This window comes from Triticum urartu, chromosome 3 (genome assembly GCF_003073215.2).
Source record: "Triticum urartu cultivar G1812 chromosome 3, Tu2.1, whole genome shotgun sequence".
Lineage (NCBI taxonomy): Eukaryota > Viridiplantae > Streptophyta > Magnoliopsida > Poales > Poaceae > Triticum > Triticum urartu.
Genome location: NC_053024.1, coordinates 139324 through 211412, shown reverse-complemented (window position 1 = coordinate 211412; position 72089 = coordinate 139324). Strand labels below are relative to the sequence as shown.

Below are 72089 nucleotides of genomic sequence, written 5' to 3'. Positions count from 1 at the left end.
GCACCATCTGCTCGCCTATATCGCTTCGAACAGGGCTAGCCCGATGTATCGATTTTTTTCATCGATGGGTGTATCTTACCGACAACGGGTATGTTTTAATGTATTCCATTTTCATCTTCTCGGGTTTTCTAATTTCTTGTTGTGTTTTTACTTATTTTCTTGCTTTATTCTTTATTATTTTCCTGCTGTATTCTTTATCGTTTCTATTTCTTTGTTTATTTTTTGAACTAAAATAAATTAGTTTTTTATAATTCCTTTTTAATTTTTTATGTCTTCTTTATTTCACTTGTTTTAAATAGATTTAATTTCCTACTTTATTAATTACTTTCATTTGATTTGTTTTAAATCTATGCAGTTCTTAAAACAACTTTTATGGGGTATGCGCATGAGATGCAGCCGCGGCCTCCCTCTTCAAGGAAGAACTTAGGGTTCCTCCGCCACCCGACGACGCCACCGGCGGTCAGCCTTGTCTCCGGTGGCCGGTCCATAGCGGCGCGATGGACCCCAACCCTTGCCGGCGGGACGGATATTGCTTTGTTTCTTCGTGTTTTTGTGAGTTTCTTTAGGGTTTGTGTCCTATTTAGGAAGATGAGGCGGGGGCGGCTCTCTGAAGGTGGAATAGGGTTCTCCATGTCTGACCCCATTTCAGTGATGCGTCTAGCATTATCGGAGGGCATGTGGAGGGGTGTCTCCACCGGGTCTCGCGGGACTCGGTCGATGCTGGTCTTTGGTGGATCCGCTTGGATCCATTCTTCATTCGTGTGTCTACAAATTGGATCCTTTCTATCTATACTTCTGTTCATCGGCGATGGTTGTTGTTCTAGTGTGTTGGTCATGTAGGGCCTTAGCACGATGACTTCCTGACTGTCTACTATAACAAGTCTGGCCTGGCTCCGTGAGGGAAGGGTGATGACGGCGGCGCGCCTTTGGCTCATTTCACTACTTGTAGTCGCCGCTAGGGGGTTTATGGACATGGATATAATTTTTACTATTTTTGTTTTCTTTGTACTGACATGACAAGATGAACAGATTGGAAGTTTTCTCACAAAAACCTCTACACATTCCTTATTTCTTTGTTAAAAAAATCATTGTGTATTTCACAGAATGTTCGGGGTGTATTCAAAAATTGTGCATCGTGTAATATTAAAAATGCATCAGGTTTTAAAAAAGCATTGAGTTTGAAAAATCAATATATATATTTTAAAAATTGTGCATCACATATTTTAAAATTATGATGCTATACATTTTTAAATGCTAACAATGTATTAAAAGCGATCATTTTTTCATGGTTAAAAAATGTTCATTGCGTTAAAAAACCATCACGTATAATTTTTTTACATCATTTATTTCATAAATGTTCGCCTTGTATTTATTCATTGTGTAATAAAATATGTCATCATGTAATTTTATAACGTTCACCATGTATTTTAAAAATGTTCACAGTATATTATAAAATACTTATGTACGTAAAAGAAAATGTTCATCTCATGTTTAAGAAATGTTCGGTGCATGTATAAAACTGTTCATCATGTATTTGAAAAGTGAGATCATCTTGTATTACAAAAATGATTATTTTGCATTAAAAGTTGTTCGTCGTGTATTTTTCAATAAAGTTTGTTGGTACATGGAAACAAATCACCGTTACGAACTGTTAGCTCAAAATATGCAAATCTCGCAATGTTTTCAAAATTCTCTTTCCAAGTTGGTCAGTGTTGTACGTACTCACGCACGTACTCCCTCTATTTTTATTTAGTCCGCGTATTAGCTTTAGTCAAAGTCAATCTTTGTAAACTTTGACAAAATTTATGAACAAAAATATTAATATATACAATAGCAAATCAATATCATTAGATTTAGCGAACCAACATGTGGTTGGATGGTTAGAGAGATAGTGGTATCCTAGCCCAGCAGGGTTCAAGTCATGATACTCGATTATTTCTGGATTTATTTCAGGATTTCTGGCGATGCGCTTTCAGTAGGAGGGGACGTTCCGTCGACGACGAGACGCCTACGGTGACTTTATAAATCTCAAGATGATATGCCGATTCAATCTTCCGAAGGTGCTCATAGGGATAGGGTGTGCGTGTGTGCATTCCTAGAGGTGAGTGTATGTGCGTATGTATGAGCGCTTGCGTCTGTACTGTGTTTAAAAAAAGTAGTACTAACTTTATTATTAAATTTACTTTCACATTATATAGATTTGTTACAGTAAATGTTTGTATTTTTTTTATAAATTTGGTTAAATTTTTTTCTCAAATACGCAAAGCTTGCGTATTATTTCATTGATAGAAGAAGTTAAAAAAGAGTATAAAGGATGGTACAGCATATGACACGAATGCAGAAGACGTGAGTATGACGTCCGGAGCAGAGAAACATGGGATGCTCAACCCCACAAAAAGAGAAAAGCACGGCTAAACTCAACGCCCTGGGACGCAGCCCAAACCAAAAGCAACAAGACGACCGACATCTCTAAATCCATCACCGAGGACGCCACGAGCAAACAAGACGACACCTCCAAAAAGGAGAACGACGTTGAGGCGCCGTCGCTGTTCGATCCGACAAGTCAGACCTAGGGTTTCCCTTGACGCTCGAAGTGGGGCACAGATAGCGGCCATGACATCGCCTCCAGGAAGGAAAAGGCACCCGCAGGTGTCGCCGCTGCCAGCCTTATGTGACGCCCGGATAATTAAGCTATAGTAACTCTCTACTAATGATGCCACATCACCACGATCACTATTGATAAACTCACGTTGATTCAAACTACGTTCGAATTCAAATTTAAAATCAAGACAAAGTATAAAAGTTTTCAAATGTCAAAACTAAAATGTTCATGGTGTGGAAAATAATCCCTGGATATTTACCACGTTGAAACCCATATTTTAATAGGTTTTTAACTAACCTTAAATGAATTAAACAATAGCAAAAGCAACTATTTAAACTCCTTTGGTATTTTATAAAATACTAAACTATTTTATATCAGGGTAAAACTTTTTCTACTTATGGATTGTTCTAAAACATTATTTTAGGGGTTATAGTCATATTTTACTAAACCAAAATTAGCGTGTAACTAAAATAAAACAGAAAAGAAAATTAACAAAAGATTAAAAAAATCAAACCCTCCCCGGGGCAACCCGGCCCAACTGGCCACTGGGCTAGCCAGCCCACCCCGGCTGGCCCACCTCTCCCCGCATACCCTCCACCTAGTCGAACCCTTCCTCCCACGATACCCCACTCTCTCTCACACACCCCCCTTCCCCGCTCGATCTGGGCGCCTGCCCGCACCCAAGGACCCGACCCCGCGCTCGCCGTACTTGCTGCGGCCGCCGCAGCTCCCGGCGGGCCGCCCCGCGCCGCTGCCACCAGCGGGCCCCGTGCTAGCCGCACCTTCACCACCGGAGCCATCCTCATCGCCTCCCCTCTCGCTCCTCTTTCCCGACCCAATCTAGACCAGGAAGGGGCAACGAGCCCGACGCGTCCTTCACCGACGCCGTCGCTGTGCGCCACCACCGTCGCCCGAGGACCTCGCCGGAGCTTCCTCCATCGGACTGCCTCTTCCTCCTCAACGGCCTGCGTCCTCTTCGTCACCGTCGTCCCCGACGTCCTCCTCGACCCCCGCTGCCCGAACCCCTATCGCCCCAGTGAGCCTCTGCCTCGCTCCTCCCCCCCTCTGTCCCACGCTCGCGCGCCCTGTGCTCGTCGCCGCGGCCACCGCACGCGTGCGCCCCGTGCACGCCCGCCGTCGCGCTCCGCTCCCGCCTCCAGCTGCCTCTCCCTCCCCGCTAGCCCCTGCCGACGGCCTCGCCGTGGCCCTCGCCCCCGCTGGCCGCATCGAGCACACCCAGCGCCTCGCGCCCCTCCTGGACCCCCCCTGTTTCTCCTCCCTCGCCGCTACCGCCGGCGGCCGCGCCCGCGAGTCTGTGCGACCGCTGTGCCCCGCGCCCACTCCACCGACCCCGTGTGCTCCGGCCGGCCTCGTCTGGCCATGCCGCGTCGCCCCGCTCCGGCCATGGCCGGCAGCACCGAGCCACGCGCCGGCGCCATTCGCCTCCTGGCCGCGGTGCCCTGTCGGGCAGGCTAGCGCCTGATGCTCGGCTCCGCCCAGCGCCCGTTACCACTAGCGCCAGCGCCCGCTAAGACCCCCTGTGTGTGACGAATGGGGCCCACGCCCTGAATGAAAATAAAAAAAGATTTAAAATAAATAAATAAATAATATATCAATTAATTAATTAATTGATTAATTAAATCAATTAAGTTAATTAATTAATGTTTAATTAACCTAATTAACTAGTGTTAATTAACTAAATAGTAATTAGATTAGTTAAACCCTAATTGGACTAAACAGTCAATGACATGCGGGACCCACACGTCAGTTTGACCGGTCAACACCCTGTTGACTGCTGACGTCATGCTGACGTCAGCAAACACTATTCTGGATAACGATGAATTAAAATAATTAAATAAATGCTAAAAATGTTTAAAATCTTTTAAAATCAATATAAAATAAACTGTAGCTGAGATGGAAACACTTTGTACCTGAAAGTTGCCCAGAACGACGAGATGAATTCGGATACGCAGCCCATTCGTCCGCCACACATCCCTAGCATAGCAAACTTGCAACATTTCCCCTCCGGTCTGTCTATCCGAAAACACGAAATGCCAGGAATACTTTCTCGGATGTTTCCCCCCTTCGCCGGTATCACCTAATACCGCGTTAGGGCATACCTAGCTCTGCGTATTACCTCGTTATGTTTTGTGATGCTTTGTTTGCTCCGTATTTACTGTTTTTCCCCCCTCTTCTTCTCCGATAGACCCCGAGAACGTTGCTGATGCCACTGAGTTCTACTACGTTGTTGACGACCCCTCCTTGCCAGAGCAACCAGGCAAGCCCCCCCCCCCTTTATCACCAAATATCGCCTATTCTCTCTCTACTGCTTGCATTAGAGTAGTGTAATATGATACTGCTTTCCGCTAATCCTATTCTGATGCATAGCCTGTCATTGTTGCTACAGTTGTTGATACCTTACCCGGAATCCTAAATGCTTAGTATAGGATGCTAGTTTACCATCAGTGGCCCTACATTCTTGTCCGTCTGTTGTGCTATACTATCGGGTCGTGATCACTCGGGAGGTGATCACGGGTATATACTTATATACATATTATATGATACTTGTGGTGACTAAAGTCAGGTCGACTCGTACAGTACCCGCGAGTGATTCACGAATTGGGTCCGAAAGGACGTTTGTCCCGACGGCCCTCTGAGTGGATCTTTGTGGCGGAGCGACAGGGCAAGTTGGGACCACCTAGGAGAGACGTGGGCTTGGCCCTAGTCGGCATCCGCGGTTATTTCAAAATAACACGCTTAACGAGATCTGGGTATTTGATCTGAGTCTGGCCACTGGCCTATACGCACTAACCAACTACGCGGGAACAGTTATGGGCACTCGACGTCGTGGTATCAGCCGAAGCCTTCGTGACGTCAGCGACTAAACGGCGTGCGCCGGGTTGGACTGGAACGCCTGCTCTTGTATAAGGGAGGCTAGGTCTGCTCACCGGCCGCGTACGCAACGTGCAGGTGTGCAATGGGCGATGGGCCCAGACCCCTGCGCGCATAGGAGTTAGACCGGTGTGCTGACCTCTCTGTTGTGCCTAGGTAGGGCTGCGACGTGTTGATCTTCCGAGGCCGGGCATGAACCAGAAAAGTGTGTCCGGACAAAGGGGATCGAGCGTGTTGGGAAATGTGGTGCGCCCCTGCAGGGAAGTTGATCTATTCGAATAGCCATGTTCCTCAGTAAAAGGACGACCCGGAGTTGTACCTTGACCTTATGACAACTAGAACCATATACTTAATAAAACACACCCTTCCAAGTGCCTGATACAACCGGTGATCGCTCTCTCACAGGGCGACGAGGGGAGGATCACCGGGTAGGATTATGATATGGGGTGTTACTTGGTGAACTTACCATCTACTCTCTTCTTCTGCTGCAAGATGGAGGTTACCAGAAGCGTAGTCTTCGATAGGACTAGTTATCCCCCTCTTATTCTGGCATTCTGCAGTTCAGTCCACATATGCTACCCCCTTTTCCACTTGATACCAATGCATACATATGTAGTGTAGCTCCTTGCTTGCGAGTACTTTGGATGAGTACTCACGGTTGCTTTGCTCCCCCTTTTCCCCTTTCTATACCCGATTGTTGCGACCAGACGATGGAGTCCAGGAGCCAGACGCCACTGTCGATGATGACTCCTACTACACTGGAGGTGCCTACTACTACGTGCAGGCCGCTGACGACGACTAGGAGTAGTTTAGGAGGATCCCAGGTAGGAGGCCTGCACCTCTTTCGATCTGTATCCCAGTTTGTACTAGCCATCTTATGGCAACTTGTTTAACTTATTTCTGTACTCAGATATTGTTGCTTCCGCTGACTCGTCTAGGATCGAGCTCTTGTATTCGAGCCCTCGAGGCCCCTGGCTTGTAATATGATGCTTGTATGACATATTTTATTTGTAGAGTTGTGTTGTGATATCTTCCCGTGAGTCCCTGATCTTGATCGTACACGTTTGCGTGTATGATTAGTGTACGGTCAAATCAGGGGCGTCACAAGTTGGTATCAGAGCCGACTGCCTGTAGGAATCCCCCTTCCAAACTCCTTGGCCGAAGTCGAGTCTAGACATTGCTGAACTTTTACTAACATGGTTGTGTGCCTTACGGGCCCACGTCGCCATTGGGTAGTATTAGGATCTTTTACTCCTCGTCTATACTCTGGGACTCTGATCTCTCTTCTATTCGGGATAAATGAATTTTGCTAAATATAACATTAGGATCTCGTTATCACTTTCACCCGGAGAGCACCTTATTATCGATGATCGTCTGCTGTACCAGAAGACCCTGAAGATACTCTCCGCTGTTAACCCGAGAACTTGTGTTCATCGTGTTTGCAATTCCCCTTCCACCATCAACCCTTATGATAACTACATGCAATTTTCATTATTACATTCATCCCCAGTTGGTCTTGTTACTACAAGGTACCCCGAAATACTCGTCGTTGTTTCGATAATCCTTTGTGCCTACTGCCTTACAGTTCCTTGTCGCCTGAATACACCTACAAATTAACCCTCACACTTACCGAGGATTTGTTTCTCCCCAGTTGTTCAGGTGTTTCATAAAATTCTTCGAAATATTATCCGATCTTTCGAGAATCCTCTGCAGCCTATGGCTCTAGAAATTCTTGTCTGCCTGCATTATGGTTAAATCCAAATGCCTAGCATTATTCATTGGCATCCTTTGCACTATCATTTTGAGACCGTTGATTCAATATGATGCGGATGTTCACAATCATCAGTCGCAATTAGAGTTCATCCTTCCGACTCAGACGTCATTTTTGAACATGAGCTGGTTCTCGACCAATCAAATTGTCGTCGATTGTACCCCTAAGCTTACTCATCTTATCCTTACTCAATCAAAGCATTTGCTTCTAATCCCTTGATTTGGAAATCATAATTCCTTTGATTTTTGAGCTTTTAACCAATCGGTTGTTTCTATAATCCGATGCACATGCATTCCTTCTTCCTTTGATAGAGTACCGATACTTACATCAGCTCCGTTGTAGACCACCAGACCTCTTGTTGGATTATTATCCGACAGTGTCCTTCATATTCAAGTAACCTTGTGAGCCTTTCCACGGATATATAAAGCCTTTGGTAAATTGTATCCTCTGCTTTCTCAACCATGCTCTGTTTTCGAGCTGGTGGTATTTACTATTGAAGCTTGTGGTATATGTTTCCACGATACCCTGACGGGTTGAACCTATGCCTTCCTTATTAAGTGTGAACTCGAAAGTTTTCACGAGTCATACTCTTCTGGTATTTTGCTAGATAAAATTTCTACACTGCAGCTTCATCAAAAGCGAGAAGTAAAATGAAATGTTATACATGGAAGAAGTGGGAGTCGACCTTGAGCCTTTGCGTTCATGCCCATGGACCCGATGTGAAACTTATCATCGAAGCTTCTTGTAAATGATAATAATCCCCTTGTTATAAGTTCATCCTGTATCTATGTTTGGTCCTTTGCAATCATGGTTTCGACCATATTTTCTCAGTAATACCATTTATCAGACAAGTTGAAGTACTTTTCTTGTGCAGATCATTGCACCTGTCCAACCTTTACTTTGATCTATCGTCGAGTATTACACTATGATATCTTGATAATGTCATGGAACTGCATAACTTCTAATGGGTTCTTCATCAACTGTTATTTCTCACTGATTCCAATTTTTCCCCGGGTTCTGAGTTGTTAGACACCCAGGGAAACCGATAGTGAATCGATTCCGCACTCCGATTAAATAACTCTTAATTAATTTTCATTGCTTACGCGTTTAATAATCTTCAAGTCATTCCTTGCCTGTTTGGCTATATCATTATTGTGCTACCTGGTCCTTCTTTACGGAGCACAATTTTCGACGATGAGCTAACCTTACGTCGTTCTTCCTGGTCTTATGATTTCACCTCGAACGGCAAGCTTGACTCCGTGTTGGCGTCATACCCTTGATTCCAATAACCTTCCGCTTCATCATTCCTTTGACTTGATGTCATCGCCGACCAATTACATCTTCATAAAACCTCATGACAAATGTGTCATGATCATCATCAGCATTCTGAGCTCTTCCAAGATGTCAATTGAATTCATGATAAGAAATACCATCCTTGCCCTCGATGATTTGTGTTATCATCGACCACTTTTATTGCCTTCCTGAATGGATCGATATGGTTGACTAGAGGGGCGTGAATAGGCAACTAACAATTTTTAGCTTTTCTTTACCAATTTAGAGTTTGCAACAAAGTAGGTTGTCTAGATGTGCAACTAGGTGAGCAACCTATATGATGCAACAACAACAAGCACACAAGCAAGCATGGGAAGTAACACTAAAAAGCTTGCACAAGTAAAGGTGCGAGATAACCAAGAGTGGAGCCGGTGAAGACGAGGATGTGTTACCGAAGTTCCTTCCTTTTGAGGGGAAATACGTCTCCGTTGGAGCGGTGTGGAGGCACAATGCTCCCCAAGAAGCCACTAGGGCCACCGTATTCTCCTCACGCCCTCACACAATGCGAGATGTCGTGATTCCATGATTGGTGCCCTTGGAGGCGGTGACCGGACCTTTACAAACAAGGTTGGGGCAATCTCCGCAACTTAATCGAAGGCTCCCAACAACACCACGAAGCTTCACCACAATAGACTATGGCTCCGTGGTGACCTCAACCGTCTAGGGTGCTCAAACACCCAAGAGTAACAAGATCCGCTAGGGATTGGTGGGGGAATCAAATTTCTCTTGGTGGAAGTGTAGATCGGGGCCTTCTCAACCAATCCCGAGCAAATCAACAAGTTTGATTGGCTAGGGAGAGAGATCGGGCGAAAATGGAGCTTGGAGCATTAATGGAGCTTTGGGGGAAGAGGTAAGTCAACGAAGAAGAAGAGGACCCCCTTTTATAGAAGGGGATCCCATCCAACCGTTACCCCCAAAACAGCCCCGTAGAGGGCGGTACTACCGTAGGTGGCAGCGGTACTACCGCTCCCCCTTGCGGTACTACCGCCCAGCCTGGGAGGGCGTGAAGAGAGAGCAGAAAACGTGCCCAGCGCGGTACTGCCGCGGTGGTAGGGCGGTACTACCACCCTCGAGCGGTACTGCCGCTTCTACTACCGCTGCAAAGTGCCGCTTAACCCGACACGAGAGGCGACCCCCTCGAGTCAACACGGTAGTAGCCCAGTACCGCAGCGGTACTGCGGCTGAGAACCACAAGCGGTACTACCGCTGGGTACCGCGGTACTATCGCTTGGACACAAAACAACACAACTGCAAGGGGAACGAGCTCTCTAGTTGAAGCGGAAAGGCTCAGAGGGTGAAAGAAGGATGTGTACGTGTTGATTCCACCCAAGCCTTACCAAAGCGGACCCCCTCTTGATAGAACGGTGACTCCTACGAAACTACTCCACCAAACAAGAAACGAAAAAGCTACACCATCTTGAAAAACACTCTGAGGGGAAGGAAATCGTCTCGTGCCAAAGGATGAAACTCTGAAAGGCTCAGAGCACACGGTTAGTCCGCAAACATGTTTTCATCAATCACCAAAACTACATCGAGAGAGATATGCCTTAACAGTTCTGTTCAACACAAACTTGTTCGTGTTTGGTGTTATACCTTTAGTTCATTGCTATACAACTTAGGTTATGTTCTACCTTGGTGTACTACCATCTTCTATGTCAAGAATATTGTGATAATTTCACCACCTTTTAAGAATGCTTGATATGGTGATACTTCTTACCATATCCGTTCATTCATTGGTCCCCGTGTTGTTTCTAACTAGAAAATCGATAATTGAACTATGATGTGTGACTTCAAAACTTATCACAACCCTATTGCTTTGGAGTTAATGGTTGATATTATATTCTTAGACCATTGGTTTTATCGAATCACCATTCTAACATTGATCATGCTACCTAAGCCCGTATTTCGGGTGCACCTGTCAACCAACGTTTAACTGTGTATGTTTTTCTCGAGCATACCTCATTATATCATTTGATCTGACAAATGTTATCTCCTTGTTCACATAAGTGTGGAAATCCATCTTTTGAAAATCTCAATGAATTGTCGCTGAGATCATCAGACACCTCCTCGTCCTCTCTTTGGTTAAATGATGAACTCTTGTTTCAGAACTCGCTTCCATAGTTTATTTCCCGAGAATTCTATAATGTCGTCTCGTCAATTGTGTTGCACCTCTTCTTCTCAGGCATCCTGAGTCTGAGGTATCTTGACCCCAATCAGATCTGAATTTCGGTCAGATATGATGGATGGAACATATTTTCAAGAGTTATAACATTGGTCTTTAACCCAATAAGGTGATGTTATCCTAACACACCTCCCCGGAGGGCCAATTGTTATAGTTTCCTTTTTAGCAAGGTTAGCCATTCTTCCATGAGGAAATTGTAAGACGTATTCTATAAGTTGTTCCTGATGGATCCTTTGTGTATCCAAAGTCTGATCTTTACCCAGTGACCATGTCAATGCTATCTCGAAGCTTGTCTGTGGTACTCCGATTATCAACAAGAACATTTGAAGCCCAATGCTAAATGTTTCCTGCTCAATTACCCAAACACCATTGTATCGGTAATGTCATGAAATTTCTCTCACCTTACCTAAAGAGTTTTCTACATTATATCCAGTCATTGATATCATGCTCTGCTTATCCTTGGGAGGGTATACCCTTGAAATATGTGTTTAAACACATTTTCCTTTCCATTGTTCTGTTTAAATCTGATAATCGTATTTTCCTTTCCATTGTTTGGTTTAACCTTTCTTGAGATCTATATGATCTAAGCAGTATTATTCTCCTACTTTTGTAAGCACCTCGTTCTACAATCTTGTCAGAAAGACCCTGTTACTTTTGTTGATGACATTTCGGTAACCACCGATGGACGAGAGCTTTGCCTACTGGTCCGCCTCGTTCAACGAGCAGGAAAATGGTTCTCTTCGACCCTCGCCCTTGGTACCGACGTTGTTGCCGACATAATCGACAGGCTACCCTCTGACATGCCATTGCTATCATGATCATGCAAGATGTCACCGCTCCTCCTACTTTTAACCTATATGTTGGGACCATAACCCATAGTTCCACAGGATCGAAACCTGACTCTCCTGTAACCCCGGTTTCCAAGGTTATTCCTCACGCTTGACTCCGTATGCATTCACAGGTCACCTTCCTAGAGATGACCTATTCTAGTATCAGACGCAATACTTATTCGCGTTGCCCTAAAACCCTTTCATCTTCTGACTAGGCATTGAACGATTGCCTGGCTGCTTGAAACTTCTTATTGTACCTTCGAACTTTACTTTCGATGTGTTTCATTTGTTCAACTCGAGAGATACTCATGTGTTCATTATTGGGATACCCCGAGATGATTTTTCTCTTATAACATCCTATCGCTGTAGAGTTGCCCCTTACCTATTCGTAGAAACGATGGGGTTCCCCGAAGAAAGGACGTCAACTTCGTCATGATGCATTGGAATAAAGAATTTAATACATCAATGAAAGGGATTAACTTCTTCAAGAAGAGTAGCCAAGACCGAGAAGATCCGTTGGAATATCCTAACCAGACCTGTCCCCCTTACTCTACCTCTTAAATCTTGGGACGAGATTTCTTGTAGTGGAGGAGAATTGTAACGCCCGGATAATTAAGCTACAGTAACTCTCTACTAATGATGCCACATCACCACGATCACTCTTGATAAACTCGCGTTGATTCAAACTCCGTTCGAATTCAAATTTAAAATCAAGACAAAGTATAGAAGTTTTCAAATGTCAAAACTAAAATGTTCATGGTGTGGAAAATAATCCCTGGATATTTACCATGTTGAAACCCATATTTTAATATGTTTTTAACTGACCTTAAATGAATTAAACAGTAGAAAAAGCAACTATTTAAACGCCTTTGGTATTTATAAAATACTAAACTATTTTATATCAGGGTAAAACTTTTTATACTTGTGGATTGTTCTGAAACATTATTTTAGGGGTTATAGTCATATTTTACTAAACTAAAATTACCTTGTAACTAAAATAAAACAGAAAAGAAAAATAACAAAAGGTAAAACAAAAAAACCCTCCCTCGAGGCCAACCGGCCCAACTGGCCACTGGGCTAGCCAGCCCAACCCGGCTGGCCCACCTCTCCCCGCATACCCCCACCTGGTCGAACCCTTCCCCCCACGATCCCCCACTCTCTCTCACACGCCCCCACCCCCCTGCTCGATCTGGGCGCCCGCCCGCGCCCAGGGACCCGACCCCGCGCCTCACCGTACTTGTTGTGGCCGCCGCTGCTCCCGGCGGGCCGACCCACGCCGCTGCCACCAGCGGGCCCCGTGCTAGCCGCACCTTCACCACCGGAGCCACCCTCGTCGCCTCCCCTCTCGCTCCTCTTCCCTGACCCAATCCAGATCGGGAAGGGGCAACGAGCCCGACGCCTCCTTCACCGACGCTGTCGCTGTGCGCCACCACCGTCGCCCGAGGACCTCGCCGGAGCTTCCCCCGCCGGACTGCCTCCTCCTCCTGAACGGCCTGCCTCCTCTTCGTCACCGTCGTCCCCGACGTCCTCCTCGACCCCCGCTGCCGAACCCCTACCGCCCCAGTGAGCCTCCGCCTCGCTCCTCCCCTCCCCTCTGTCTCGTGCTCGCGCGCCTTGTGCTCGTCGCCACGGCCACCGCACGCGTGCGCCCTGTGCACGCCCGCCGTCGCGCTCCGCTCCCACCTCCAGCTGCCTCTCCCTTCCCATTAGCCCCTGTCGATGGCCTCGCCGTGGCCCTCACCCCCGCTGGCTGCATCGAGCGCCCCTAGCGCCCCGCGCCCCTCCTGGCCTCCCCTGTTTCTCCTCCCTCGTCGCTACCGCCGACGGCCGCGCCCGCGAGTCTGTGCGACCGTTGTGCCCCGCGCCCACTCCACCGACCCCCCGCGCTCCGGTCGGCCTCGTTTGGCCACGTCGCGTCGCCCCGCTCCGGCCATGGCCGGCGGCGCCGAGCCACACGCCGGCGCCCTTCACCTCCTGGTTGCAGTGCCCTGTCGGGCGGGCTAGCGCCCGACGCCCGGCTCCGCCCGGCGCCCGTTACCGCTCGCGCCAGCGCCCGCTAAGACCCCCCTGTGTATGACGAATGGGGCCATTGCATAGAATGAAAATAAAAAAGATTTAAAATAAATAAATAAATAATAATAATATATCAATTAATTAATTAATTAAATCAATTTAGTTAACTAATTAATGTTTAATTGACCTAATTAACTAGTGTTAATTAACTAAACAGTAATTAGATTAGTTAAACCCTAATTAGACTAAACAGTCAATGACATGTGGGACCAACACGTCAGTTTGACCGGTCAACACCCTGTTGACTGCTGACGTCATGATGACGTCAGGACACACTATTCTGGATAATGTTGAATTAAAATAATTAAATAAATGCTAAAAATGATTTAAATATTTTAAAATCAATATAAAATAAACGTAGCTCGGATGGAAAAACTTTGTACATGAAAGTTGCTCAGAACGACGAGACGAATCCGGATACGCAGCCCGTTCGTCCGCCACACATCCCTAGCATAGAAAACTCGCAACTTTTCCCCTCTGGTCCGTCTGTCCGAAAACGCGAAACGCCGGGAATACTTTCCCGGATGTTTCCCCCCTTCGCCGGTATGACCTAATGCCGCGTTAGGGCATACTTAGCTCCGCGTATTACCTCGTTATGTTTTGTGATGCTTTGTTTGCTCTGTATTTACTGTTTCTTCAACCCCTCTTCTTCTCCGATAGACTCCGAGACCGTTGTTGATGCCACTGAGTTCGACTACGTTGTTGACAACCCCTCCTTGCTAGAGCAACCAGGCAAGCCCCCCCCCCTTGATCACAAGATATTGCCTATTCTCTCTCTACTGCTTGCATTAGAGTAGTGTAATATGATACTGCTTTCCGTTAATCCTATTCTGATGCATAGCCTCTCATTGTTGCTACAGTTGTTGATACCTTACCTGCAATCCTAAATGCTTAGTATAGGATGCTAGTTTACCATCAGTGGCCCTACATTCTTGTCCGTCTGCCATGCTATACTATCGGCCGTGATCACTCGGGAGGTGATCACGGGTATATAATTATATACATATTATATGGTACTTGTGGTGACTAAAGTTGGGTCGGCTCGTAGAGTACCCGCGAGTGATTCACGGATTGGGTCCGAAAGGACGTTTGTCCCGACAGCCCTCTGAGTGGATCTTTGTGGCGGAGCGACAGGGCAGGTTGGGACCACCTAGGAGAGAGGTGGGCCTGGCCCTGGTCGGCGTCCGCGGTTATTTCAAAATAACACGCTTAACGAGATCTGGGTATTTGATCTGAGTCTGGCCACTGGCCTATACGCACTAACCAACTACATGGGAACAGTTATGGGCACTCGACGTCGTGGTATCAACCGAAGCCTTCGTGACGTCAGCGACTGAGCGGCGCGCGCCGTGTTGGACTGGAATGCCTGCTCTTGTATAAGGGAGGCTAGGTCTGCTCACCAGCCGCGTACGCAACATGCAGGTGTGCAATGGGCGATGGGCCCAGACCCCTGCACGCATAGGAGTTAGACCAGCATGCTGACCTCTCTATTGTGCCTAGGTAGGGCTGCGACGTGTTGATCTTCCGAGGCCGGGCATGACCCAGAAAAGTGTGTCTAGAAAAAGGGGATCGGGCGTGTTGGGAAATGTGGTGCACCCCTGCAAGGAAGTTTATCTATTCGTATAGTCGTGTCCCTCGGTAAAAGGACGACCCGGAGTTGTACCTTGACCTTATGACAACTAGAACCGTATACTTAATAAAACACACCCTTCCAAGTGCCAGATACAACAGGTGATCGCTCTCTCACAGGGCGATGAGGGGAGGATCACCGGGTAGGATTGTGCTATGCGATGTTACTTGGTGAACTTACTGAAAGTGCTAATGGCACTTAAGCTATATTTTGGTGTGATGACAATGTGGTTAGTTTGTTGACACCAGATTTTGGCACGACCAAGAACTTAATTAAGATGGCCTCAAATAGAGAAGTGCTCAAAGAGAGAAAGTTCCGTATCGTCAAAATGCAAAACTTTGATATTTGGGCCATAGTCATCCTGTCTCATCTCTAAGGCTGAAGTTGTGTTCGAAGTACTCAGATTTTGTATTTAGAATACTATTCGGCCGATTACGCCCTCAATATGACCTCAGATGAAGGAGTGCTCTAAAGGAATTGTCTTCGCCTCATCGAGACGATCGATTTTCATATATAAATCATCTCAATCCGAGTTCGTATGCGACCTGTGGAGACAAAACAATGTCAGAAACAGAAGCTGCAGAGTCATTTCGGACCAACCGAGTTGATTGACTCGGTGAGACCGAGTTGATCCGAAAAATTACAGAAAGTTACAGAAAGTTTGCAACGTTCACTCGGTGGGACCGAAAAAAACTAATCGGTGAGACCGAGATTGATCCGGAAATTGCCAAAGATTCCTGTCCGAGTTAGGTTAGGGTTTTTAATGTTTTGGACGGAATTTTTAGTCCTTTTCTTGTACGGGAAGTCCAGCCGCCTCTTATATATGTTGGGGGTGACGGCCGATTGAAACAACACACAATCGAACAAATCTATCTACATCTTTTACCTTTACTTTTCCTTCTCCCTTGTTCTTCTTCTTCCTCATTCTTCGTTCGTTCTTCTTCATTGTAGGGCGGCGAACCTCGAGGCCCTAGGGGCGATCAGGTCGACCTAGGGCAGCCCATAGCCGCTACGCGCCCTGACGGGGTCCCTCCCGGGCGTGTGGGGTTTCGGGTCCTCAAAAGCGCCCGCCGGATTGTCTTGCGTACCGCGCTTCCGGCAGGTCTCCTTCGACGTGAGCTGCGGTGCATCACCCCCGGCGTCGAGGGTACACGGTGACGTGTTCGTGTGCGAACACACTTTTTGGCGACTCCGCTGGGGACGAAAGATCAAGAATCATCATCAACCATGTCTAATCTCCCCAAGCCCTCAGAAGTTGACGCCGATAACATCATTAAGCCCGGTCTTGATGAACTATCGGATGAACATCGCCAAGCCTACGAAGCGCGCAAGAAGCAGCTTGAAGAGGCTTTTGAGGCGCTCAAGAAGAAGTGCGAGGAGGAGGATTTGGAAGCGTTTCTTTCAAGTTTCAAGAAGGACCGTCAAGGCAACATCACTCTGGTTAGAAACACCAATTTTCCTCCCCTCATCGACGAACAAGATCTAATCACTGTGAGTAAAGTTTTTTCTCCAGAGCAAGTGGCTGTGATTGAGAGTCTTGTTAGTAAGGGTAATGTGATGGCATACAATTCTTTTGTGGCTAGTGCTAATGCTCAGAAAAATATGCCTCCATCATCTAGTGGTACTGTTGGTATATCTGAAAACCCTAGCCCAATTTTACCTATTTCATCGGCACCACCTATGCAACAAAAATATAATATGCCGTTGAATTTTTACCCTACTCAAACCAACCAGCTTGTGGCTGCACCTACATACTCTAATCCTATTATGAGTGTGCCCAATTCGGCGTCAACGCCGAATCACTTTGTCACACCACCCATAGGCGCAGGCATGTTTGGTCTTCCGCCGAATTATGGTTCGGCGCCCATCCCACAAGTTGCACCAATAGCTAGTACTCAGGTTGCTTCTATGTCATTACCACAAACATCTTCATCCACCTCGGATCCAATTTTAGCTAAATTAAGGGAGGATTTGCATAAGATGTTTCTAGAAACTTTCGGAAACGAGCCGAAAGTAAAGAGTCATGTGTACCAAAAGCCTTATCCTGAACACTTCGATGCAATTTCTTACCCTCAAGGTTATAAGGTTCCTGATTTTGTTAAATTTAGTGGTGAGGGTACGAAAACAACTTGGGAGCACGTGAGTCAGTATCTAGCACAGTTGGGTGAAGCAGGTTCCATAGAAGAATTGAAAGTGCGTTTATTTCCATTATCTTTAACTGGTACCGCATTTTCATGGTTTGCTGCTTTACCACATGGCTCAATTCTCTTATGGTCGCAATTAGAGCAAAAGTTTCATGATCACTTTTATAGCGGCGATAATGAGCTAAAGTTGTCACATCTTACATCGGTTAGGCAGAAACATGATGAATCGGTCACCGATTATGTCAAGAGGTTTAGAGATATAAAAAACCGATGTTATAGCTTAGTGATAACTGAGAGAGACTTGGCAGATCTTGTTCTTAATGGTTTGAAAACTCACATTAAAGAGAGGCTAGAAAGTTATGAGTTTTTGAGCATTAATCAAGTCTTGCAAAAAGCTTTGGCCCAAGAGAGTCGAAATAAAGAGGTCCATAGGTCTACAACCGATCGTCCTAGAATGCATATGGTTGAACACAATGATGATAATTCGGACGATGAGGTTGATGTCTATACTACTGAATTTGTTTGGTCCTCAAAGGCCAAACCCTACATGTGCAATGCTCTTAAGCCGATTCGCAAGAATCGTGATGAGGAGATAAGGTTTACTTTTGATATATCAAAGTGTGATAAAATATTTGATGCACTCTTGCAAGATAAGATGATTAGAATATCACACACCATACCGTCGTTTGAGGAGCTGAAACGGCGTGCTTATTGCAAGTACCATAATTCATTTTCTCATGCTACTAACGATTGCAATGTTTTCCGATGACAGATACAATCGGCCATTAATGACAGACGATTGAATTTTGCTGAGATGCAAGTTGATAAACAGCCCTTCCCGATAAACACCATAGACTTGGAGGGGAAGAAAATGTTGATTCGGCCTAGCATAGCCGAATCTGCTAATAAAGATAATGTTGTTATTGGTGAACCCAGGAATAGCAAGGAGGGCGACAAGGTCTTGGGAAGAAAGATTGTGCTTGAGAAGCAACCCGATGGCAAGGAAGTGTTGAAGATCACTATAAAAAATGCTACACTCGGGGGGCAACCACAAGTACAAGAGGATGCTCATGTTAAATTGATCAAGCCCAAGAATTCAGAAGTTGGCAAGTGGAAAAAGAATGAAACTAAGAACAAGAGAATCAAGCCAACTTTTGATATGTTGCTATCGAAATATGCAAGTCAAGCGGCCGGTTCTAGATCTAATCGGCCATCGCATTCAAAGCGTTCAAGATTGCCTCCGGAGCAAGAGTTTCGACGATATGCAAGGCCATATGGGTCATGGGCACCGACACCATGGATGTCACAACCCTTGTATGCGCCATATTACATGAGAGGCTTCAGTGGAGGATGGGGGCAGCCCCCAATGGCTCCTTATGCTTTCCATATGGGGTGGGCAGCACCTAGAAGGTTTGCTCGCGAGAGGCTTTATTATCCTACACAAGGCCGTTTGAGCAATGGTGCTAATCGGCCAACAAAAATTTCTCCAAGTAAGGCCAATAAAAAAGTGTGGCGTGTTAAGTCATCTAATGCAAAAATTTCAGAATGCGACAAGCAAAAGGAGATCAAAAAGCCGATTGTTGGTAATCTGGCTACTTCTAATGGTGATATTGTTATTGTTCAGCAGGTTTCCATGGTTAGTGATCATGAGGCAAGCACAAGCAAGGCCAAACCAAGGGATCCCAAATATACTCAACCTAAGTGGTGTCCTCCCGGTTTAACCAAGACCATGAAAAGGAGATTACAACGCATGAGGAACCACGAGAAGGTAGATCACAAAGAGGAGAGGCAAAGGGACGAATTGTTAAGTGAAATTCGGCCCATGGCACTCACAAAACAAGTGTGGAGGCCTAAACAAAAAGAAAATGCAGATGCTTCTACATTAGCTACAGCAACCCATTCGCCACCAAAAGAGGATGATGCAACCCCTATTACACCGTCCACACCACCTGAAACATCCCCTTCAGTTGAGGAATCTTTGAGCCCAATATTCACATTGGGGGATGAAGATGAGATGGTGGATTATGAATCTACGCCGGTTTGGGAAGGTATGGATATTAATATGGTATATTACTTACCTGCCGAGTTTCGTGCTATAGGTAAAGAATGGGAGGTAGCCCAGCTGGATTTTGGTCCTAAGAATGCTATCTTCGAGAAGCCAAAAGAACCGGTGAAACACTTGAAGCCATTGTACCTCAAAGGTCATATTAACGGATCGCCGATTGCTAGGATGCTCGTTGATGGTGGTGCTGTGGTAAATCTTATGCCCTACTCGGTCTTCAAGAAGTTGGGGTTAGATGATAACGCATTGATGAAGACCAATATGGTACTTAATGGATTTGAGGGAAAAGAAAAGACAGAGGCCAAAGGTGTGATGTGCATGGAACTCACCATGGGAAGCAAGACTTTGGCCACCACATTCTTCATCGCCGAGGTGCAAGGTAACTATAATGTTATATTAGGCCGCGATTGGCTTCATGCTAACCAATGTGTGCCATCTACCATGCATCAATTCTTAATACAATGGGTTGATGATGAGGTAGAAGTCATTCACGCGGATAATTCGGCTTGTGTTGCTTTGGCCGATACATCGGTGGATTGGAATCATCCGGATGTTACTTGCTTAACAGGGCGTGACCTCTCGGAGTTTGATTTCCTTAGTGCTACGAGGAACGGGTTCATTCCCATCTCTTTAAAGCCGATTGGTGGTAATCGGTTCCAGGTTATGATGTAAACAAGAAGTTAAACATGGCCGATATAGAAATTATCGCCCTAAGCACATAGAATGGCCGATGGAGTGTTGACATCGTCCTTAGGAAAATCATCATGCAAGTTATTTTTCGGCACACAAGTTTGCCGAAAAACAGGGGGGCATGTGTTGACACCAAATTTTGGCACGACCAAGAACTTAATTAAGATGGCCTCAAATAGAGAAGTGCTCAAAGAGAGAAAGTTCCGTATCGTCAAAAGGGAAAACTTTGATATTTGGGCCATAGTCATCCGGTCTCATCTCTAAAGCTGAAGTTGTGTTCGAAGTACTCAGATTTTGTATTCAGAATACTATTTGGCCGATTACGCCCTCAATATGACCTCAGATGAAGGAGTGATCTAAAGGAGTTGTCTTCGCCTCGTCGAGACGATCGATTTTCATATATAAATCATCTCAATCCGAGTTCGTATGCGACCTGTGGAGACAAAATAAGGTCAGAAACAGAAGCTGCAGAGTCATTTCGGACCAACCGAGTTGATTGACTCGGTGAGACCGAGTTGATCCGAAAAATTACAGAAAGTTACAGAAAGTTTGCAACGTTCACACGGTGGGACCGAAAAAAATTAATCGGTGAGACCGAGATTGATCCGGAAATTGCCAAAGATTCCTGTCCGAGTTAGGTTAGGGTTTTTAATGTTTTGGACGGAATTTTTAGTCCTTTTCTTGTACGGGAAGTCCAGCCGCCTTTTATATATGTTGGGGGTGACGGCCGATTGAAATAACACACAATCGAACAAATCTATCTACATCTTTTACCTTTACTTTTCCTTCTCCCTTGTTCTTCTTCTTCCTCGTTCTTCGTTCGTTCTTCTTCATTGTAGGGCGGCGAACCTCGAGGCCCTAGGGGCGATCAGGTCAACCTAGGGCAGCCCATAGCCGCTACGCGCCCTGACGGGGTCCCTCCCGGGTGTGTGGGGTTTCGGGTCCTCAAAAGCGCCCGCCGGATTGTCTTGCGTACCGCGCTTCCGGCAGGTCTCCTTCGACGTGAGCTGCGGTGCATCACCCCCGGCGTCGAGGGTACACGGTGACGTGTTCGTGTGCGAACATAGTTGAACTAATATCGGTTGCTAAAGTTTATCTCAGGTTATTGGTTCTAAGTGCCCGCGATGGAGATGTGCGACGCCCCCCCCCCCATTTCAAAAAGGACAAAGGCGTGGTCTTTCATCGCTTCGAAGGTTTAGTTTTGGTTTTCTTCGAGTCGTAGGAAAGACCGCACTATTAAGAGGGGTCTGTGTGGACAAATGTTGTGTGAGAATGCCTTTGTCGGGCCTTACTCTCTTACCCTTCCCACTCGTACCCCCTCATATGGATCTAGTGTGTGTGTGCTGTGGTACTCAGAAAGTTGCAACAGTAAGTTACTGGGTACCCCGTGCGCACGGGGTCTTTTGACCCCCGTGCGCACGGGGTACTGGGTAACTCTCTGGGTACCCCGTGCGCACGGGGTCTTTTGACTCCCGTGCGCATGGGGTACTGCATAACTCTCTGGATACCCCGTGCACACGGGGTCTTTTAACCCCCGTGCGCACGGGGTGGTGCGTTTGTCTCTGGACACCCCGTGCGCACGGGGCTGACTTAGCCCGTGCGCACGGGGTCCAACGAGCAGAAATGCCCACCCTCACACAAACACTATAAAAGGTCCCTTCTTCCTCCTCCAACCCTCAACCCTAATGTCTTGTTGAGCTCCACCATTGCTACACCCCATTTTGCTCAATACTCCCAATCCCTCCACCCAAACTTGTTGAAACTTTGGGGATTGGGAGAGCAATACCCGATCTACAACTTGACCAAAACAAATCGCGTTTCTGTCGGTGTACAAAAAGAGGGGTACACTTTTTGTACCCCTATAACTGTGCACGGGCAGTCTGAGCCACGGGCACCACCACACCAAGCAAGGCAAGGGAGGTGAGCCAGGGTAAGACCGAAGCTCAAGAGAACTAGAACGACGCCAAGGCCAAGACCACGAAGAGCAAAGGGGACGAAGCAGACTCCCCCGGCAAGATCCTTGCCGGGAGACAGTTCTAGCAGCCCCGGCAAGACCCTTGCCGTGGCGACTCGTCCCGCGCCTACGGAGCAAATCACCCTTGAGTCCACTGCCCCCAAAAGGCAAGGATTCGGGAGACATCCCCATGGCGGCATGCAGATCTTTGTGAAGACATTCAAGATCAGATACACACTAAGGAGACAACAACCCTTGGCGGGATCCCAGCCGAGGAAGACCACAAGGCCCCCGGCAAGCGCCTTGCCGGGGATGACAGCAGGGGCCCCGGCAAGGCCCTTGCCGAGGACACCCGCAGGGCCACCATCAGGCCCACGCCGACTAAACCTCCACCACCGCATGCATGCAGCTGCCGACCCAACCAGCTGGGTAGGCACCCGCGTGACGGCATGCAGATCTTCGTGAAGACCCACCACTGCGCCACCTCAGCTGCCTGCCTACCTACATGGCATCGCAGGCGTCGCTGGCCAGGGCGCGTGTCGACACAAGAAGGAGCGACGACGGACTAGACAGGTTTCTCCCCCGTCCCCGATAAAGCAAGGACACCTAAGCAAGACGCATTAAATGTGCCTTGTCATGTGATGCGAAGGATAACCTCGCATTACTGTACCCTTTCCACCTCCTGTGTGCCACTGTGGCAACCCCTTTTTTCTATAAAAGGAGGCCCGAGGCGACCAGAGGGGGGATTCGGCTTTTTGGAGCTCCTCACGCCCCATAGCTAGCTCAAGAACACAGATATACAATACACCAAAGCAGGAGTAGGGCTTTACGCATCCTCGTGGCCCGAACCTGGATAAACGAACCGTGTGCTATCTGTTTGACCCGCTCTTCTCACGACCCCGCGCCCCGCTAACCACAGTAGGGATTCTTGTGATCCCATAGGTGTCGTTCCCACCGACATCTTTGGCGCGCCAGGTAGGGGAACACAGTTGTGAGAATCGGCTTTAGCAGTTAGCCCGGAACTCCTTCATCTTCGTGACCCTTGGAGAAGAAAGGAGGCCAGAAGATCGGCACTCGAGCGATTGCAAACAGAAGCTAAGTTGCACTGAACCCTTATTTATTCTATCCTTTTTATATGAGGTTATCCCCCCCCCCGGAGATGTCACGCCTTTGTATGAGAAACCTGCATGCCAGGGGGCTCTCCCACGATCGGCAACGCCCTTGCCCTATTTCGAGTCCGCTCAACGGCTCAAGCGGCTGCGTCGAGAATGGCAGAGTAGCCTTCCGCGATCAACAACGCTCTCAATTCTGACTCGAGTCAAGCTCGACAGTTCGAGTGGCCGCGTTCAGAACGGAAAGGTGGCTCATCCAGCAGCACGCATACCCAGCAGGCCCATGGGGATCCGTCCCCAAAACGCCGCTAGGGGCTTCCGCGCCAGCGAGCCTACACAATCGACGTAGGGCGCGCATACAAAGAGGAATTGAACGGGGAAATAACGTGCATGAAATTAGAAGTGCTGCAAAGTTATATTACATCACATCATTGCTGCGGTTCTAACTAAAGATGAAATTTGTCTTGGTCGTGAACCTGCAGCGGCGGTGAAGAATGGGATGCCTAATCCCGGCGCTGGCCTTCCACCCTCTTGATTTCGTCGATGCTGCTGATGACGGGCTTGATGCGCTCCTTGAGCACCGTGAGGTCAGTACCATCCGGCAAGCTATCCATCGCGGCATCGAAGTCGAGGTCGGGATTCCAGTACGCCATCTTGGTGAGGACCTTGGTCATGACCCCCCGGCAAAGTCGCCGGGCTTCCCCGGCCAACGTGGCCGCTCGGTTGGAGTGAAGATAAGCCAAGGCTCCAAGGACGCCCTCGAAGAACTGGGTCAGCTTGGTGTTGACGGTCCCGCTGCGCTCAGGGGCGTACCTCACGTTTGGCATCCCCATGGTGGCCAACTGTGAGGTGACCCTGCCGGCGACGTCCTCCAGACGGCTGATCCATCTGTTCTCGCCCGCCACATATTCCTGGTGGGAGGCGGCCTCGTTCGCCTACAGCTGCTTCTCCTCCTCCAGACTCCTGGTCAAGGTCTCCTCCCGAGCCCTGCTCTCCGACAACATATTCTCGAGATCCTCCAGCTTCAGCTTGAGATCTCTCACGGAGTTTTGCGCTTCGAAGAGCTCCCCAGTCCTGCTGATGACCACTCCTTGCGCCTCCGCCAAGGCGCTGTTGAGCGTGCTCTTCTCATTGGACAGCTTGAGGGCCTGCTCCTTCAGCTCGTCCCGCTCCACCTCCAACTCCCTTACTTTGTCGGCATGGGCCAGAGCATGGGCATCGAGCGCCTCCTTGTGCCTCTGCTCCATCTCGCGAGTCTGCCGCGCGACAAGGGCCTCGAGCTCCTCATCCTTGCCACGGACCGCTGCAGCAAGCTTCGCCTCACGCACGGCGAGGCCCTCTTCCTGGGAATCCAGTGCGGCTTGATGCTGGTTCTGGACGGCCTCGGCCGCGGCAGCCAAGTTCACCGCCTTTTCCTGGGCCTTCTCGATGTCAGCCATCTTCATGGTGAGCTCGACATTGCGCTTGGCCAATTCCTCCTGAAAGGCCCTCTGCTCCTCGCAAGTCTGGTGGAACCAGGTCTGCGTCTCAGCAACGCGCGCCTTGAAATCCACCTCCGCCTGGTCCACCGTTGCCGTCCTGGACTTAACCTTGTCCAGACGGACATGGTAGAGCGCCTGGAGTTTTCGGAAGTTGGCCCCCATAGCGCGGAAAAGTTGCTCTTCTGGAGAACCATCACTGCCAACGCCCGGCTCATCGACAACCTCGAGCCCGGTGGCGGCAAGCACCTCGCCGTCAAAGACTTCCCCTTCGGTGGGCGCTCGGGAACTTGACGCCCTTGGGAGATGGACGAAAAGATCGTCGCCCATCTTCAGATATCTGCCGGGGCCCGAGGTTGAGGAGGAGGGAGGCTGATCATCAACCACCTCTTCCTCGGCAGTGGCCTTGCCGGCTTCCCCGGCAAGCCCACCTTTGGCACCCTCGGAAGAAGCCTCGCCGGTCGCCTAGGCGGCCCCCGCAGCGGTGTCCTCGGCAGCATTCTTGGCGGCCTCATCAGCGGCGACCTCGTCAGCATCCCTGGCGGCCTCCTCGGCGACAATCCTATCGGCCTCCGCCGCGGCCTCCTCAGCAATATTCCCAACAACAGTATCCACATCCTCCATACCTATTGAAGGAGGGCCTGGGTAGTAATGGGAGCATTGAAGCCAAGAAAAAGAATAAGGGAAAAACAGAGATGGAGGACAGGCGACTCACCAGTGCCAGGCTGTGAAGCAGAAGTCCCCTCCCCGCCAGCATTCGGCGTCGTGGCAGAGTCACCAGCGCCCAAGTTCCCCTCTTCCTCCATGGCTGTGGGCTCCGTGCTTGATGCCCTTGCCGGGGACGCCCCTCGCGGCGACGTAGTCGATGGGGGTGGTGTGTTGGGGGTAGCCCTCTGCGGCTCCTCCTGCTGCCGCTCCCCTCCTGCAAACCCGACAAGGTCAACACCATAGCATCGAACGCCTACCACACGTGTCGATAAGAGGAGGGTGACAAACTTACGCTGGGGGCTGTGCTGGGGGCTGCTGTCCGGGCTGCTCAGCACCACCAGTGGCGACTTTGAAGCACTGGTCGGGGGCTGGCCGCCCGCCAAGGCCTTGGCCCTCTTCACCCTCTGGGCCAACGTCTTTGCATCCCTGCAAAAGAAAAAATGGATCAAGATAAGTGACTTAATTCAGGGGAATGGAAATGGCAGTAAAGGACGGAGTACTTACTCGTCACCCATCTCCTCTTCCTCCACCACTTTCCTTTTCCTCTTCGGGCTAAGAGGCCCGAGATCAAAAGCGACCTCCGCGTCAACATCCGAGTCGACATCTGCCGGAGGAGGCGAAGACGGCGGGGTTTGTGCGCGCCCAGATGAGGAAGGGGCTGTTGTCTTCTTCTTCTCAGCGGCCTTCGTCAGCCTCTTGGCTGTCGTGGCCCTCGTGTGACGCCCAGACCCCTCCAGGGCCAATTGAGGCCGCGTAGCCCTGCCGGGCCGGACCGGCTCGCCGGAGCCAGCCCGCCGTAGGACTCGCCCTCTTCCCCTGGTTGGCGTCGAGCCCGCCGCCACGTCCTCCTCCTCCGACGACTCGTCGGCCGCGTCTTCGACAAGCGGAGCTCCAGTGTCGGCGCTGCTGACCTCCTCGGTGGCCGCCGCCCACCGGGTGAGCTGCTCTTCCTCCGCAGTCGTTGCGGCCTTGTCCTCCACGCCCCCGGCACTGCCGGCCTCCATGGCGAGTTGCGCCTCCCTCGCCCTAGTGGCGATGTAGTCCAGCTCTTCCTGGGTGGTGTCCATGACAAGCCACCGCTCGGCGTCAGCATTGACATGTACCTCAATCAGGGTGTCAAAGAATTGCTGCACATCCGCGTCCTTCGGCTCCTTCCAGCTCGGGACAGGGCCGTGCGCATTACAGTCCGGCATCATGGAAATGATCTCGGACCGACGTGAATTGCTGCACAACGGGACCACCCCCGCTGGCAGCTTGAAAAACGGCCCCTTGAGGGCCTTGCCAACCTTTGCGGCAGCCCTCGCGGCCTTGCCGGTCCGTTCGACCTCGCCATCGCGACCCACATCAAGTTGGAAAAGCCGCTGGCAGAAGTGGGCATGCGCCATCACTGTGAAGTTGTGATCGAGGCCGGGGCGGAGTCGCATAATGTCAGCCGGATTCGTAAAGAGCCAAGCTAGCCTCCCCTTGTTGTGCAACGGGGCGATCCGGCGGCGAATGAAGTCCGCCCCGATCATCTCAAGGGTGAGTCTGGCCTGGGTGAGCCGGAGAATCCTAGTAGTGGCAACAGTGAGCCTCCCGTCTGCGGCGTCGACATCGCTCCAATCGCTGCCACGGACCGGCGGCACTCGGCGGACCTTGCAAAATTCCGGCGGGTCTTCATCCTCAATCCAGCACCACCGGCCACGCCATTCCTCCCACCTCTCCTTCACGGCACCGTCCGGGTACGCCCCCTTGGATCTTGGGATCCAGGTGACGCAACCAGAGACGGCACCTCCCGGCTGGATCCGAGGAAAGAAATAATGGCGGAAGAGCGCCGTGTTGGGCTGCACCCCGGTAAAGCCTTCACAAGATGCGCGAAGAAAGCCATGCACGCCACCGCATTCGGAGTAAAATCCAAGAGGCGAAAGCCGAAGGTGTGCATAATGTCGCAGAAGAAATCGGAGAAAGGGGGACATAACCCGCAAGAAAGATAATCGACGAAAAAGGGATACCGATTTGGAGCAGGATCGGCGCAAGCAGCAGGAATGATGCGTGTCGCCGGGTGTCCTGAATTCTCTCCCCCCGTCTTCGCTCCCGTTAGGGGCCTGAAGGAGGCTCGGAGCTCATGAACATCAACCGTCGAGGGGAAGAAAAAGGCGGACTTCGTCCGGTCCCCCAACAGCGCGCTCTCCGGCGGCTCCACAGTCCCAGCGCCCTTAGCCACCCCCTTGCCCTTGACGGATTTGGGCGCCATGACGGCCAAGAAGTTTAGAGGGCTAAGGAAGGGGGATGGCGAAATTAAGTTAGTATTCATCACCCAGGGTGCAGAATAAGTTATTCTTCACCCGAGTTAATCTTACGATCATTTCATAGTTAAATTACGTTTGGAATTCAAATAGTTACATTTTTATTGATTCACTACGTAAAATTTAACGTAAGAAAATTAAAATATAGGTCATAAGACAAGAAAATTTGCAGTTTATGTGTATTTTAGACTATGTTTTTATGTTTGTAATTTTACATAACATAAAATATTTTTTACGGTGATTATATATTTTCTTACGGTCTCTTTTTGCGTCGGAAATAAGACAAAACTTATGAAACGTAAAATTACGGTGCATTGATAGTAAAATAGAGGGGGGTGAAGAATAACTATTCCTCACCCAGGGTGACGAATAGCGCGAATATATATATATATATATATATATATATATATATATATATATAATGAAGGGTGTTTCCATCCCCTTCTTCTAGCAGTTAATAACTAGACATATTTACCAACTTTGGGTTTTTTTCTCTTTCTATATAATTGTGTGATATATATGTATTTTACACAAATTAATTTACTATCATACCAATGCCCTCAGCCGTTCAGAAACACTTGAAACATCTATGCCAATTCTCGAGCTTAAGGCCTACATAAGATAGAGAGACGAAATTAATTGATGTAATTAAATAACTCGTGTTAATTTCATGGAAAAGGTAGATAACAAATAAGTTTAATATTTACATGGAAAGAAGTCCTTCACCATGCAACTAAAATCATTTTCCAGTCACGGTTCATTAATACATAAATACTAGCGGTTGGAGAGGGAGGAAAAGAAAAGAAAGAAACTAATTTTTTTATTGCACATGTGTATGCCTAAGGTCACTTTCAAACTTTTTGGGCTAGCTTTCCCCAATTTTGTCTCTTTCTACATAGAGAGGAATCTACAGTTCCACATTTTGCACAAACTTGTACATGCATCGCTTTCATCTTCCCTTTTGTGCCTTTCACATGTATATATACCATTAATTTACTTCCAATTGTTTGGCTGTTGATTCAGTTTAATGCATACACTAGGAACAAACCTAAAACCCTCCAATAAGTATGGACACATAAACTAAATGGTTATGATCCAAAATGAATATTCGGACTCATGTGTGCTTATACATAAAAAAACATAGGTTATATTTTCTTTTGTAGATATCAAACGCTATACCTATATGTGTACGTACTCGGGAGTTTATGGTGTAGAAGATTTTGTCACCAGCAACGGAGTGATTGGCATTGACGACATCGGCTCCTTCTTCCTCGAGGATTCTGATCACCTCGTGGAGCATTATAGGCCTCTGTGTGCTGCATACCAGCACCACATGCATGCTCGTAACGTCGTGTTGCCGCACCTCCACCACCGGTGCAGACTCCTCCCAATGTTTCTCTCCTTCTGGTGACCCCGCACCGCCTCTCGTGGTAGGGGTGGTGGCTGGTATTGAGGCGCCACTAGCCCCTCTTGTGGCAGCCATTGCTTGCGCAGAGCTCCTCCTATGCCGCAGCTCATCGACCCTCTCCTTGAGCTTCTTGATGTATGACGCAGCCTCGTCTAGGCTGCCTAGCTGGGTCATTGTATCCTATATACCCATTTAAGGTGTACCAATGTTAGGAAATTTTGAGAACAAACTATAAAAAATATCAAATGGACATTAATTTTTGTTGCTAAGATAAGTCATTATCTTTTGATAATGGAAGAGCTATATTTTCCCGTATCTATGCATCGTGAATGCACATAACCACACATAATAGATATTCTGAGTTTGGAAATTATATTATCAAATCATCTCCTGTAAAACTAACCCTGGATTTTCTTCCGACTTTTGACAGAGTCTTTGATAAGCCAATTATTTATCTCTTATTTATGTGTGCCACCTAAATGTTTGCACGTACCTACAAGTCATTCTTGCTTATAACTTGAGATTCACTTATTGTGTGATACTTTCATCCTGCGTACATCCTTCGGTAAAATAACAATGTTTCAACCTTAGTTGGTTCTTAGTCCAGGAGTTAATTTTTCTATTTCTCAAAAATCCTACTGCATACTATCTTCATCGAAGTTGTACTTGCTACCCTGATATATTTTTATCATATTTCTAGCTATCTAGTCCGTCTCACCCCTCATCTCTGAGTTCCAGTTGTGACCCTGATAGTAATTTAAAACAGAGGGATATTTGCTTCCTCTTTGCAATTTGAAATTATCGCGATCGAATTTATTGCAAGATTTGAGGTATGTACTATATCAATTTATTGTTAGCTCGGCCTTTCAAACTTGACACTAGCTTGGTAGTTCCTGGAAACATGGGGCTGTATATTCAGAATATGTCAGAACAATGAACTAGAGGCGAGGTTAACGATTTCTATGTTTCAATGCTAGTATATATGTACACCTGGACGTGAGGTCAAAATAAGGAAGAATGTACCAGTTGATCGGCTAATTTCAGCTGTCCATCTCAACAACAAAAAAAGAATTACGGCTTACAAAATAGAGTAATTAATAGGTCGTAGGTACCTACGTCATCACTGTTTATGAGGAAAGCAACACATCCCAACAGAACTAAACGCCCGGCCGTAAGTAATACTCAATTACTCTGGCCCATCGTATATTTCATGTGTAATGAGAAGGACTGTACTTAATCACTAGTACTATTGGATACTGGTGGATACTGAATTAGTTAGAGTGACAATTTGAAATGCCAATATACTCTGTTTACTAATTATAAGTTGCCGCTAAAAGAATTCAGAGCAACTAAACGTGCTCACCTTCTTCCTTTTTTCTGGCCCAAATGGATTAGCATGTATGGAGAGAAGCAGCTAAGTATCACATTATCCAATTAAAATGGAAACGAATTGTAACAACATATGGGGTGTTTGTGGTCTTACAGGGTTGGCGAAGTGTTCTTTTGGGATGAGGGAAGCGAGCTTGGCGCAGAGCGCCTTCATGTGCTGCCTCCTCTCCCTCTCCGCCTCCTTCCTCTCCACCACCCTTGCCGCCGTCGTGCCGCCGCTCGTCCTTCCCCTGTTCCGGCCAGTCGCCTCATGCGCCCGCACCTCCATCTCGAACTCTCACGCACAAGGAATCCCGGATCTGCTAGCAGCCGGCCGCTCTGGTGGTCTAGGTCGAAATGCAACCAGACTGAGTGTATGACCACAAGCAGGCTGGAGTGGGTGTTTTGTTTTTCTTGGAGCAGCCAGTGGTAGGAGATGAAGAATTCCAAATGATGAGAGGTGGTAGGAGGAATAGAGTGGCGTGGCTTAAACGGGAGGCGCTCGTATGGGTGGTGTGTGCGCGTGAGTACAGATAAGGGCCGGCCGAATGTGAAAAATATGCTACTAGTAGCTACATATATATATATATATATATATATATATATATATATATATATATATATATATATATATGGACACCGCAGCACAAGAACACTCTAAAGTAATATGAAAATATGTGCATATGAAATATGTGGTTGCACACACATGCATGCGAGAGGGAGCACCAAGAAATATCCACGATTTTTTTAGGGTAGGTACTTTGATTCACAACCAAACTTAACTTACCACCGCACCAAATCTGTGCTGAAGTATATTTGGTTGGGCAAGGTTTCCTTGCTGACAGATTGGTCCCTTTTGTCATTGATTCCAAAAATGTGGTTGTGTATATAAGAGCAACTCCAGCAAATAGGCCCTGGCATCGGCACGACGGCCCAGTTGAAAGCCCAAAATAGCCAGCCACTCATAACCCTAAAATTGGACCCTACTCTGACATGGCAGAAGTTTCATTTGCTTGCCACCCGCAGCATCCGGTCATTCATATATGTTCACCATTGTCCCCTGCGTGCCTGGCTGCCATGCCTCCACCTCCTCACCCCTGGTGATGTTGCAAATTTGCAATGGTGCAGCCCGCCATTGTTCTTCTGTCGTGCCTCCTCGCCCCACGTCTGCTCGGCGCCTTCATATCCCAACCAAGCATCGCCGCCTCCCCATCCTCGAGCCGGCGCCTTCCTGATTCCTACAACAAGGCAGGAGATGACACAAGCGGTGGATCAAGAGAGGAAGGAGAGAAAAATACTAAAATAAAATGGGGGATAGTGTTCATCTGAGTAGAGGAGGGAGTGGATCTCTGGGTTGTCATGTATACATTAGTGGTAGATGGTGTTTTGCATATGTGTTATATGGCATGATCCCGTGTCCGAGCTCTCCCAAGCATGGCTTTCGTAGAGGAAGGAGGCGGGTGGTGGTGGATCTGCTGCTAGGTCTTCAAATAAGCTTGTGAGACAATGAGATTTGGCGGTTTTGGAGGCATCGGTCGACGAGGCCAAGGTGCGCTCATTTTCAACCTACTGGAGTCCATTGTCGTGTTGGAGATGGGTTACGTACGTCTAACCTGGACAACATGTTGCTACTCAGTCATGTGCTTCTTAATGGTGGTTTGCAGGCTGCTCCACAATTGACTTTTTTGGTCTAATGGTAAGCTCGGTGATTCTATACCGGTTATGGCAAGCTCGGGCTAGTGTTGGAGCCTTGCTGATGAGTGTGGGTCACATTGCAATCTTCTTCTCATGTCCAAGGGCTATTATGCGAAGTGCTTGCACGGGTTTGTAGTTTTGCTTTTCGTTTGGGTTTTTCCTCAGCCGTATTGCAATGCGATGTCTATAAAGTTGCTCCGAGTTTTTCGAGACATGTCTCTTGAATAAGGAAAAAAAAGTCTTAGGCAGGGACTATGAACGGAGACATAAGTTGTTAGTCCCTTCTTGCTGCTTTATTGGGCTTATCTTGCAAATCACATCAATCATGGAGGACCTAGTTCAGTGCTAGACTTAACTCCCTTCTTGCTGCTTTATTGGGCTTATCTTGCAAATCACATCAATCATGGAGGACCTAGTTAAGTGCTAGAGAACATATCACTACTAGTAAGGCTGGTCATAGTGGGGAGTAACTTAGAATTGTAACATGCATATGTTACCACTTATGTTACTTCCACTATGGATAGCCTAATGTTACACTCTTAGCCTTCTCGCTTCTTCATGCAATGGTTGATTCTACATTGAGAACAAAATTTTGACATGGTTTAATGTGGACATGGCTATATTTACATATTCCAATAAAGTGAGCCATGCAAATTGTCATCCATTCATGCAATTTGAGGTATGTTACTTTTTCTTTCCAAGCATCCGCCTTCATTCCGCTTTTCTATGCGAACCTAGTTTACCTGATATGCGATCCGACATGGCACGCAAAACATCATCATGAGGCTATGCATTGTGCATGCCCTTAAGAGCGATTGAGTATCGTTATCTTCATGAATGGATGACATCAACTCAGTGCAGTGGGTGGCGGGAAAATTTGCGCAAGCAAGATTAGTCTAGAGAGTAGCGTGGACCGATTAATTGTTGGCCGAAGAAAAAGAGACGACGAGGGAGAGAGACACCCTGCTGCATTCATTCATCGCATGCACGCGTCACGCCGGTGACGCGAGCAAAGCTTACGTAGGCAGGCGCAAACCCCAATGTTGATCGGCTCGCCGCCTCTGATTTCTTCTGGTGGTCAACCGTACCGGTCCATATACGTAGCTAGGAAGCGTGCCAGGTGTCTCTGTGTTTGGGCGTGAGTAGATCGAGCTTGATGCATGCGTGCTGCATGACGTTTGCGTGCATGACGCACGTGCAACAGAGCTTCGTGGAGGAGTCTGGTTGACACTGACACTCTCTCCCTCTCCGTCTTCACATAGTACTACGTATCGCGCCCTCTACATGGAACGATGCACACAGCTATCTTTATTATATTAGTCAATATAGTCTGATAAAATAAATACATTGATCAACTTAAAACCATCTTTCTGATAATCTATGTCGTTACACCTACTAGTTTGATGATATGTGTTGAACCTCACATCAACACACATCATCTAATCTGGTGGCCTCACCAAGCAACCCACGAAGAGCCGAATGTATCAACCAGTCTAACAGTTAGACCCTCAGCGCGCACTCCATACGCATGCTCCAAAATCCGCCGCCGACATCTTTCGTCGTCCCAACTTCTGGAGAGATCAACACATTGACTTTGTCAGGCCCAACTGCCGTCGATGCCACCGCAACACCAGGCTGTGCCACCACCCTACGCACACCTATCAATACACGTACGTCACTGAGATCCTGTTGCGCCACGCTGCCGAGACCCGCCATCGCCAACGCAGTAGATGCCACACCGCACCACATCCTGATCCAAATCGCCGCCAATGTCAACCTAATGGTGTCTACCAGCCAAGTATCTTCCAGGGCGGTCCCTTCAAGAAGGGAACGAAGCCGAAAGCGCCGTCGCCGCCCACCATAGTTAGGGCTTTCACCCGAGAGACACATGACGTGGTGGAGGTAGAGGTAGATCTGACAAATGTCTCCATGCAGAAAAGACGGTGCCCTCGGGCGGCAAGGGATTTCTCCCTATCTGAATATCCACCTCCAGCTTCATCCCCATCGAGTATCGGCAAGTCTCGCGACCCCAATCCATACGGTGGAGCCCACCAAGCAAGGAAAGGAGTGAAGACAACATGATCCAGATCAAGTTCCGCGCAGCCGAGCGAAGCAACGTCGGACGAAGGCTCCACAACCGCCGTCTTTTGGAGCCTCGAGGGCTTGCTCTCTGCTCTCTCTGGAAGCAATGTGGAGGAGAGGGAAGGAAGGAAAGGCCGGCCGCGGCTGGGTTGGTCGCCACCCGAGTCGCTTTGGGCTTCAGATATTTCGGATCGGTGATTTGTTAATTACTACAGACACTCAAATACTATCTCACAACATACCCTATTTGCCTGTGTATGTTGCCCCCACACGCATATAATAATCATACATCTACGTGCAAACTATTAATTCCTATGTAACCTTCCTAACTACTCCCTCCGTCCCATAATGTAAACGCATTTTTAACACGTGTCAAAACGCTCTTACATTATGGGACGGAAACTATATTTCCCCCTGAATTTCACAGTGGTGAGGCCTGTCCTCACCCTATCCAACCAATCCTAACTTCCCACGTTAACTTTTACTAAAACCGTAGAAAAATTTACGTAGATGTAGCATCTCTCCACGCCATATGACTGCCGTGCACATTCGGGCACTAATCCTGGCCTTGGAAAAAAAAAATGTGCAATAAACGAATGGCTTACCTTATCACATATCCATGGGCTGCCTCATGGATGCATATGCATGGCTCCAAAGAATAATACAATCGTCCTATTCTTTTTTAGATGCTAGCAAGTGGCCGGACGGACACATATCATGCAGACATGTGTACACAATCTCTAGCTAGGGCCTTGTCTCTCACGTACGAATCCAGCCACAGAGACAGGCGCCCAGCGGATAGATGTGCACATGCATGCAGTCCATATCATTATTAGGCAGGCAGAGCTTTTATACTTTACACAAAAGCACAAAAGCCAGGCACAGCTGTGCAAACAGACACAAGGCTAGCTACCAATGCAGTATCCATCTACAGCGTATACACTGTGCGCCTAGTGAGGCCCATGCTCCAAATCAAATTGTGTGGTGTGTGGTCCGTCCGGTAGGCATTTGGATCCTTGCCTGTTGGCTGCATATTTGTGTTCAAATGATGATTAAGGTGTTTCAGCAACGGAAAATTATATGTAGAGAGAGAGACAGTTACAAGGAATGTACATAATCATGAGAGCGGCAATTTGGCTTGTCTATACTTCCTCCATTCCACAATGTAGTGCTTCCTTTATCTACGTGCTTCAACTTTGACCGTAAATTTAACTACCAAGACCGATTGCGGCGGGAGCAAAAATTATATGAGTGAATTCGTATTCGAAAGAAGTTTTCAATTATATAATTTTTTTCTCCCGCCGCAGTTGGTCTCGTTGGTTAAATTTAAGATCAAAGTTGGACCTCGGGAAGCGCGGGCGTACTATATTTTGAAATGGAGGGAGTACATTTTTGTTGACACTGTTTTGATTTTCATGCTACCTCAAGAAAGACACCGACCCTAGCTAGGGATGGCCAGGTATCAGCATCGAATTTGCTCCACATGCACGCTTAAATTAGTCAAGTCTCTCTATTTTCCTTTGTGTGAATACACTCCTACTAGTAGTCAAGTCAAGTCTGAAATGTCACCCGACATCTCCATTTATCTTCTTCAGGTAGACTTTCAGTTGTGAACACAAACAAACTTGCAAAGTCATGATTGCTCCATGTCGGTGCTCACTTAATTAGTTCACACGGTATGGTTTTTTTTTTGCTCCACGTGTGTGCTCCATTAGATAAAAACAATTATAGCATAGTAATATCTGCAGTCGTTGTAATACAAATGAAGTGTTTTATATATGTATCTGGAGGCTCGCCAGACGACGCACCAACTCAAAGTCACCATTTCCCATCCTTCAATTTTCTTTCCCCGTTCAAACACTTCGATTGCTTTCAACTTGAAGTGTTTGGCACATTAAGCACACATGCACATGGTTTTTAACATGTTGCATGAACAAAAACATTTGATCAATCGGTGTGTCCATTGTCCCCTCTTCCGGGGTCCGATCCATAGACGTGTGAGTGTGATGCATGACATTGGATGGCCTAAACTGTCTGGAAAGCATGGTCCAGACATTTGCAGACGATTTGGCATGGTGTTGGTGTTGCATGAACCACGCAAGGACCCCTACTAAAATGGAGACATTTCAGCAGAGCATTGTCCAATCATTTGACCCCTTTTTTTGCCACAAGTCAAAAGATATTTTTCTTGCCATGTGGCGCTGACCTTGCAAAAAAAAATTGTCCGCGTGAATGTAAGTTTTTTTCCCACCGCCACGGATTAGATTGAGTTAAAGTTTTGGAAGTCTTTTGAATCGGGTGAATTTTGTTTGAGTCTCAGCAAGGTTTAAAATATCAGGTAGGGGGCTCATATGGTTTTAAATACAACTTTGAACTAAATCAGTGATACTTAATTTGGGATGGAGGGCGTATAAGTTATCGGGTGGTATAATAGACGATATGTACTTAGATCCGGGAACTTTATGGGAATTTTCAAGTAACCTATTCATAAAATGCCCTTCGAACAAAAATAGAACAGATAATAAAATAATACAGAAGCAGAACAAGTATGGTTGTTTTGTGAACATAAAATAATATCTACTAAATTCTTGATGAAACATAAGGATGTACATTATGCATGTATCATACCCCAGCATAAAGTAAAACAAATTATCATATTTTCATCAGCGGTGGTTGCTGTCATGGTGCGCTGGTTCTATGGGGCCTTATCACGAGACTTCCCGACTGTATATTACAACAAGGTTTTCCTAGCTCTGATAAGGAAGGGGCGATGACGGTGGCGCGCCTTAGCCTCACTCCAGTGCTTGTAGTGGTCGCTAGGTGGTCTACAGATCTGGATGTATTTTTTAATTTTAGTGTTGTTTGTACTACCTTGACAGTTGATGAATAGATTGAAAGTTTTCCGCACAAGAAAAATATCATTTTCTAAATAAAATATATACATCCAGGAAAAAAAATCACAGCTGGCTGCCAGGCCCCACAGACAGCTAGCACAAAAGGTAAAGGGCCTTGCCCGTTTAGGCATCTTTATCTTTTTCCTTGGATTCCATGTGTAGGCCATGTGGATGTGGAAGCCGCCATTGGTACAGCTCCATCATTGATCACCTTTTTCTTCTTCAGGTATGTAGACTTGAGTGGTGAACGCAGCCATGCAAAGTCAAAGTCTTCAAGTTCCATGTATTCAACTAATTGGTTCAGACCGGAGAATCACCCATTTGTATGTACACTGTTGCCTGACGTTTGCATTTGATATGAAAAGCCACAAGCATGTCTCTGCTCGTACATACCAATGCGCGCTGCATGGATTTTTCTTTTCTTCATTTGAAACTCCCATATGCTCGGCTTTTCAGTTAATTGCCTTCACAAATCACAATCATTCACTTGCCCCATCGATCAGAGAAGCAGAGGGCGTGCATGCATGCTACTACAGAGAGCACGTTGTCGTTGACGCACTGCACCCTATGCATGGCCGCAACACATGTGCACGTACAGCACGTACAGTTGATCATCTTCTGCTCGTTATCTCCATTCAGATAAGTGTCGGATTCACTGGAGCAAAGCGTAGGGAGTGTGGAGGCCACCACCTATATCGCCATTTGCCAAATACTGCCCTTCAGCCCGTGAAGCAAAGCATTGTACATATGTCCCTGCAATGCAGACAGGCAATTCCGCAGAGCATTGTACATATATGTCCTATCATTTGACTCATTTTTTCATTCACAGGTAAAATGGTAACTTCTTTTCGTTTCTACCAAGCAGAATTTCCCAAATACTCCCTCCGTGCAATAAAACTTGTCTCAAACTTGTCCCTCAAATTGATGTATCCAGCACTAACTTGGTGCTAGATACATCCATTTAAAAAACAATTCTTTTCGGACGAAGGGAGTACCACTCAAGGCTGGCTTAAATGTTAGTCGCACAATCTGAAGACATATATAGCCAAGTTCAACACCGGAGAGGCCACCGTTTGCTCAAACAGTGATGTTGAATTTGTTAAAGTTCTCAAGCAGATATTGGGAACACAGTAATTTCAAAAAAAATCCTATGCACACGCAAGATCTATCATGGTGATGCATAGCAAGGAGAGGGAAAAAGTGTTGTCCACGTACCATCGTAGACCGTAAGCGGAAGCGTTATGACAACGCGGTTGATGTAGTCGTACGTCTTCACGATCCGACCGATCCTAGTACCAAAAGTACAGCACCTCTGCGATCTGCACACGTTCGGCTCGGTGACGTCCCACGAACTCTCGATCCAGCTGTGTGTCGAGGGAGATATTCGTCAGCACCACGGCATGATGACGGTGATGACGAAGCTACTGGCACAGGGCTTCGCCTAAGCACTACGACGATATGACCAAGGTGAATTATCGTGGAAGGGGGCACCGCACACGACTAAGGGATCAATGATCAACTTGTGTGTCTATGGGGTGCCACCCTCCCCCGTATATAAAGGAGTGGAGGAGGGGAGGGCCGAACCTCTCTATGGCGCGCCCCAAGGGGGATTCCTACTCCTAGTAGGAGTAGGTTTCCCCCCTTCCCTAGTTGGAGTAGGAGAAGACGGAAGGGGAAGAGGGAGAGAAGGAAAGAGGGGGGCGCCGCCCCCTCCCTAGTCCAATTCGGACCAGCCCATGGGGGGGGCAGCCACCCCTTGAGGCCCTTCTCTGCTTTCCCGTATGGCCCATTAAGGCCCTTTACTTCCCCGGCGAATTCCCGTAACTCTCCGGTACTCCGAAAAATACCCGAATCACTCGGAACCTTTCCGATGTCCGAATAAAGCCTTCCAATATATCGATCTTTACGTCTCGACCATTTCGAGACTCCTTGTCATGTCCGTGATCTCATCCGGGACTCCGAACAACCTTCGGTACATCAAATCACATAACTCATAATACAAATCGTCATCGAACGTTAAGCGTGCGGACCCTGCAGGTTTGAGATCTATGTAGACATGACCGAGACACATCTCCGGGCAATAACCAATAGCAGAACCTGGATGCTCATATTGGCTCCTACATATTCTACGAAGATTTTTATCGGTTAAACCACATAACAACATACGTTGTTTCCTTTGTCATCGGTATGTTACTTGCCCGAGATTTGATCGTCGATATCATCATACCTAGTTCAATCTCGTTACCGGCAAGTCTCTTTACTCGTTCCGTAATGCATCATTCCGCAACTAACTCATTAGTCACATTGCTTGCAAGGCTTATAATGATGTGCATTACCGAGAGGGCCCAGAGATACATCTCCGACAATCGGAGTGACAAATCCTAATCTCGATCTATGCCAACTCAACAAACATCATCGGAGACAACTGTAGAGCACCTTTATAATCACCAAGTTACGTTGTGACGTTTGATAGCACACAAGGTGTTCCTCCGGTATTCGAGAGTTGCATAATCTCATAGTCATAGGAACATGTATAAGTCATGAAGAAAGCAATAGCAATAAACTAAACGATCATAGTGCTAAGCTAAAGGATGGGTCTTGTCCATCACATCATTCTCTAATGATGTGATCCCATTCATCAAATGACAACACATGTCTATGGCTAGGAAACTTAACCATCTTTGATCAACGAGCTAGTCAAGTAGAGCCATACTAGGGACATTCTGTTTTGTCTATGTACTAATTTTCCGGTTAATACAATTCTAACATGAATAATAAACATTTATCATGTTATAATGAAATATAAATAACAACTTTATTATTGCCTCTAGGGCATATTTTGTTCAGCAGAGACATTATTGGCCCGCGTGCTTCTGAAAAGGGCCAATTTAATTTAGATTTACTCCCTCCTTTTTGGTTTATAGGGCTTATCTTAATTTGTTTGTTTTTTCCAATTTAATGGGCTCATCTCCATCTCATTTTTAGTTAAATCTTTTCATCCAAGAATTAAAAAGAAACACATCAATGCATGTAATGTTCCAACTCATCTAGTGGCCAAGCATGCATGCACTGCAATTAATTCAAATTAGTGCGTGAGTTTAATTGGGGTAGTTTTGTAAAGTACGTGATACACTCCTTCACTCACAAAATGTCTTGGTTGATGAGATTTCAGATTTAAGCGCTATAAATCAGAAAGGAGGGAGTATCAATTATCACGTGCATATATTATCTAATGTAACATTCCATTGTTCAACTGACATGTCGCTACGTGTGTATGTGCGCCATTTTATAACGGATGGGTTGACTTGCTACATATCGATCTACTTGCATTCACACTACTACACTGAAATTGACATCCATATGAGTTGTCGATTCACAATATTTCAGCATAATACAGTATAGCTAGTAGCAATTAATTGAAGATGGAGGAATGTGTCTTGGCTTTCGTGTGACGGAAGTTGGCCAGAGCGACGTTGGTATACCTAGTTGTAACGACATATTTATTGTCGAAGACACTACAAAAATAACCCAACAAAATTTAAACACTGACGTTAAACAAATACTGGAGCTTCATGCTTGACACAAGTTATAAGAAACCAAAGTGGATGCAATTTTTAAGGAAGTGGTGATTCTCAAAAGTGCCGATTAGCTAGCAACCAATCATTTTCACTTGCTTTTTCTTCTTTTTTGAGAAACGTCATTTTCGATTGCTAAATTTCAAAAATGAACAAACGGACGTGTTCCTTCTTGGTGAGCTTTCGGCCCACCACATCAGGCTCTCCCGAATCACCCACTCTCTTGACGTCGAGGAAGAAAGTGAAGTATTGAATGGGTCCAGAACCAAAAGCCATCACATAATAGTATTCAGCACGTTTACATGCATGGATGCAGTAACATCTGCCTCTCACTTTCATCCACCCCTTTCTTTAATATTTGCTCGGTCTTACCGCATATTATACTCCTTTATTTGATACTTTCGTCAACATATTTTCTGACATACTCTTTTGTTTGATACTTTAGTCAACATATATTTGTTTGGCATGACGCCCACATGTCCACATCTTGTACTCCCTCCGTTTCTTTTTACTCCGCATATAAGGTTTGGTCAAAGTCAAACTTTATAAAATTTGACTAACTTTATAGAAAAAAATATTAACATTTACAATACTAAAGTTATATGTTCTGAAAATTTATTTCATCATGCATCTAGTAGTATTGATTTCATAGTGTCATTGTTGATATCTTTTGCTACAAAGCTAGTCAAATTTTACAATGTTTGACTTTGACCAAATCTTATATACAAACTAAAAAGAAACGGAGCGAGTATTTTCTTCTGTTTTGCCAAAGTTTGCTTTCGCCAATGGATACTAATTAACATAACTGTCAATGTCTGACTGTCAAAGTCTGGATGTTGTGGGAACAAAGTTCATTCCCCTAAATAATGAATTTCTTCTTACCCTATATACTGTATATAGCTATCTGAAAAAAACAACACCTGCATGGTATACTCTTTTCTCCCAGATGTGCGATGATTAAATGAAGCAAATAATTAAGCAGCCCGTACCAGTAGAAAGTAAATTACATTCGAGCAAGTTGGTGATATTTTTGGGCATCTGCACCATGTAATCACATAGCCAGAATATCGAGCAATACATGCCTATGATCTTATTCCAAAAATACTCCAGCAACGTACAACAAGATAGGACAGCCCAAAAGTCGGTGTAAATCGCAGAACAGTCAACATTCCTTCCCATACATTGATCATGTTGTGAAAACAACATGAAGAAGATGTTATGTAGCTACTGAAGGGTGTTTCCATCCCATTCTTCTAGCAACTAATAACTAGACATATGTACCATATGCGGGATTTTCTCTTTATATATAGTTATGGGATATATATTTTACACAAATCAGTTTACTATCATACCAATGCTCTCAGTCGTTCAGAAACACTTGAAACATCTATGCCAATTCTCGAGCTGAAAGCCTGCACAAGATAGAGAGAGGAAATTAATTGACGCAACTAATTAACCCATGCTAATTTAATGGAAAAGGTAGATAATAAATTGGATTTATATTTAGATGGAAAGAAGTTCTTAATCATGCAAGTAAAGACATTTTCCAGTCACTGTAGGTTAAATTTAAGACATAAATTCTAGCGGATGGAGATGGAGGAAGAGAAAAGAAATGAGTTAAAAAAATTGTGGCACATGTATATATCTAAGGTCATTTTCAAACTCTTTATCTAGCTTTCCCCAATTTTATATCTTTCTACATAGAGAGGAATCTACGGTTTCATATTTTTCATGTATGTATACATGCATCACTTTCATGTTCCCTTTGTATCTTTCACTTGTATATATACCATTAGTTTACTTCAATATGTGTAGGTACAGTAGAAACAAATGTAAACCCCTCCAATAATATGGACACAGCAAGTAAATAGTTATGGTCAAAATGAATACTCAGACTCATGTGTGCCTTAGACGACCCACAGTGGGAGTAACATGGGTAGTAACATCATACATATCTAGATAAAATAGACGACGTGGCAAGCAATAAATGAAGAAATAGAGGCATGTGGTAACATAGCTAGTTACTAGTAGTATGAGTAACATCACACATATCAAGGGAAGATGAGTCTATAGCCTAATAAATGAAGTGTTGCATGTTATCACATATATGTTACTTTTCACTATAGAGGTAGTAACATAGACTAGTAACATAGGCATGTTACTAGTCTAAGTTACTCCCCATTCTGGCTAGTCTTATACTTTACAACATGGGTTGTATTTTCTTATGCAGATGTGAAAGGCTATACCTATGTATGTACATACCCGGGAGTGTATGGTGTAGAAGATTTTGTGGCCAGCAACGGAGTGATTGGCATTGACGACCTCGGCGCCTTCTTCCTTGAGGATGGTGATCACCTGGTGGAGCATGATCGGCCTCTCTGTGCTGCATACCAGCACCACATCCATGCTCGTATCATCGTGTTGACACACCTCAACCACCGGTGCCGATGCCTCCCAATGTTTCTCTCCTTCTGGTGACCCCGCACCACCACTGGTGGTAGGGGTGGTGGTGGGCGTTGAGGCGCCACTAGCCCCTCTTGCGGCAGCCATTGCTTGTGCAGAGTTCCTCCTATGTTGCAGCTCGTCCACCCTCTCTTTGAGCTTCTTGATGTATGACGCAGCCTCATCCAGGCTGCCTAGCTGGGTCATCGTATCCTAGATACACATTTAAAGTCCAACATTGTTAGAAAAATATGAGAAAAAATATAAAATATATCAAAGGATGTTAATTTGTTTTGCAAAGATAAGTCTCTTATTTTGATAATGGAAGAGCTATATTTCCTCATCTATGCATCCTGAATATGCACATGACCAGACATAATAATCTTCTGAGTTTGAAAATATTATCAAATCATCTCTTGTAAAACTAACAGTGGATTATCTTCATACTTTTTGTTTCTACTTGACAGAGAGTTTGATAAGCTAATGGGTTTACTTTCCCTCTGTCCCATATTAGTTGCCGCTGAAATGGATGTATCTCGATGTATTTCAATGCTAGATACATCTGTTTCACCGACAACTAATATGGGACGGAGCGCGTATTATTAATAGGTAAGAAATATTTATGTGAAGAGTCGCATAAGACCCCGTACGTCCATTTGAGGCACAAAATTAATAAAGCATTATATGTATTCTCTTATATATTTGTGGATATCCAAATTCCGTGCTCAGTTTTTGAGAGATGAACAAAATGATTCTCGCAAGCTTGGAACAAAAACAATTACGCATTTCAAACATGACACTAGCTTGGATATTTCCTGGGATGCCAGAAAAATATATCGAGGTGGGAACTTTAGAAATTTATATGTTTCAATATTACTAGTACTATTTTGTACACCTGCAAGTGAGATCCATAGCATGATTGTACCAGTCGGCTAGCTTCGGTTGTCCATCTTAACGGGAAATGTTTACAAAATAGTTAATAGGTTGTACGTTCCTGCGTCACAGTTCATAAGGAAAGCAACACATGCCAACAAAATTAAATGCCCGGCCGTACGTAGAACTCAATTGCCTTGGCCCGTTGATTACGATATTTCATTCCCCGCAAAAAAAAGAGATTACGATATTTCATGTGATGAGAAGGACTATACTTAATTACTATAGGATCTACTGGATAGTGAATTGGGTAGAGTGAAATAAATGTCCATATATACACACAACAAACCCTCCCGACTAAATGACTTCAGAATAACTAAACGTGTTCATCTTGTTCCTTTTTTTGGGCCAGAGAAGCAGCTAACTAAGTGTCCCATAATTCAGCTAAAAGGGGAACAAATTGTACAACATATGGAGTACTGTTTTGTGGTCTTACAGGGTTGGAGAAGTGTTCTTTTGGGATGAGGGAGGTGAGCTTGGCGCAGAGCGCCTTCATGTGCTGCCTCCTCTCCCTCTCTGCCTCCTTCCTCTCCACTACCCTCGTCGCCGTCGTGCCGCCGCTCGTCCTGCTCCTCTTCCCGCCCCTCGCCGCCTTCGCCTGCATCTCCATCTCGACCGATGGTCGCAATGCAACCAGAATGATGGAGGGGGGGATGGGCGAGGAGGAGTGAGGGTTTATGAATACAAGAAGGCAGCTGCTAGCTAGCTGGAGTGAGTGTTTTGTTTTTCATGGAGCAGCCAGATGGAGGTAGGAGATGAAGAATTCCAAAGGATGATAGGTAGTAGGAGGACTGGAGTGGTGTGGCTTAAATGGGAGGCGGACGGGACAGATGGGTGCTGTGTGTGCGCTCCCAAGGATAATGGCAGGCAGGATGTGGAAAATGTGCCTAAGTAGCTAGATATATGTGTGGACACCGCATACGAACACTCTAGAGTATTAAAATATATGCGCATATATTATAAAATATATGTGGTTGCACTGGTGAGTACACATGCATGCGAGATAGGGGGCATAAAAAAAACTTCCACGGATATTATCACCTTTTGAGGGAAATATCAACGGGTACTTTGATTCACGACCAAAACTTAGTTTACCACCGCACCAAATCGGTGGTGAATTATATTTGGTTGGGCAAGGTTTCCTTTGTAGCAGCTGGGTCCCTTTTTCCATAGATTCGAAAAATGTGGTTGTAGGAGCAACACGAGCAAATAGCCCTTGGCATGGGCCCGATGGCTCGAAAGCCCGATAGACTGGGCGGAAGCTCGAAATGTCTTCGAATATAGTTTTTTAAAATAAATGTATTTATAATGATGTATTTATATATATATATATACCCAAACAATAGTTTTTAATATAAAATATGTCTTAAAATACACTTTTTAAGGGAATGTCTTCAAATACATAATAGTGCATTTTTGTGGCCGGGCTAGGGTTGGGCCCGGATCGTTAGGGCCAGGCTTATCAGGGCCTAGCTCGACAAATTCCTAGGTCTCGCAGCAAAGACCCCTTCATAAGTCGTCATAAGGTTTTTTGATGGTTAAAGCAACAAAAACAAACAGCTCTAGTTGGCGGCCTCCATTTCGTCATTCCGGGTGACGTTGCAATGCTGCTGTCTGCCGCTGTTCCTCTGCCGCCCCTCCTCGGCCTGCCTCCCGCATCATTGCCGCTCGATGCCCCCACATCAGTAGCGCAAGACATCACAACCTCCCCATCCTCGATGCCGCCGGCTTGGGCAACAATGAGGCAAGGTGGACGGCACAAGTGGCGGAGCAAGAGAGGAAGGAGAGGAAAATAATAAAAATAAAAATGTGAGACATCACTGACCTAAGTTGTTGCCGCTGTGTTGCTGCAGTTTACCAGTCGTGAGTAATGATGGGCTGGACCGTGCTGAATGGACATGCAACTAAGCTCGATCTCTATGTTGGCCGCATTAATTCAGTGAGTGCGAGCAAAGCAAGACTATAACAGCATCTCCAGCCGCTCCCCCAACAGGCCCCACTCCCAGGCTTTTTTTGGCACCAGAGGCCTAAAATCGGTCCAGTCGCGCCCACAGGAGCCCGTTATCCGCCGGTTTGGGCCGAAACTGGCGCCGGCGGATCCAGACCGAACCCAGCGCGCTGGGACGCCTGGGGCGCCGGGGAACGCGTTTTTGGTGCGAACAGGGATAGGGCCCGCCGATTCAGCAAGACGCCGCTTCGTTGTCCTCATTGCTCGGTTCCCGCAAGAATCAATGCCAAGGCTGCCGCGCTGTCGTGTCAGTCAGCCTCCATTGATGCCTCACGGGCGGCGCAGTGACCGACGCGCGTCCCGCCTGCTCCCGCCACGCGTCGCCCGGCATGCAGGCTCTCACCGCCCCATTGCGGCTATAAAAGTCGACCTCCCCGCCGATGAACGCCACAGCTGCCACACCCCCTCGCATCACCACACAAAGCAGCATCCTCCCCCCCTTCCCACCGACGAGCAAATGGCTGAGAGGTTTCCAGGTGACGGCGCGGCGGCGAACGGCTTCGGCCGCCGCCATCTACAAGAGCCGGAGGTGCGCCTCCTCTACGAGGCCGAGTATTCGGCGCCCCCGGACATGTGTGTGCCGGGGTCGTGAAAGTTGAGCACCGGCGGCGTCCCAGTGCGACCGGTGCCCGAAGGGGCTGCACGGCGGGCCGAGATCGCCCGCATCCGCTCGTCGTTGACGAAGGAGCAGCGGAACGAGCCGAGTTACGCCGCCGACAGCCACACGCTGTGGACGATGTACTTCGAGCGCCGCCGCGAAGACCAGATCGCCTCCTGCAACGGCATCATCAACGACGACGGGCGGCGCGACTGATGGGGCGTGTGCGGCCGCACCCTCGAGGCCATTCTCGACCGCATTGAGACCGGCAACACACCGCGCCTCGAGTACCCACCGCGGCTGTCGTTCTCTCGCCGCCGTGGCAGTTCCTGGACGCCGCGACGAATGCAGTCGGAGACGTCATCATCCTCGGGCTCCGGCTCGCTCTCCTCCGTCTCGCCGGCACTTCGCCCCGTCAAGCCGGAGCCGGAGGAGACGCCGCTCTGTCGCCGCACCCGCAACGGCGCCCTCATCATCAACGAGAGTGCCCGCCCCTCCCCGCACACCCTCTGCCTGGTCCGGCCGAAGCCCGAGACGGGGCTACTCCCCGTGAAGCCGGAGCACGCGGGCATGGTGGCCCCCGACGACAAGGTCGCCCTCAAGTGGGCGAGGGAGGACTACGCCCGTGAGCAGCTGCTCTGCCAGCACCAGGCATACGCGGAGCTCCAAGCCCGGCGCCGCGGACGCGAGGAGGGTGGCGTCATCGTCCTCGACAGCGACGAGGAGGACGAGCCGGGCCGTCCAACCCCCCACCGCGTGTCGGCGACCCTGGCCAGGGGTGCAGTAGGGACGGCGGCGGCTCCGGCGGGGCATGCGACGACGACGACGACGGCAGCGGCGGCGGCGACTACACCCGTTTCTGCAACAGGCTTCTCGGCATGTAGATGGCGGGCGGTGGCCGCGGCGCAACAGGGCTAGGCGTAGTTTGGCGCTGACTACGGTCATGGCGGACGATGGCGGCGTCTGTGACGTCGTTCCCTTCTCGAGGCATCGTTGTGGCAAGTCGCGGCACCACGCTCGAGATGCTCCGGGGGAAACCCTAGATCTGGGTCTTTCCGGATCGGACGATGACGACATCTTTGATGTCTTAATCCCTCCTGGGGGCATCGTTCTGGAGCAGGTGCTGACTGGAAGGGCACAGAGGCGGAGCGGGGTTTCATCCCCCGCATCGAGGACGGCGGATCTCGGCAGCGTGGCGCAGTGGAGTCTCGGCGTCCGGTGCGGGTGGACGGACTAGCGCAGGAGGACGGCGCTGTCTGGCGTCGTGGTGGCGTCGACGGCAGGCCTAACAAGATCGTTGCGTCAGTTCATGTTCTGAAGATGGATCGGCGGAAGACGGCGGTGACGACACATGAGAGTGCGTCGGACCGGTTTGTACCCCAAACCCAGTATGTGGCTTGGTTGGGGCATCCGGCTTTAGATGTTAGGCTTTGGTGCGAAGTCTGTTTGGTATTAGGCTCGGACTATCGGCACGCCTTCATCAAATGGATATGAATAGCGACAATTATTGCTAAGATGGTGGCTTTAGACTACCTGATGTACTACTTTGTAAGGTCTTTGTGAATAATTAATAAAATGGCTGCATGCATCGCTCACATGCAGAGGCCGGGGATAATCCTCCATTTCTAAAAAAAAGTAGGCGTAGTTTGCATTTTTTTAAATTTTTTTACAAATTTCAATGAAATTTCGCTAAGTTTGTGCCAGATCGCCGAGTTTGTCCAAATTTGTATGAAATATCTCCGAGTTCGCGCGATTTTGATGACAACCTGGGGGTGTCGACTGGGAACGAAGTTACCCCCATGCGCTAAGCAAGCGCCGGTTTGTTTCTAGATGGCTCTTTTTTGATGTCTTGGGGCCGAACAGCTGGAGATGCTCTAGTGTCTACTCGTGTGGATTGATTATTTGTTGACGGAAGAAAAAGAAACGAGCAAGGAGAGCTCAGCTCATCGATCACATGCATGCGTCACGCGGGTGACGCGAGCAATCCTGACGTACGCATGGATGCATGAAGCCCAAGATTGATGGATCAGCTGCCTTGGATTGCTTCTGGCGATCGATGACAGAATTGTGCCAGCCAGCCAGGTCTCTCTCTGTTTCTGTCTAGATCGATCGATCGAGCTTGCTTGATATCACGCATGACGTGTGCGTGTATGACGCACGTATATCTCCATGGAGAAGCCTCGCTGACACCGAAACCATTAGCTTTGTCCATCTCTCCATGTCGTATACCTCCATGTCTGCCTTCAGGCAGCTAGTAGAAACATCTCTCCTCAGACGCTTCCTGTGTGTGTGTGTATGTATTTCCTTTCGTTCGGGTTCATAGTATTTGTCAATTCTAAACTTCGGTTAAAATTTAGAGCCGAAGCCCAACACAACCCAGCCCGGATGTCGGGCTATCGAGCTAAGCTGCCATTGCTCATGTCTACATCCCACCATATATGACTATACAAAGTGCATGATGGCACTATAGCATCTCCAAAGGCACTCCTCAAACATTTTTCATATTTTCAGGTGGACAATCGGGACCTTGTTCAGACCCAAAAACGCCTGGTCCATAGGCCTTCACAATCCTGTCACATATATTCGGACAGTCTGGATTTTCTCAAACCTACCTCATATGTGGTGGGGAAGAAATTGAGCAGTTCGGACATGTTCGCCACATCAACTTCAGGCCACCTCAGCCTCTCTCACACACACATGAATACAAGCAAACACCCTCTCTCTCTCTCGCTCCGCATACGTCGCGTCAAGCCCTACGACTCTATCGTGCGTGTGCGGGCATTATTATTCCTGGCATATATACATTTATATAATACCGGCGTGCATTTCGCCAATATGAACAATGTGCAAATAATGAATGATTCATCACATCCATAAACCATCCACCCCAGAAATCTGTGGTCGACGCACGCATGTGCATGCATGGCGCCAAATGAAGAACAAAAACCGGATCTAACTCTTGTGGAAGCTAGCTAGCCAGCCAGTGGTCCGATGCATGGCACAGATCACAGATGGATGAACACATGCCATGCCGACATGTGTACACAACAATCTCTAGGGCCTTCTCTCTCACGGACCAATCCAGCCACAGTCGACATGGTCATGAGACAGGCAGTGGCTTTTAAACTTTACACAAAGCACAAGAGGCAGACGCACAGCTGTGCAAATGTACTCCCTCCGGTCCTTTTTACTCTGCACATTGGATTTGCCGAAAATCAAACTTTACTAAGTTTGATCAAATTTATATTAAAAATTATTAGCATCTATAATATTTAATAAATATAATATGAAAATATATTCCAAGATGAATCTAATGATATTGGTGTTGATATGTGAATGTCTATAATTTTTTATATAAACTTAGTCAAAGTTGGATGAGATTGACTTCAGACAAACCTAATATGCAGAGTAAAAAGGACCGGAGGGAGTACACCACACCAGCAACCAAGCTATGCTCGAAACCAAAAGTATGTCTATCTATCATAGTGTGGTCCGGTAGGGATGCATTTGGATCCTTACATGTTGGATGTACATATATTTGTGTACTACCAATGAGTATTCAGCAACGGAATATATGTAGAGACAGAAAATTTCGAGGAATGTAGTACTCCGTAATCATGGGAGTGGCAATTTGGTTCCAGAGCACAATGGTGTAGTCATATTTTTTTTTAACGAATCTAAAAGGATATCTAAAAATCTCATAGAACATTAACAGGTGTGTTTAAAATATATATGTAAAAACTTCTCAAATATTGGGTTGGCTCATAGGCTGCAAAAGGAAAGATTTGTGGCTAGCAGGAAGCAAGAAAATTTTGGCTTCGGTGCTTGTAGTCGTCGTTAGGTCGTCTACGGATCTGGTTGTATTTTTTATTATTTCCGGTGTTCGTTGTGCTGCCATGATTGAAGTTAGATACTCCCTCCGTCCGAAAAAACTTGTCCCAAGCTTGTCTCTTAAATGGATGTATCTAGCACTACATCCATTTGAGAGACAAACTTTTTCGGACGGTGGGAGTAGAACGGAAGTTTCCTTGGAAAAATAATAATTTCTTGAGGTCTCACAATAATCTTTTCAGTTTTTTTTTATAAAGTCTCCATGTAGCTTGGGATACACAACGCTTTTATGGTCATCATATTTGTCCAAAAATAATTGGTCGTCTATGCTACATTTGATTGATATTTTTATTTCTTCTACGTTCATCGTGTCCTATCTTCCATCTATCCTTAATAGCAATGACTAAACAGATGGGTGTACCCCCTCACTCGTGCGACCAATGGCGACCAGAGATATGGTTTCTCTAGCCTCTCGCCGGCGCCGCCGCTGGTCTACCTTGCCTCCTGCAGTCCTAGGACCATGGAGACGTGGTCGATCTCGGACCTTGCCGCAAGAGGGCTATGTTATTAGGTGTTTTTTTTTTTTTTAGGATTTGTGTCCTATTCAAGAAGACGAGGCGGGGGCAGCTCCTTGAAGAAGTCCTGGCGGTTCTTCACGCCTAGTCCCCGTCCTGGCGGTGCTTCTAGCATCGTTGAAGGGCGTGTGGAGGCATTTCTCCGGCGGATCTCGTGGGATTTGGTCAGCGTTTGTCTCCGATGGATCCGCTTGGATACAGTCTTTGTTCGTCTGTGTTTATGTGTCTACTGGTTGGGGCCTTTCCATCTACGCTTCTCTTCATCAGCGGTGGCGGTTGTTGTATTGGTGAGATGGTCTTTTGGGGCCTTAGTACAGCGACTTCCCGGATGTCTACTACAGTAAGATTTGCACCACTCGGACAAGGGAGGGGCGACGACGGCGGCATGCCTTCGGCTTGCTTCGGTGCTTTGGCTTATTAATATTGTACCCCCTCTATCCCGAATTACTTTCTTAGATTTGTCGAGATACGGATGTATCTAGACACATTTTAGCAGTGGATACGTTTGTATCTAGACAAATGTAAGACACGCGCTTTCAGGCTGGAGGTAATATTTCGTTTGGTTGGAAATATGCAATCAACTGTTTCTCGTCAACCGCAGTCCAAGCAACCCACGGTGATTTTAGATGATTCGGTGTGAACACCCATCCATGGAAGTTGAAGCTCCGGCTCAAAATGAAAATGGAAGTCTGCGTGCTTGGGGAGTACTCTTGCTCTGTCTGCATCTACTGTTACCCGTCCCATGCATCGACGACGTTCAAGGCATGGTCTCATGATCAGGTCTCACTCTTAGGTCAGGTGTAAACCGACCATGGAGCGTTGGTACAGGCACGCTTAGGCTCAAGTCAAGTCTCCCCTATCTTTCAGTCGCAAAAAAAAAAAAGTCTCCCCTATCTTTAATTTTCTTTCTTCCACACGTACGCCGAGTCATGACTTGACTTGAGGACAGGTATTTTAAAGTATATATATACAAGTACGCAAATATAGGGCAGTACGTTTTCAGATAGGGCAGTACGTTTTCAAAAAAAAAGTCTCCCCTATACTTGTAGTTTGCTTATACTTTAAAATATTTTAAATATATATATATATTACAAAAAAAACTCTTTAAACAATATTTTAAAAAATGTTGAACACGTATTTGAAAAAATGTTGATCATGTATATGAACATGTTGAACAAGTATTTGAGAATGTTGAACAGGTATTTGAAAAACAAATGTTGATAAGTATTTGAAAAACAAATGTTGTCAAGGACTTGAAAAAATGTTTAAAAAGCATTTGAAATAATGTTGTACAAGTATTTGAAAAAGTGTTGATCATGTATATAAAAATGTTGAACAAGTATTTAAGAAAATGTTGAGCAAGTATTGAAAAAATGTTGACAAGCATTTGAAAAATGTTGAACAAGCATTTTAAGGAAAAACAAAAAAAGAAACAAAAACAAAAGAAAGCAAAAAAATGGAAAAAAAAAGGGAAAGGAAAACTAAACAAAAAGTGGAGAACATGAAAGAAAAGAAAAAACAGAAAAAAAGTCCGTAAAAAAATGAAAAACCGGTGTCACAAGCATCAACTACAAAACGCGTCTCACACTTATCAGAAGCAAAACTTGGGCGGAGTGGATAGCAGATCGAATCCCGCTTCTCGCATGTATTAATTTTCTAATTTTTTTCTTTTCTGCGCGAACACAGGCCGGCCCCCATTACTTGAAACGCTTCAGCGAGACACCCCGCAGCGATCACTTAATGCAATAAATAGTCGCTGCGACCTTATAGGAGCATTGTAGTGTATTATTTGGATAATCGTGTGTCCTGCCAAAGCATCTGGCCCTTCTCCTATCACCACCACCAGTAAATAAACAAAACAAGAAGGTAACTCCTCTCCATTTCTACCGAGCATTTACAACGATCTCATCAGGTTCTTCAGCGTTCGATCACAACGAAAAAATACAATACCACCAAAAAATAATATATAGCACGCCACGCCCATCTATCAGGCCATCTATATATCTATCACCACAAGAGCCCTATATATGTCGACTGTAGACTCCAAGAAGAATAAACACGGGTGGATATACATTAAGCCGGATCGGATCGGTCGTCTACTTGAAGAAGAGGCCCTTCTTCCTCCCCCGCCGCTTCTCGACGGCCTGCATAAAGAATAGTATCCACATGAGTTGGTTCAAGGAACACATGATCTTCATGCCCAGCGTGTTAGCAGGTATGACCTTTGGGACCTTCTTGTTAGTGGTAGTAGGTAGGGTCTCTTATGTCAGATGTTAGTGTGAGCTTGGATACAGTACTGTACTGGGGGCCATCATCACTTCATGATGACCAAACAAACTGATCATGTTGTTGTTATGCAAAATAATAGCAGCAGCAGTAGATGGTGATGGAGGGGTGGTGCTGTTAGTGTGCGGTGTGGCTTTCGCGAGAGATAACGGATGAGCTCATACCATTGATCTGAACAGTCTTAGCACCAGCACAATCGTATCCCGCGACCTGCGAAAAAGTTTGGATACACAGCACGATAAGCGGCGTATAATATGCGTCCACAACTCTACATGACACTGTACAACCTCTTCGGTAATAAATAAACTAACATGATGCCAACAGTCACGAAAAGCAGGGACAGAAAGGAAGGGGGCATCTGGCGGAGTATTTCCAGCTACCATACTTAATAAGGAATTTAGTCCTGAAACGACGCACTTACTTCTGTCCATATCATACTAAAAGAGTCGATTTTCAATTTAAAAAGCGATGACATGTAAAGTTGTTTACTACAGGCAGCCAGAAGCCCATGCTGCTAACAAAAAATTTTGGGCACGCATTAAAACTATGCGCCTATTTATAATGAAGCAGGTTTTCAGAGAAGAACTCACGTGTTATTGTCTGCTGGCTGGAGATTATACTCGTCACCATCAGCCGACACAATCGAAAACTCTGTCTGACGCTCATATCCGTATGGAATATTAATCTGGAAAGCACAGCATGAAATTTGTGGTTATATTACAGCATACATATCCAACAACAACTAAGATGCTCGGGTTTAGATCAAATACTTTACGCAAAAGGGAAATATTGTTAAAACCAGAACCCGAAAGGGAACATAAATGTCTTGGATTTCGTATAATATAGTGCTGGTTAAAATAAAACCAAAGCATGATGTAGACTAGTTTACAGAAGTACAGTTTTAAGCGATTGAGCTTATATGCATGAGTCATTTCTATTGCTCTGCCCACATTTTTTGGTAGGAGTTTATCAATCTCCTGTAGAAAAATATATGATAACTCTGATGATGACCCATCCATAAATGTAACCCCTATCTGCACTATCCACAGTAAAACTTGAAGAAGGATCCTGTAAGCTGGAACACAGATCACCTGCTCCAAGAAAGAACTCAGGAAACACGCAGTTTGTGGCTGCTTTTCCGGACTTTCTTATTTTGCAGGCATAGAAACAGAGATATCTACACGACTATACATACGGAACATCACAAAGTTGCCAGACTTATTTCAGGGTAATTACTGGTGAGTATGTACTGGCACCTAGCTACCACTGGTTCTCCTTCAGACCATTTTAGGGAAATCAATGTGCTAATCATGTACCGAAAGAACCAACAGAATCCCTTGGCAGTTCCAGACCAAGATCCACATTCAGGAGAAAAAAAACTAATACTGAAGAGTAGGGACATACAGCAGTTGCTTTCTGAAATTTCTCCGTGAGAACAACACCACGCTGCCCGTTACATTTAATGCTGTAACCTTCCCTCTTTATTGCCAAAACAGCTGGTTCCCACATGTCTAAGAATCTCACCTGCTATTATGGGATTAAACATTTCATTTAGTTTTGGGACATCGCAAAAAAGCAGTAACAATGCTATTGGTAGATAATTGTAAAGGACAGGAGACATACGGGCAGTTGGACTTGATAAGACACATGCCCAACTTCAAGGGTTTTCTTAATGAGTTCCTTTGTTTGAGGGTCTGCAACAAAGATGATTACTCAAGTTATGACGCGTACAAAGTGCAAGCGGAACAGCATGTTCACAGTTTCGATACTCACCGCAAGTGATTTTTGCTTGATCGTTAGCATAAACCTTTACGATGTCACCCTACAATAGAAAAACACGAATGTTTCAAAATGAAACGAGACATTTTAATACTGGAAGTTATAGAAGCAAATCGTTTTTTTAGAAAAAAGTTTAACCGTCTGCATGATTTCAACCCAGCTTACATAGCATCTTGCTGGTATCAATATTTCATAATGGAAGAAATTTAAGAAAAGAAAACACAGGTAGGATTGTCACACCGTCGGAATATTCTGGATGTCAACAAACAGAAAGAAGAGCATCGATACTAATGGCAAATATCTAGTGATCAATTGACCTGAGCTTCCTCAAATCTGAGATCTAAGAGATCAGAAGAAAAAAAAAGGTGACTGCTAGGCTTGATTCGTGCTTTAGGAAATACAAAAAAAGAAGAGGTGGGTGGGGACCCTCATCTGTGCTTTTCCTAGTACCAGTAGAGTTCAGAAGTGAAAAATTACAAAAGGTTATCTGGATCTACTTCCTTGAACTTAAGAAGAGCACTCACATTTTGTAGTAATATTCAGCTTCATCGCATGTTTTCACAAAGATCGACATGACACTCTGAGTAAATTTTATTCTCACCATCACGAAGCTCCCAGTCCCCAAGAGTTCAATATTTTGTCATTTCAAAAGGAACACAAAAAATGCATAGTCCCAGTCCCAGGATTCCTAGATGTAAATCATAGCATAAGGATCAGCACATGAGAAACTGACTACCTTTCTTTTTCTGTCGTCTAGGGGTTGGACTTCAATGGCTAGTAGATTATCAACATCATCAGCAGTAACCAAATAGGTGGGTTGCCTTGCTCCTACACACACGCGCACAAAAAGGAGTTATGTGAGACACAATGGCATCCTTCCTGATATAATAAGTAACAAGGTCACAGACCATAAATTCACTTATTATGCAGCACATACACAAAATAGTACCTTCTATGAATTTTACGGAGCCATCATCCAAATGACGAACCCACTGCAGAGACAAAAAAGAATTGCAAAAATGAAAATCCCATGAAAATCTGAACCAACAAGAAGTATGATGAGATAGAAACATAATATTTATTCAAAACGTGTGTCAACAAGAAGTATGGAGCGTACCTCAAAATTACAACTTGTGGTTCCGTTGATGGAGAACCCACTTGCTTGAAGGTCCCGTCCAGGAAAAGGCTCACCCGTGATTCGAAGACCCTCTATGCCTGGCAATGGATCATCCTCTGCAGCTGCATATTGAAAGAAATGGCATCTATCTTCAGACTGAATGCAATGCTAAACAATTATGACGAGTAAGTTTTATATGAACTTAACCCAATAGTCTACCTTCAGAAAAAGAAGAACCAGGCTCCTCGGGAACAGTAGGAAGATAGGGATATGAAGGGTTTGCTTCCTCAAGGCCAGATTCTAAATTAGGTGAGTCTCCAGAACCCCACTGAGCAGAAGGTTCGCGCACATGTTGGTCTTCAGGCCCCACAGAATCATCCAAGACATACCTTCTACTAGGGCCCTCGAGTGGTAGGCTCGAGTTCTGAGCAACGAAACCAAACTGCAGAGCATCAGAATCACGTTGAGACGCTTGAGCAGGAACATCCTTCCTAAATTGGTTGCTGCAATCATAAAATTAGTAATCTCATTTAGTACTCTAGTTATGCCTAAATAAGTGTATACAATATGATAAATTACAGACTAACATAAATGTGCTAAACCTGCCAGCAAACAGTTTATGGTTAACAAGATGAAACAACGATATAAAAAGCAAGAGCAGAAGCAAAATGTGCACACGTGACACATCAATGAACTTTTCAGAATTATTGATTATCCTAGAAATTGCAAGATTCAGTGATGGCTCTTCCAAATTATACTATCATCCAATAAATCATTAATCAATGCCATGGACAAAACAAACTTCAGAAGTGTTTATGTCTGTTGTTTTTATCCAGCCTTTCCCTTTTGTCACTTGCTGGTTTGCCTTTTCTTCATCGTTGATTATCCTGAAGGTGCGGATAACCAGCCAAGTTACTTTACTGATCCTGGTTCTTGTCCCTTGCCTTCCCCCTTTTTTCTTTCTTTTAGTTCTCTTTTCACTTCTTGGTCCTTTGGTTGCCTCCAAATTGATAGCCACGTAAGGTGTCATAACTCATAACCAACTCAATAATAGTACAGGTAGCATTTCAGCAACTAGTAGGATGTTGCTGGGCAATTAATTAACATAGATGATGTAGTCTGGGTGCTAAGTAAGTATTTGCATGACTACCATAAACATGCGACTGAAATACTGCAGATAACACTGTTAAAGAGCAAAAGGTAAATTGTTAAGCTCTTAAAGAATAAGCACTACCTGCTTGAAAGAGCGGTCCTTCCTCCGTAATCTTGATCCATAATTCTTGTAGGAACCTCAGTTGGAATTACTTGATGGTTTTTCCAATTACCTCTGGCTTGAACAGGGGAAGGGGAAGACATTGGAGATTGTACCTGAGGATATGGCGTCTGGGGCACAATATCAAGGCCGCTTTTGTACTGGGAAAGTACGTAAAAGGTTATTAGAGGAAGGAAGCGTGTGTTGCAACATAATAATGACAAAAGCAGTGTAGAGCTATAGTGAAGTTACCGATACTTTTCCAAGAGGGTTGTTAGGTGACTGCACAGGAAGGCTGGTCTTATTTGGCAATTCATTTTGCCATGGGGTAATCTGATACTGTGACTCCTTAACTTTCTCCTGCATCATCCAAGTTTGCACACAAGGCAACTTCAAAGTTCTGTAAGAAAAATATCAGCAGTAAGCTGTGCAAGCATGACAAGCTCACTACTGACTACAGAGTATGTGCGCATTGCGCTTCTGAAACAAAATGCATGTTTACTGTAGCTTCATGTGGCTCACCTCGGTGAGCATTAGTTGCTCCTGCAGATGCCTAAACAGAACCTGCAGGGCGAGGAACACACATTCAGCAAATGGTTAACTCAGGCCCTGGCCACTTCCAGCTCAATTCAGAACAAAAACAGAATCAGCTTGATCTATGCATTTCTGAATTTTAAACTGTGCTCAAGTTGCTCTTCATCATCAAAAGTTGTGCCATGTTTCTTAGTCGCACTGATATAGTTCCAATGAATATATTCAGGTGCTAGTTACTCAATGACGGCTTCCTGCCAAAACTTCGGGAAACAAGACATACCTTCAAATTACCAACAATGGATTGAGCATCGGGGACAGACGGTCGTAGGTTCTCATATTCAGACAGAATAGGCAGCAAAGAGGATATGAACATTGACCTCTCTTGATGTGCAGTCTATACAGTAACAGAACAAAAAATCAGTATCATTTCAGTTTTTTTACTACTATGTTAACAGGTTGTACAGATGAATGATCGAGGTACAAAGAAATTCTAACATATCAAAAGAAATAAAACTCGAATCTAACTACAAAATTCCAAGTCCAAGACCAGGAATATCTTACGGTAAAATCTGAGAACTCCAAAATGTAAAAATGACAGAACCAATTGCGTTCTGTTTACCTTACCCTCAGTCAAGCACTCTCATGGAATAGCTGTTTCTCAAACTGCAAGTTCATAGGTCATAAACCATATCTAACTATTGTAGCAACTGAGCTGCATAAGTATTTTAAGGTGAAAAGATTCCTTAGGTTATTGAAAAACATGGTTATGTGTAACATCCCTGTGCGAAGCTTGAGCTGCAATCCTAATGCACAGGCCCGACTAAGATAACAAATGCATTCATAAACTTTCAGTGAATGTGTTATCTGATCTACTATAATGTTTTTACACACATTTTGGATATTGTACAGCAAGATGCAATAAGAATCTTCAGTTCATAGAATACAAACAAATTCATACAATTTGAAATGGGTATCGTAAAATCGTCACCAATTTAAAATGATCTCTACTTGAGGATGCAAAGATAGAGCATCTGGCAACCATCCAAAGCAAGCATACAAGTCAGGAAAATTCCAATGACAGAAAAGTACCTGCAATGCATATGCCAGGCGGATGTTTTCCTCGATAATATCTTGTCTATATGCTAAAGACTTTGATGCTGCATCAACCAAGTCTTGCTGCTGATGATCGAATGCCTGAAAAAGAAAACCGTTTCAAAGATAATACGGTGTGCTCAACCAACGGAACCAAAGAATTGCGATAAAGCAAATATCTTACCACGCGCATATAAGCGATGCGTTTCTCCAGCACCGATTTTTCCTTGAGTATTAGTGCTTCCTAACAGCAATAGCTTGCAGGTCAGGTACAAGATAGAAAGGGAAAGACAGCATGAATGGGGTGCCTTTTCATTGTACAGAAATATTCACCTTTATTATGTAGTTATCCAGATGCTTCCGTAGCTGTGTGATCTCTTCTTCGTGTTCTTTGACCTTAACAGTGAGGTCCTGCATCGGAACGATCTTTGTCAGGAACGTTAGGCCATGCAGATGCATATGGCGTTGCAAGGGAATCAAACTGACCTGCTTCCAGGACATGTTTGAGTTCATCTCTGAAACAGGCAGTAACCCCTGTCCAGGTAGATTGAGTCTGGAATCATAATCGCCTTCTTTTCTAGGCCTGCGGGAAGGGATTTTTACTATTCAGTACTGGCCCCAAAAGGCCCTCCCTTCTAAGACAGAGAACTGCTTAGGAAACAAACACCATATATATGTGCTGGAGTTACCTGGCCGGAGAAACGGAACGAGACGACGGAGTCGAGAAGTGCGACGGTCCACCATTGTCCATGCCTGCCGGTTCCCTTCTAAACGCGCCGTTAGCCTGGCCGCTGTCGAGGTACTTGTTGTGCCTCATCTGCTCGTGCATCAGGGGTTCACCTCCACTCTCTGAAACCCCGTTCTGACGGAGAGCAGAGGCGCCTCGCGGGTTCGCCGGAGCAGCGCCGTCGTAAGGCTTGGGGCCGTCCATCTTGTTAGCGACGGCGGAAGCTGCGTGGGGCTCTTGGCTCGCGCCGCCGCCGAAAGTGGCTTGGGATGCGGCGTCCTCGCTCTGAAACCAAATCAACAGAGAACAGAGCACGTCAAAGATGATATGTATTTTCATTCGTATAGCCATGCTATGCTAGCAACACCAGTATGATATGATAGGATAGGATTCATTGTGCCTGCCGCCGTGCCCTGGTAAACAAAAGGGGGATGGATGAATGAATGATTTGGCATGGGGTGTGAGCACTTACGACCCTCTGCAGCAGGCGCGTCTTCTTCATCAGCTCCTCCTTGAGCCTGTTGTTCTCCTGCAACTAATGCGTTGGTTGGTTGGTTCAGCAAACGACACGCCTGACTAATTACTCATAAACAGCATTCAGCGCAGTTTTCTGAAGGCTCACATCACAAGACGTACATACACTAGTAGGAAGTGTCACAAATTGTGCAGGCATGTAATTGGTACTCCACTAGTGAAGAGAGCACGGACGGCCCCGTGCGATTCGGCCGTTTCAGCGGCGAGCCCAAGGGGATCGCCGCGGTATGTAGTTATAATCGATGGAATTGCAGCGGGATACAGACTGGGTAAGCTGGTGAGGTAGCGGGGAGGGAGGGGGGTAGCTGACCTGGTCGCGGATGGTGCCCTCGGCGCGCTCGACGGCGCGGATGACGTCGAGGAGGCTGCCGTCCCCTGCCGCGGCGGGGGCGGGGTCGTCGGCGGAGGAGACGGAGGCGAGGTGGTCCATGGGGGTGGGGGCGAGCGCGTGGAGGGAGGAGACTGACTGACTGGAGCAGGAGCGGGGGAGGAAATTCGGGGAGCGAAGCGCGTGGAATCAAGGGATGGAAATGAAGGCGACGGGCAGTGACGGACGGAGCCACCTACCACGCCACGCCGGAGGGGGTGGGGGTGGGACCGGAATGAATGGAACCTCTCCGGTTTGAACCGAACCCCACCGGGTCCAAACGCCCACGGACACGCCCGGCCAGGGACCGGACAGCACGCAAAAAATCAGATACCTTGTTATCTCAAATCATCAAATCCATGTTATTATTAACACAACATGAAACCTAATCTAAACGGAGCACATCCGGCCCGTGTCCCCCTCCAAGTGCTGCTCCGGTCGCCAGCAGCGTAGAGTGGGGCATGGGACACGTGCCGGCTCACGGGGCACAAGTCGCCGTTGTGTCCCATGCCCTGCTCTTCCTTATCGAATGTCGTCACGTTCACATCGCCGGCCGACATGAGACCGGCGATGGATCAATCATGGGAGGAGGAGTCAGCGACGTCCACCACGACGCGGTTGGGTGGCCGTGCACCATGCACGGCTCCAGGGAGTACGACTCAGCCTCGTCGACGTCGGCCATGAGGGCTTCATCCGCCTCCGGCGCCCGCCACCTCGCACGGCGGGCTCGCCGCGCCATACTTGCGTAGTGGCGGTTGCACATCCCCGGAGTGGCGCAGTGCCAGGCGGACGCCCATCTTCTACTCGGGACCGCATGGAACGAGCTCCGGGTCAACAGATCTGGAGGTCTACGACTCAAATCCGCTTTCTGTTTTTTCCTAGAACCGGGCGGATTGTTTTTGGTGCACATTTGTACTCTGTTTCTGTTTTTTTCCCTAGAACTGGGCGAATTGTTTTTGGTTTTTAGCTACTTTTTTCTTTCTTTTTTATACATAGGGATCCATCTCTTCATGACTCAAACGGGCTTTGGATTGAAGCTTACTCATCTAATCTTTCTCTTCTCTATTGCCAATGATCAAGATAAGGTTCCCTTTTCCATATATGATCTGGAAATTATAAAGGTCCCATGTTTCTAGAGCATACTGCATGGATAGCTTTGATGGGAACGTGACGCCTACGCCATGGGAAACAATTAAAGGTTTACATCTACTTATTACTCATCACTCACTCGATTGGCTATGAAGAGCTACAACATGATTATTCTTCTTTCTTTCTTTCTTGATTTCTTGAGGAAGCAAAGGGAAGACTTGTGGTATCATTCACAGGAGAGATGTCATCTCTAGTTGGTGGTATTAAGGACAGGTGGCCAAAAACAGGTATGACGCGTTCAACTTAATTAACTTAGGGATCATTTATAGCCGAACTTAGTAAATCCGGACCTAAAACGTATGCATACGCCCGGTCAGTGACTAGGCGTGTTTGTTTTGAGTCCCTATTTGTCTGTTCATGCAATTAAACCCCTCATTTCATCCTAATATGTCCAGTCACTTGCACGTGATTGCTAGATTTGCCCCTCAAAAAAAAAGATTGCTAGATTTGAAGAGAGGGTGTCGGTGTCAAAACCGGCGGATCTCGGGTAGGGGGTCCCGAACTGTGCATCAAGGCCGGATGGTAACAGGAGGCAGGGAACACTTTGTTTTACCCAGGTTCGGGCCCTCTCGATGGAGGTAATACCCTACTCCTGCTTGATTAATATTGATGATATGGGTAGTACAAGAGTAGATCTACCACGAGATCAAGGAGGCTAAACCCTAGAAGCTAGCCTATGGTATGATTGTTGTGTATGGAGTTGATTGCCTACGGACTACAACCCTTCGGTTTATATAGACACCGGATAGGGTTAGGGTTACACAGAGTCGGTTACAATGGTAGGAGATCTTGAATATCCGCATCGCCAAGCTTGCCTTCCACGCCAAGGAAAGTCCCATCCGGACACGGGACGAAGTCTTCAATCTTGTATCTTCATAGTCCAGGAGTTCGGCTGAAGGTATAGTCCGGCTACCCGAACACCCCCTAATCCAGGACTCCCTAAGAGGGGAAAAAGAACAAACAAATAAATGTGGTCCGGAGTGGATCGTGTCCTACGTGGCGGACTGACCAGGCGCGTCTACGAGCCTTATATCATCCCTACATTTGTCCTTAATATAAGGTTTCACGGACAGACGGATGTATATGAATAATATGAGGGGTCTTCGCTGGGTCACTTTTCTTTCTTCTCTCTCCTGTTCGGTCACTGGCTGGATGAGTCCGCAAACGTTTGAGGAGAATTTGAGAATGCTGGTTGTAGATTCACTTAACTAGGCCAGATGTCTACAAGTCCAGCGCAACAGAACAACAGTTGTTGCGGATGTAGAGAAGTATAGATCGGAAGAATCCAACATGTAGACACATAAACGAAGACTGAAGACGAGCACCAACCGAATCCCGCGAGATCTGCTGGAGACACATGTCCACACGCCCACCAACGATGCTTCACGCATCGCCGGGCTGGGCCAGGGGGTGTCACGATCTCACCTTCCTGAACTGGACGCAAATGTTAAACAAACTTGAAAAAACAAAGCAACATCCCTTCTGGCATCAAGGACCATGGTCATAGGGCTACCGGGGACGAGGTGGACCAGCGGCAGCGCCGACGGGGGGCAAAGAAACCCTAAACTGTTTTTTCTGTCCTTACTAGGAGAGAAGGCGTGGCGCTGCGTCGAATAATAGATGCGTTTTGGACCATACAATCTTTTCATACAAAAACCATGTACTAGCTAGTATGGTTTTGAAGGTACGCGTCATATATGTTTGATTCCACTATCACATTATTTTGGTGTACAAGCATGGAGGCAAATCCCAGAGAAACATTACACAAATGCAACGCTACATTTTCTCCCCTACTAAACAAGCGTACGCACATTTTCTTGTCTCAGATATTACTTGTAGACTACTCACTCCGTTTCAAAATAGATGACTCAACTTTATATTAACTTTAAAATCTAAAGCGGAAGCAGGCTTGGAGTGTAGGCGGTGATGTTGAAGTCACATACGTTATTTTTGTAGTCAACTAGCGTGCCGCTATCCGGGTGGTGATAGCTGAGATGGTGGACATCGGCATAAAACCTAGAGATAGTTTCTTGAGTCTGGCGATGACAGCGGCAGAGATGGCAGGACGTCCCGCCATAGAGCAATATGGAGTCAGCATCCGCTGCCACTGGACGAAGGCCTCTGAAGCCTGGAAAAACGGGGTACCCGACGATGACGTGACGACGCTCCCACCGTGGACCTTGTCCTTGTTCATCGTCATCCATGCCGTGGCACACCCACAGCTCGTACGACTCGTCGACTTGGTCAGGCACAAACTCTTGGGGCACGCACAGGCACAGCTCGCCGGACAGCTCCGATAAGGTGATGGCCTGATAGTCGATCCTCCGGCGGCAGGGCGGGGGCGGCGTGACGCCGAACGACTCGTCGTCCAGCCTGAAGCGCATGAACCCGGGGGCAACCGTTGTCGCGTCTTGGAACAGCGACTCGTCGATGGTCCAGAACAAGGAGCCCTTGAAGAAGGTCGCTGTTCGACCCGGCATGACGGGGTACGGCGGTGGCGTTGACGTCTCACGCCAGTAGTGTGGGATTCGGACGGTCAGCACCTCCATCCCGATGGTGTAGCGGCCGTGGCCGGAGGGCTTGTCCGATGAGCGGTAGGAGAAGCGAGCGACCTTGTAGGCGTTGGAGCGAGGGTCAAGGCCGAGGCCCAAGGCCTGGTGGCCTATAGCACGCGGCCTGCCGACGACGTGAGGGCGGTGCAGGCTCGGGGGCAGCGTGACGGCGCGCCGCGTGGCCGGGTTGAGCAGGTGCACCGCCGAGTACGCGGGCACCAGGACCAGGCCGTCGCAGTGCGCCAGGTCGTGCGCCGCCACCTCCCATGGACCGGCGGCAGCGCGGGGGAGGAAGGAAGGGCCCGACATGGCGTGGACGAGGGTGGCCTCCTCCTTCTGGCTCTCCCCCCACAGCCACAGGTATAAGCCTCCGGTGGTCACCTCCCCTGGTAAAGTCTTTACGATCTGCGGCGAGATGAGCAGGCAAGGCTTCTGCCGGCGGAGGTGCGCGCGGCGGAACGAGGCGTCGTCGACGGCGTCGCGCCATGCCTTGCAGACGCACCTGAACCGCAGCAGCGTCTCGACGGGGAGACGGAGCAGGATGTGCGCCGCCACCAGCTCCAGCGGCAGATACGGAAGACGGATCATCGTCAAGCCGCCGAGCGGTTTGATTTTGATTTTGATCGATCTGACGCGCAGATCGCGATTATATAGGCGCCGGACCCTAGGGACTAGCGATTCGATTTCTTGCAACAAACTAATTAATAATCTGACCGTAGGATTATATAGTTTTATCGGCGTACGTCGACCACATACTCCGAATCGGAGTACAAACTTACTTAGTCTCCGGATCGTCTACATCTTTACAACTTTGGAAATGTCCGACAGTTAGTTAGGAAACGAATCGTATACGATTCACACGCACGCATAATAAAGGAAGGAAAACGCTCCCCACGATCCCGTTCCGTTAGTTTGTTAGCTCCCCTCGGGGGGAAATCCCGTCGAAGAAAACGGAAATAAACCCTAGGACTAATAAAACCCAGTTTGTGCCGTGCTAGAAAAAAATGGCATAATCTTTGAAAGCAGAATATTTTTTTCGAAAAGAGGCACTTTATTGCTTAAAAGATTTAATCATTACACCCAGTCTCTGCATAGTTAAGATGCACACAGCCAAACAATATCCTCTCATTCAAATGAAAAAATAAGAAAGCGAAATACAAGGAAAACATGAAAGTATCCGTATAATGCCTAACGCGGAGGGGGCCCAATCCGATCATGCTGCCACCCGTGTTGGATAAAAGTATCCCTCGCCGTATCCTCCAATTATGTACACACCTTTATAAACAGGTCTCGATTCTCCACGTGTTGTAGAGAGAACCATAAACGAAGAGTTGTGGTACATCTTATTAACACCAGTTTTTCGCATTGCCAAGAACATACCAAATATGGTGTCTGATGGAAAAATGTTCAACATCAAAGTCGTGTGTCTCGTCAAAACGGTTGATTTTGATATAAAACTTGTCTTCATCCGAGGTCGTATACAAAAGTTAGAGCCAAAACAAGTTGCTGCAAAAAATTGGACATTACCGGACTATCCAGAAATTGGACCGAACTGTCCGGTCCAGTTCGTGAAAATTGCCCAAAGCTTCTGTTGGGAACAGACTGTCCAGAAGTTAGACCAGACTGGCACATGAAGAGAAGGAGTTGCAGGAGTTCCTTGGGAATTTCATGAAGGATCGCCAAGGCAACATCACTCCGGTTGGAGAAATCAAGCTTCCTCCTCCTCATGATGAACACGTTAAACCCTCTGTGAGTAATACCTTCTCTCCTAAGGTATGGGCTAAAATTAATAGTCACGTTACTGATAGCAATAATCTTTTATACCAAATTTTTTTGGAAAATAGTAATGCTCAAAAAAGTATGCCTCAATCATCTATTGGTAATGTTGGTGTGCCTGTTACCGCAGAAACCCCTAATCCAACTTTACCTATTTCATCAGCGCCTCCCGTGCCGACGAATTTTTATCCTAGCCCAACAAATCAAATTGTTGCTGCACCCATTAATCCTATCATGAGTATGCCAAGTTCGGTGGTGACTCCGAACCAAACCCTACCTACAAGTGCAAACACTGTTAGATCATTGCCGTATTGCAATTCGGCATACATGCCACAATTCACACCTACAGCTACTAATCCTGCTCCTCATATGCCACTGCTATAAGCTTCATCGTCCACTGTGAATGATGGTCTAGCTAATCTTAGAGAGGAGACGGCTAAGATGATCCGAGAGAATTTTGGAGTTGAGTTACCAAGGAACCGTATTTACCAAAAGCCATATCAACAATACTTTGATCAATTCAATGCCCTCCGGGATATAAAATTCCAGATTTTGCTAAGTTTAATGGAGAGGGCACAAAAACCACATGGGAGCATGTTAGTCAATACTTCGCACAATTGGCTGAAGCAGGCTCACTAAATGAATTGAAAGTGCGTTTATTTCCTTTATCTTTAACCGGTGCCGCATTTTCATGATTTGCCGCTTTACCACATGGTTCTATTCGTTTATGGTTGCAACTAGAACAAAAACTTCATGATCATTTTTATATTGGCAATATGAGCTTAAGTTGTCACATCTTACATTAGTTAGACAAAAGCATGATGAATCAGTCTCCGATTACGTCAAGAGATTTAGAGATACAAAAAACCGGTGCTATATTTTGGTGATAATCGAGAGTGATTAGGATGATCTTGTGCTTAGTAGTTTGATAACACACATTAGAGAAAGGCTAGAAGGCTATGAGTTTTTAAATATCAACCAAGTCTTACAAAGGGCTTTGGCTCAGGAAAGCCGAAGCAAAGATCTTAAAGAGGAGCATAGGTATAACACTGATCGTCCTAAGATGAATATGGTTGAGTATGATAGTGAGCACCCAGAGTATGAGGGTGATATTTATGCTACTGAATTTGTTTGGCCATCTAAGGCCAAACCATTTACTTACAATGATTTGAAGCCGATTTATAAGAATCGTAATGAAGAGATGAAATTTACTTTCAACATTGCTAAGTGTGATAGAATATTTGATACTTTGTTGCAAGCCAAGATTATTAGAATATCTCATACTTCACCGTCGTTTGAAGAGCTGAAACGGCGTGCTTATTGCAAGTATCATAATTCTTTTTCTGATGCCACTAATGACTGTAATGTTTTTTGATGACAAATAAAATCGGCCATTAATGACGGACAATTGAACTTTTCTGAGATGCAAGTTAATAAGCAGCCCTTCCCAATGAACACAATGGATTTGGAGGGGAAGAAGATGTTAATTCGGCCCAACATAGCCGAATCAGCTAATAAAAATAACGTTGTCATTGGTGATGAAGGAAATATGCCCTAGAGGCAATAATAAAGTTATTATTTATTTCCTTATAATCATGATAAATGTTTATTATTCATGCTAGAATTGTATTAACCGGAAACATAATACATGTGTGAATACATAGACAAACAAAGTGTCACTAGTATGCCTCTACTTGACTAGCTCGTTAATCAAAGATGGTTATGTTTCCTAACCATGAACAATGAGTTGTTATTTGATTAACGGGATCACATCATTAAGAGAATGATCTGATTGACATGACCCATTCCATTAGCTTAGCACCCGATCGTTTAGTATGTTGCTATTGCTTTCTTCATGACTTATACATGTTCCTATAACTATGAGATTATGCAACTCCCGTTTACCGTAGGAACACTTTGGGTACTACCAAAGGTCACAACGTAACTGGGTGATTATAAAGGAGTATTACAGGTGTCTCCAAAGGTACATGTTGGGTTGGCGTATTTCGAGATTAGGTTTTGTCACTCCGATTGTCGGAGAGGTATCTCTGGGCCCTCTCGGTGATGCACATCACTTAAGCCTTGCAAGCATTGCAACTAAATGAGTTAGTTGCGGGATGATGTATTACAGAACGAGTAAAGAGACTTTCCAGCAACGAGATTGAACTAGGTATTGGAATACCGACGATCGGATCTCGGGCAAGTAACATACCGATGACAAAGGGAACGACATATGTTGTTATGCGGTATGACCGATAAAGATCTTCGTAGAATATGTAGGAGCCAATATGGGCATCCAGGTCCCGCTATTGGTTATTGACTAGAGACATGTCTCGGTCATGTCTACATTGTTCTCGAACCCGTAGGGTCCGCACGCTTAAGGTTACGATGACAGTTATATTATGAGTTTATGCATTTTGATGTACCGAAGGTTGTTCGGAGTCCCGGATGTGATCACGGACATGACGAGGAGTCTCGAAATGGTCGAGACATAAAGATTGATATATTGGAAGCCTATGTTTGGATATCGGAAGTGTTCCGGGTGAAATCGGGATTTTACCGGAGTACCGGGAGGTTACCGGAACCCCCCGGGAGCTAAATGGGCCATGATGGGCCTTAGTGAAAAAGAGAAGAGGCAGCCCTACATGGGCCGCGCGCCCCTCCCCTCCCTTGGTCCGAATTGGGCAAGGAGAGGGGGCCGGCCCCTCTCTCTCTTTTCCCCCCTCCACAAGTCCTATTCCAACTAGGATTGGGGGGGGGGGGGTCCTACTCCCAGAGGGAGTAGGACTCTCCTGGCGCGCCCTATGTGGCCGGCCAGCCTCCCCCCTTTGGTCCTTTATATACTGAGGCAGAGGCACCCTAGAACACACAAGTTGATCCACGTGATCTATTCCTTAGCCGTGTGCGGCGCCCCCAGCCACCATAGTCCTCGATAATACTGTAGCGGAGTTTAGGAGAAGACCTGCTGCTGTAGTACATCAAAATCGTCACCACGCCGTCGTGCTGACGGAACTCTTCCCCGACACTTTGCTGGATCGGAGTCCGGGGATCGTCATCGAGCTGAACGTGTGCTCGAACTCGGAGGTGCCGTAGTTTCGGTGCTTGATCGGTCGGATCGTGAAGACGTACGACTACATCAACCAAACGCTTTCGTTGTCGATCTACTAGGTATGTAGATCATACTCCCCCTCTCGTTGCTATGCATCACATGATCTTGCGTGTGCGTAGGAAATTTTTTGAAATTACTACGAAACCCAACAGTGGCATCCGAGCCTAGGTTTTATATGTTGATGTTATATGCACGAGTAGAACACAAGTGAGTTGTGGGCGATATAAGTCATACTGCCTACCAGCATGTCATACTTTGGTTCGGCGGTATTGTTGGATGAAGCGGCCCAGACCGACATTACGCGTACGCTTACGCGAGACCGGTTCTCCCGACGTGCTTTGCACAGAGGTGGCTAGTGGGTGACAGTTTCTCCAACTTTAGTTGAACCAAGTATGGCTACGCCCGGTCCTTGCGAAGGTTAAAACGGAGTCAAATTGACAAACTATCGTTGTGGTTTTGATGCGTAGGTGAGATTGGTTCTTACTTAAGCCCGTAGCAGCCACGTAAAACTTGCAACAACAAAGTAGAGGACGTCTAACTTGTTTTTGCAGGGCATGTTGTGATGTGATATGGTCAAGACATGATGCTGAATTTTATTGTATGAGATGATCATGTTTTGTAACCGAGCTATCGGCAACCGGCAGGAGCCATATGGTTGTCACTTTATTGTATGCAATGCAATCGCGATGTAATGCTTTACTTTATCACTAAACGGTAGCGATAGTCGTAGAAGCACAAGCTTGGCGAGACGACAACGATGCTACGATGGAGATCAAGGTGTCACGCCGATGACGATGGTGATCACGACGGTGCTTCGGATATGGAGATCACAAGCACAAGATGATGATGGCCATATCATATCACTTATATTGATTGCATGTGATGTTTATCTTTTATGCATCTTATCTTGCTTTGATTGACGGTAGCATTATAAGATGATCTCTCACTAAATTATCAAGAAGTGTTCTCCCTGAGTATGCACCGTTGCGAAAGTTCTTCGTGCTGAGACACCACGTGATGATCGGGTGTGATAGGTTCTACGTTCAAATACAACGGGTGCAAAACAGTTGCACACGCGGAATACTCAGGTTATACTTGACGAGCCAAGCATATACAGATATGGCCTCGGAACACGGAGACCGAAAGGTCGAGCGTGAATCATATAGTAGATATGATAAACATAATGATGTTCACCAATGAAAACTACTCCATCTCACGTGATGATCGGACATGGTTTAGTTGATTTGGATCACGTAATCACTTAGAGGATTAGAGGGATGTCTATCTAAGTGGGAGTTCTTTAAGTAAATTAACTGAACTTAAATTTATCATGAAACTTAGTACCTGATTAGTACCTTGCTTGTTTATGTTTGATTGTAGATAGATGGCTCGTGCTGTTGTTCCGTTGAATTTTAATGTGTTCCTTGAGAAAGCAAAGTTGAAAGATGATGGTAGCAATTACACGGACCGGGTCCGTAACTTGAGGATTATCCTCATTGCTGCACAGAAGAATTACGTCCTGGAAGCACCGCTGGGTGCCAGGCCTGCTGCAGGAGCAACGCCGGATGTTATGAACGTCTGGCAGAGCAAAGCTGATGACTACTCGATAGTTCAGTGTGCCATGCTTTACGGCTTAGAATCGGGATTTCAACGACGTTTTGAACGTCATGGAGCATATGAGATGTTCCAGGAGTTGAAGTTAATATTTCAAGCAAATGCCCGGATTGAGAGGTATGAAGTCTCCAATAAGTTCTATAGCTGCAAGATGGAAGAGAACAGTTCTGTTAGTGAGCATATACTCAAAATGTCTGGGTATAATAATCACTTGATTCAATTGGGAGTTAATCTTCCAGATGATTGCGTCATCGACAGAATTCTCCAATCACTGCCACCAAGCTACAAGAGCTTCGTGATGAACTATAATATGCAAGGGATGAATAAGACTATTCCCGAGCTCTTCGCAATGCTGAAAGCTGCGGAGGTAGAAATCAAGAAGGAGCATCAAGTGTTGATGGTCAACAAGACCACTAGTTTCAAGAAAAAGGGCAAAGGGAAGAAGAAGGGGAACTTCAAAAAGAACGGCAAGCAAGTTGCTACTCAAGAGAAGAAACCCAAACCTGGACCTAAGCCTGAAACTGAGTGCTTCTATTGCAAGCAGACTGATCACTGGAAGCGGAACTGCCCCAAGTATTTGGCGGATAAGAAGGATGGCAAGGTGAACAAAGGTATATGTGATATACATGTTATTGATGTGTACCTTACTAATGCTCGCAGTAGCACCTGGGTATTTGATACTGGTTCTGTTGCTAATATTTGCAACTCGAAACAGGGACTACGGATCAAGTGAAGATTGGTTAAGGACGAGGTGACGATGCGCGTGGGAAACGGTTCCAAAGTCGATGTGATCGCAGTCGGCACGCTACCTCTACATCTACCTTCGGGATTAGTATTAGACCTAAATAATTGTTTTTTGGTGCCAGCGTTAAGCATGAACATTATATCTGGATCTTGTTTGATGCGAGACGGTTATTCATTTAAATCAGAGAATAATGGTTGTTCTATTTATATGAGTAATATCTTTTATGGTCATGCACCCTTGAAGAGTGGTCTATTCTTGTTGAATCTCGATAGTAGTAACACACATATTCATAATGTTGAAGC

General features: G+C 46.3%; 3 protein-coding genes and 1 pseudogene across 6 annotated transcripts; all 4 read right to left on the bottom strand.

The window, feature by feature from the left end:
- Positions 1-20416: 20416 nt before the first annotated feature.
- On the bottom strand, positions 20417-31041 carry LOC125542218 (transcription factor bHLH162-like). Its single transcript, XM_048705170.1, has 6 exons — positions 30637-31041; positions 28941-29333; positions 28298-28357; positions 25753-25886; positions 25468-25674; positions 20417-20641 (listed from the first exon to the last, which is right to left on the bottom strand). The coding sequence occupies exons 1-5, from the start codon at positions 30808-30810 to the stop codon at positions 25527-25529; spliced, it is 909 nt and encodes a 302-aa protein (XP_048561127.1). The 5' UTR covers positions 30811-31041; the 3' UTR covers positions 20417-20641; positions 25468-25526.
- Positions 31042-37675: 6634 nt separating this feature from the next.
- LOC125542217 lies at positions 37676-45010 on the bottom strand (annotated as a pseudogene).
- A 7994-nt stretch (positions 45011-53004) lies between these two features.
- Positions 53005-61045, bottom strand: LOC125542216. Of its 4 annotated transcripts, none has more exons than XM_048705166.1 (21): positions 60786-61045; positions 60414-60476; positions 59904-60226; positions 59701-59797; positions 59548-59625; positions 59399-59458; positions 59212-59316; positions 58403-58516; positions 58111-58152; positions 57841-57948; positions 57571-57749; positions 56556-56839; positions 56337-56458; positions 56169-56211; positions 55956-56047; positions 55214-55262; positions 55064-55134; positions 54845-54964; positions 54031-54125; positions 53605-53650; positions 53005-53298 (listed from the first exon to the last, which is right to left on the bottom strand). In XM_048705166.1, the coding sequence occupies exons 1-21, from the start codon at positions 60903-60905 to the stop codon at positions 53251-53253; spliced, it is 2259 nt and encodes a 752-aa protein (XP_048561123.1). In that variant the 5' UTR covers positions 60906-61045; the 3' UTR covers positions 53005-53250. The 4 variants fall into 4 exon arrangements, with proteins under 4 accessions (XP_048561123.1, XP_048561122.1, XP_048561125.1 ...); XM_048705165.1 differs by having other exon boundaries at positions 54845-54967; positions 60786-61044; XM_048705168.1 differs by having other exon boundaries at positions 54845-54967; positions 60414-60470; positions 60786-61044.
- A 2838-nt stretch (positions 61046-63883) lies between these two features.
- LOC125542203 (F-box/LRR-repeat protein At2g43260-like) lies at positions 63884-65131 on the bottom strand. The gene has a single exon (XM_048705156.1). The coding sequence runs from the start codon at positions 65129-65131 to the stop codon at positions 63884-63886; it is 1248 nt and encodes a 415-aa protein (XP_048561113.1).
- Between the last annotated feature and the right edge of the window lie 6958 nt (positions 65132-72089).

What these genes read in the sequence shown, in the direction of transcription:
- LOC125542218 (XM_048705170.1), bottom strand. Translation starts at nt 30,810, where the DNA reads ATGGAGGTGCGGGCGCATGAGGCGACTGGCCGGAACAGGGGAAGGACG. An exon ending in TCTACACCATAAACTCCCGA is followed by an intron (nt 28,358 to 28,940) that starts GTACGTACACAT and finishes TATCTTATGTAG; the next exon opens with GCCTTAAGCTCGAGAATTGG. An exon ending in CCCCCAGCACAGCCCCCAGC is followed by an intron (nt 25,675 to 25,752) that starts GTAAGTTTGTCA and finishes TCGGGTTTGCAG; the next exon opens with GAGGGGAGCGGCAGCAGGAG.
- LOC125542216 (XM_048705165.1), bottom strand. Translation starts at nt 60,905, where the DNA reads ATGGACCACCTCGCCTCCGTCTCCTCCGCCGACGACCCCGCCCCCGCC. An exon ending in CGCGCCTGCTGCAGAGGGTC is followed by an intron (nt 60,227 to 60,413) that starts GTAAGTGCTCAC and finishes ATTTGGTTTCAG; the next exon opens with AGCGAGGACGCCGCATCCCA. An exon ending in CCATTGTTGGTAATTTGAAG is followed by an intron (nt 58,153 to 58,402) that starts GTATGTCTTGTT and finishes CTCGCCCTGCAG; the next exon opens with GTTCTGTTTAGGCATCTGCA.
- LOC125542203 (XM_048705156.1), bottom strand. Translation starts at nt 65,131, where the DNA reads ATGATCCGTCTTCCGTATCTGCCGCTGGAGCTGGTGGCGGCGCACATC.